Genomic DNA, 72,089 nt, shown 5'->3' on the forward strand with positions numbered 1-72,089 from the left:
AAACTATATCCAATGCAAGATGCAAAGCTTTATTTACATATTTATTTATTTACTTATTTATTTTGGAATACACATACTGAATTTACACACATTTTATTGCGGACATGCATCAAAAATCTTTGAAGGCAATAGAGTTAAATTGCACAATAAAAACAAGGCTACTTGAAAGGATGATAAAGTACAAGTTGCAAGATTATAAAACACAAATATGATTTATAGCTTGTCTTCAAGAAGACAATTACATCAGACACACAAGTCTAGGATGCACAAGAGTACCTAAGATGTGACTAGATATCCTAAAATTACTTCTACTCCTATGGAATTCCTTCTATATATATATATATATATATATATGTATATATCACTCAATAACTTCCAATCTAACTGTCTAGTTGGATATAAAATTCTCCACAACTTATATCCTTGACTACCTCCATACAAAAATTCGACTATAAATTCATTATAAGTCTTTAGATATTGTCCAATCTCTAGGAGGTACTAAACATGTCAATTTCTAAATACCTATGCACTAATTTCATCATATCTCAAAAATCCAATGTTTAAATATTATGAATTTTTTATATACAACTTCTTAACATATTTATCTATACTTATGGAGATTTTGAGCTAAAAATTCGTCTAAAAACTCAAGATATAGTAAAATCCAAAACCTCCATTAAAAACAACTTACTTACAAATCCCAATTTTTAATACTAACTTGCAATAGCTCTCCTTCCTTTGTGCTAAATTGGAATGTATCCATTTCTTCACATAATATATAATTCTTTAAGTTAGCTTTTTAATCTCACTTTGGGATTCTTCAAAGCTTTCTTATAACTCTCTATATACTTCAATGAGTAATAGTAGGTACCAAAATCACATCCTAACTTCAAACAACCATATTTTCTTCTATTACAACTCCAAATCACACATTTATTTTATTCAAATTCTAGTCCAAAACATAAGCTTTTTGAATCCAATCTCCAAACTTCAAATGAGTCGCCTTTCCTTGAAAGGTCTACCTTACCCCAAAAGAATTGCCTTAAAGTGGTTTCAAATTTCAGTGTTGTCTTAGATAACATCTTGAAGTCTATTGGACATGACTTTCAACCAATGGAAATGAAGTCCTCTATCACTCACCTTATCCTTTCACATAAGATGTCTTAGAAGTCAAAATATTATATCTTTGATTCCAAAGCCCTTCTTAACTTCTTACTAAAAAATCCATAACTTCTATCTTTGATTACAAAATTTAAATTATAAACTTAAACAAATAAGATAATTATTTTATTATATTTATTTTTATTTTTTATTTTTATTATATTTTATTTTTAATTATAATTCAAACTTTTATAATATTTCATATTATTTTTACATATTATACTATTTTTCAACACAACAGCATGTTACTTGATCAAGGTGCCTCCTTTTAAATAAAACTATTGCTTGGAGCCAAACCGAAAAATTGACCAATTTATTGACTAACACCAAATGAACTGGAAGAGCTACAAAAGATATTAGACACACTCTTAGAGAAGGGCCTCATTTGAGAAAATATGTTGCTATGGAAAATACTTGTACTCTTTGTATCCAAAAATGATGGTGGACTTTGGCTTTGCATTGACTATCAAGGCTTTAATAAGTAGATTGTCAAGAATACATATCCACTTCTATACATGGATGACCTTCTTGACCAACTTCAAAGTGCAACCATCTTTAGCAAATTGGACCTTTGGAGTGGCTATTGGAAGACACCTATTGCAAAAGAGTATATAAAAAAGAGAGCATTTTGTATGCGCTATGGACATTTTGAATGGCTTATTTTACCTTTTGGCCTCACTAATGCTCCAACCTCCTTTATGGATCACATAGATAGACTGTTTTAAGTTCTTTAGGATAAATATGTAGTTATCTTCATTGATGATATCTTCATCTATACTAAAATCATTGTAGAACATGAATAATATTAATAGAAAGTACTATGTCAGCTATGAGATAGTTGCTTCTATTACAAGCAATCAAAGTATTAACTTTGGAAGTTGGAAGTTACCTTTTTAAGGCACGTAGTGTCCTCTAAAGACATGTGTATGGAGCAAAATAAGATAAAAGTGATAGAAGATTAGCCAACCACTAAAGATGCTTTTAAAGTCTGCTCATTTTTAGACCTTGTTAGATATTATTATCATTTTATTTGGTGATTTGTACATATTTTTGCCTCATTGATAAGCTTTTAAGAAAAATATTCTTTATTTGAATAGAAATTAGAGCATCAAAGTACCTTTAATAATTTAAAAGAGGCATTCATTACTTCTCCAATATTACAACTGTAAGAATCCAATCTTCTTTGTATACTTGACATTGATGCTTTCAACTTTACTATTGGTGCAGTCCTTCAATAAGACTTTGGTAGGGACCTTCAACTTGTAGCGTATGAATCACACAATCTCAATAAGATAGAGTGCAATTACTCTACATGTTATTGAGAACAAGTAGCAACTATATATGCTATAAAGATGTAGCAACACTATCTGTTAGAGAAGCAAGTGACTATTCGGACTGACCATCGACCTTTGCTATATAATTTTTATTTAAAAAATATAAAATCATAACATCATCATTGGAAAGAATAATTACAACTCTTCAACATTCAACTTGAGTATAAGAAAGAGTAATAACATATCGTACCAAATATCTTATTATAAAAACCAAACTTGAAGAAAAAATTAGATGACAATGTAACAATTGCTACCATTAGTAGTATCATTTCAAATCTAATTCAAGGAAAAAAATGGAAGGAAGCAACACATTAGGATGCTTATTTTAAGATGATTATCAATTGGCTGAAGGTAGGCAATGTGCAATATCAAGATTATCATTTTAATGATGGCTTATTATATTTGAAGAAATAAATTTATGTACATGACAATACTATATTCCAAAAGCACATACTTCAAGAGATATATAACATTCCAATATCTAATTATTTAGGGCGTGAAAAGACTCTAGAACAAATCTCAAGAATATGATTTTGGATAGATTTGGATTGTGATATTGAAGCTTTTGTATACTCTTGCGAGTCATGCCAATGTAACAAAGTATGTAATATGACATCTTTTGACCTATTGCAACCAATTCTACTATCTACGGCATGATGGAAGTATGTGACTATAGATGTCATTACATGTTTGCCGCAAATGCCTCACAATTATACTTCAATTGTTGTCTTTGTGGACCAATTCTCAAAACAACTTTACTTGGCTGCAATGCACTCCAATATTGATGCCCCAATACTTACATGGATAATTTTTGACACTATCTTTTATCACCATAGATTATCTCATGTCATTGTTTCAGATCAAGATTTGTGATTTATGGGAAGTATTTGAGAAGCCTTATTCAAGCTATTAGAGACATGACTTGACATGTCCACAATCTTCAATCCTCAAACAAATGGACAAACAAAGCATGCAAATTGGACCTTGAAAGGATGTGCTATGGACATTTGTGGTGGTTCACAATAATGACTAGGATAAATATTTGACGCCTTTAGAATTTGCTTACAATGATAGTATTTAAGTAAATACTGGTCATTTATCATTCTTTCTTAATATTGGTCAATATTCAATTACACCAACAACTCTCCATCCTTTCATCAATATCAACAATCTAACAATGGAAGAATTTATACATCGGCTTACAACGGACTTGCAAGAGGTATGGCATTACCTCGTTACTGCATAGAATTGACAAAAGTAGTATGCAGTTAACCTTCGATAATACAAGACCTTTTAGGAGGGTGACTAAGTATTTCTCTCTATCACCAGCCGTCTACTTACTACATCAACTCAAGTCCGTAAGTTGGCACCTCAATAGCTTAGACATTTCTATATTTTTGCAATGATTTTTGATATTGGATATCGCCACAAGTTTTTGTCACATATTTGAATTCATCCAATCTTTAATGTTTTGTAGATCAAGGAATTTCATACTACACCAAGGTGCTTCTCAAACTGACACCAACTATTACTACCACCACCGGTTATGATTGATGACCAATAAAAGTATGAAAGTGGATAATAATTTAGAGCATCGCTACATTTGCTCTAGCAATGGATGTCTATAATTTCAATGCAAAGTCTTCTAAAAATATTATCTTATCTATGATGGAATGTGGGAACCTACACAAAACCTCACCTATTATTAAGAAATAATTTTGATATACTATGAGAAGCAAAACAAAGATGTTCTATATAAATGGAAGAAGATTAATTATAACAAGGCATAGATAAGATATTCGTATTATTGAAGCATAGAAATAGATAGTTGGAGCCATTTTTAGGAAGTTTCTAGAATTGGAGCTAGATTGATAGTGCATGTAGGATCCACTATGGAACATCCTAGAAAAGCTTAGGGTAGTTATATAAGTAGGATCCACCTTTAGACCTTTTAAAAGGAGAAGTTATCTTGGTAGGACCTATTATTAAGAATATTCTAAAAAGTTCCAAGATGGTTGAAAAAAATATAAATAGGATTGGCCAAGACCATTTAGATATTTAATTAGATATGGCTTTGGTCTTTTTTTCTTACTAAAGTTTGGTTTGTATTTTTTTTTTCTATTTCGTTCTATTCTATTTAGATAATAAAAAAAATAAGTAATGTAACTAATTTGTAATAACATTTGGACTTTATGTAAATCAAAAAATTAAAAAAGATATATAATAATGGCAATCAACATCATTCTTATTTGTGGCAAATCAAAGCCATATGTGAGGGTCTTGTGGAAGAAGTTTTAAGAGATTAAAGTTCACAAGTTTCTTCTCTTTTATAAATATTAAGGAGTTTTTAAACATCCAATTAAAAACTCAAGAGGTTCTTCAAATTAATGAGTTCATTGTTTTAAAGCATTATTTGATAGGTGAATCATTATGCTCGTATTCCTTGCTAAATCTTATCAAATTATCATGCTCTCTTATGTTGATTTTGTTCCTTTACAAATATATTCTATATATTATAAAAATATTGAATGCATTTATTAACTAATAAAACATTACTCAAAATATTGTCTTACATGAAAAATATCCAAATGCCACAAGAAAAAAAAAAAAAAAAAAAAAAAAAAAAAAAAAAAAAGACAAACAAAAAAATCCACATAAATTTGCCATTCCATTTAAATACAAAACTTTCATATAACATCATATCTTTTATAAAACCAAAGATTCGAAGCAAAAATCAATCCACCAAATATACTAGATTTATAGAGAAGCTCTATTCTATACATCACTTCTAGACATCATTCGACTTAGAAGCCAACATGTGGATCAATCAAAGTATGCAAGAAGAGATTGGACATAAGAATCGGAAACTAGTACATAGATATGATATTGATAATATCATAGTACAATCATATAAGTAGGTAGAATAAGTAATAGAGCTGAACTTCTAAAAATAAATGATAAAACTTTCAACATTCAAAACAAAGTAGTAAGAAAAAGAAGAAGAAAAAATGGAGAATAAACAAATTCCATGTGGTCCCTCTTAAAGAGACATCAGCCAAACTCTATGCGACATTGTTGTGCAAAGCATTGAATAGTGCGATTGTGAAGCCAAAGCAACCTTGAAACAATTCACCGACAAAACCAATTTTTTTATTTATTTTTATATTTTGTTTCTCTCTTTCTTGTCTTAATCTTTTTTTTGCGTTAATTTGCCATATCTAACAAGTTTGTTACATATATTCAAAAATAATAAATAATAAAATATTAGTAGATGTATGAATTTCAATACAAGGTAAAACAAAAATATCATAATTTATATTCTAATGCATCAATTCAATCTTTTATTAGAGATATTTTTATTCTAGTAAAACTTTGTTTTGTATAAACTCCATATTTTTGGATTATTTCAGCAATTTGTTTTTTAGAAGATATTTCTTGCCTTACAACTCATCTATCACAATATAATGTACCACTACTTCTCTACACTAATACTCCACTATGTCTTCAAATTATTGCAATCTACAGTTCTATTCAATGATATTATCTTTCTAAAAATATTTATCTTAGAAATCTTTCATTTGCAAATTAATTTCAGAATAGAACTGTAGATATTTATCTTAGAAATCTATTGAGGTAGGAGGGGAAGGACTGGTATACCTAGACCTTGTCATAACTACTAAAATTGGCATATTTAAAAGTCCTTTATCCTTATTAGATGCTTCTTCATGAAAGATGTAATATGTCTGAGAAGATGACGGTTGATTTCTAAGCATTTGATAACCTTATTTTTTAGTTGGTATTTCCAAATACCTTACATCTTATAAATTTGTTTTCTTATTTTATTGGCCATATTGAGGTTGATCTACATTTAATGAAATAAATCTTCTTTGTGTATATAGACCTAAAGACGGTGTTGGATTTGATGGTATTCTATTATAATTGCTTATATTATGTAAAAATTAGTTAAGACATATAATATGTTCATAAGTCTTGGCGTATGTTAGAATGGTTAATAGATTAATTTCAAAGAAAGTGGATATATAAAAAAAAAAAAAAAAAAAAAAAAAAAAAAAAAAAATAACTATTTTGATTAAAGCATTTAAAAACATTATAGGACCTAAATATTTAATATGAAGCCTTGAGAGGAGATTAGCGCTTAAAGAAGAAATTCTTAACTAAAAAGAGGCTTATTGAGAGGGATGAAAGCAAGGCATGGTTGAATGAAGGCAAGGAATGGAAATCTTCATTCCTATTGATTGAAGGCCATGCCCAATTGGTTTCAAGGAGGCTGCCTGAGGCCTTATTAGAAATTAGGATTTCTCTTTCAAAGTCATTTGAGCTTTGGAGGCTAGTATCAGCAAGTTTAGGTTTTTGGATATGGATTGGATACAAATTATGTATTATTTGGAGTATTTATGAAGGAGTTATTGGTGCTCAAAGTTAAGAAGTTAATTTCATACCTATTATCATGCTTTGGAGCATAACATATGTTTACAGAGAACAAAAAAATATCAGCAACTAGGATTGAAGAGACTACTTTTTTAACTACACTTTTTATATATTATTTGATGAATTTGAAATCTGAATAAAGAAGTTATAGAAGATTGAAGTCATTCCATCCAAATCAAAGGTAGTAAGTAAGTGATTTTATTAATAGTAATGGTTGGAGCCATAACTTGAATTTCTAGACAAATTTTTGGCTCAAACCTTCTGAAGAAGGTAAATTATTGTGTTAAGAAGCTATAGATATAAATTTTATTGCATTCAAATGCTAAGTTTGTGAGATATGAAGAAATTTGCATGCAAGAGTATAAAAATTAGGATATGAAGCTATAGTTAGGGTTTTGGTGATATCTTAAGATCCGTGATGACTTTGCAATTGAAATTTGTTGTATTATATATAAAACTGGTGAATCAAGTCTTGAGATAAGGAAGACCAACTTTATATATATATAATACTTTTAGATGCTATTATATCAAATATATAAGTCTTAAGTTCCCAAAAATACTAAAAATATATAAGTCTTAAGTTCCCAAAAATACAAAAATACATTTTTATATATAATGCAACAAATTTCAATTGCAAAGTCATCACGGATCTTAAGATATCACCAAAACCCTAACTATAGCTTCATATCCTAATTTTTATACTCTTGCATGCAAATTTCTTCATATCTCACAAACTTAGCATTTGAATGCAATAAAATTTATATCTATAGCTTCTTAACACAATAATCTACCTACTTCAGAAGGTTTGAGCCAAAAATTTGTCTAGAAATTCAAGTTATGGCTCCAACCATTACTATTAATAAAATCACTTACTTACTACCTTTGATTTGGATGGAATGACTTCAATCTTCTATAACTTCTTCATTCAGATTTCAAATTCATCAAATAATATATAAAAAGTATAGTTAAAAAAGTAGTCTCTTCAATCCTAGTTGCTGATATTTTTTTGTTCTCCGTAAACATATGTTATGCTCCAAAGCATGATAATAGGTATGAAATTAACTTCTTAACTTTGAGCACCAATAACTCCTTCATAAATACTCCAAATAATACATAATTTGTATCCAATCCATATCCAAAAACCTAAACTTGCTGATACTAGCCTCCAAAGCTCAAATGACTTTGAAAGAGAAATCCTAATTTCTAATAAGGCCTCAGGCAGCCTCCTTGAAACCAATTGGGCATGGCCTTCAATCAATAGGAATGAAGATTTCCATTCCTTGCCTTCATTCAACCATGCCTTGCTTTCATCCCTCTCAATAAGCCTCTTTTTAGTTAAGAATTTCTTCTTTAAGCGCTAATCTCCTCTCAAGGCTTCATATTAAATATTTAGGTCCTATAATGTTTTTAAATGCTTTAATCAAAATAGTTAAAATTTTTATATATAATGCAACAAATTTTTAGTATATGTTCCCCTTTTTAATTAGTCTTAGGCTTGTTGTTGATAATTTTTTCATAAGAACTATAAAGAAATTATCTAGTCACATTACCTACATTCATTTATAAGATGGTTTCTTCCACAATTTCCACATACTATCATATTTTCTATCCAACAAGTACTTGGTAGATGTCTTTTTCCACAAAGGTGGTGCACCTCATATTGTTATTATTGTAGATTCGTAAATCTTTGGATAGAATTTTTTCGTGGTTGGAATTAAAAATTTGGACTTTTCATACTATGATTTTTATAACGTGGAGCATATAATTTTAGCCCTCCCAAATTTTGCTAGTAATTTTGTTAGTTTAAACAAAATTGACTTATATGCCTTGAGTGGCTATATTGAGTATACCAAAGTCCTGAGGTATGTCTATTGGATTCTAAAGGAGGTGGAGCTTGGTTTGGATTTTGACTCTTAATTAAAATAGACATCTGCTCTTGCATAGCCTTCATTTATTGTGCAAGTTCATTTCGAAACCCTTGTTGGCTTTAAAGTCTTCATTCTTAAAGTCTTTCTTCCATCTATTCTTATCTTTTGGATATGTCAACTCAAGAAGGATGGAAGGCAGTCTAACCTCTAGAGATGCTAGATAGTAGTTTATGGAATGAAATTGAGGTTCCAGACTCACATATGAATGTCCTCAAAAATTTCCTATATTTTAGGCATATATAGGAATAAAACTAGGGATTCTATGGTCTTCTTTCTTCCACATTTGTTCTCGTTGCTTATTAATGTCTTCTACTATCCGAGCTATTTTCTTGGCCTCTTCTAAATTATTTGGTCTTCTTTTGAAGATCTCTCAAATTAATCCTTCACTATTAAATCCTTGACTAAAGAAATGAATGAGGGTACCATCTGTGAGAAGAATTCCCACAAATCTAATTACTAGAAGTTCAAATTATCAAATATATTCAATAATTTCTTCTCCCTTTCCTTGTCTCAAAGAAGAAAGGGTTTTGAGGGCATTACTTTGCCCTATTTTTGACTTGAACTTTTCTAAGAATGCTCTCATGAGAATGTCCCAGTTCTTAAAGGTTTGAAGAAGGTGGCTTCTATACCATTCATAAGCTCCATCCTTTAGGATACTTTAAAACCATACAAGATAATAACTCGGATTATTTATTAAACACATTGTGAAAAGTTCCATGAATCTCTCCATATATGTCAATGGATCATGTTTTCTAGTCTCTTTAAATATAGGGAAGATGTGGAGCATAAGAGCTGCTTATAAATCCTTATGGATTACTATTGGTAAGTCCTTTAGTTGAACCAAGGGATTGATAGGTATAAAGGTTGATATAGATTCTTCTTCACATATTATTAAAAGAAAAGGAAGTGTTGACCCTTCTCTCTCTTGATTTATCTCTACAATTAAGTTAAGAAAGATAGGATCTAATCTTTTTTCTTCTACTTCCTTGCCCAAAATTAATTCAATCAGATTTGAAACAAAAATATCTTTTAATATTGGAGGTGAAGATTGCCTATCCAACTATTGAATTTCTACTTGTTTGAGCTTTAGTTTGTTTTTTTGGCCAACAGATCCAAGGTTTTTGATAGATAAAGATAAGTTGAGTTGCTTAGATCTAATAGAACAATGCATCAACATGATTCTAGACATACCGTTCAACTAAGAGTAATTTTTAATCTAACTAATTTTTCAATAATTTAAATGTTTGACTCTTCTATCTGCAATTGACTTAAGTACCTTCTAACAGTGAAGAAAAACAAAACAAAAACAACTACAGGAGGAATGCTTATTTAAATATCACTCCAAGTAAGTCTATTCCTGACTTTAATTTTTATACCAAACTAATGTTGTGTAGGAGTGACCCTAAGCAATCTTAATTGTAAAAAAGAATTTTATACTAAAACAACAAGGAGCCAAAGTTCTCCTTTTTTCTTGTTTTTTTATAATAAAACAGTTAAAGAATTACCTACTATAATAGTTAATAAAAAAGGCTATATTATAAAAATAATTCTTTGCAAACAAATCACATCACATTGAAGAAGAACTCACCTAATTGCATCTCTAGCCAATTTGTCACTTGTTAACGAATTACCAAAATATATAACTCTTTTTTTAGCTGATCTTGAACTAAATATTCTAAATAAGGATTTAAAGCTTAAAAATAATAGATTAAAGATTTTATCTACCTTCTTCCATCTATACCTATAAGAGAGATTACAGACTTATCTTTCTTGTGTCTTTCTTTTAGACTCTCCGAATCCTAGCTTCCACTCCTTGTATTCAAGCAATTTTCTAAAATTTCAAAGAAATAATAATTAACAAGGTTCAAAGACTTATTTGATTGTAGGCTATTAATGATTTCTTTCTTTCTTCTTGTACTCCTTTGCCTCAACTACAATCTATGTTAGTAAAATAAATTTAAATTCAATGAAGTTTGTTGAAAAGATATTCACCTTAGATTATTATTTGAACTTATTGGTCTTTTTTTTTTCTTTTTTTTTTCCAGATTCCTTCTAACTGACTTTTCTACCTATCTCTTCTTCTTTTGTTGGTGAAGAATTTTCTTGAGGTTCTTATTGAGTTCCTTCTATATTAATTTTTGTAAATAGAAGGGATATGAGAGGTGGAGGGAGTAATTAAATTCCCTTACCGCTAGAGAAAGGTCCTATCACAGACATACTCATGTAAGCCAGTTATTATATATGTAAATAAGTAGAAGTAAGTAAAAGTAGATAAAAATAAATTAATTCTATAGTATTTCATATGGAAGCTTTTTAGAAGCTTCATAGATGTTGCTTTGATTTTATAGGTGTCTTTAATTGACTTTTTGGATTAGAAACGTGGTCAACAAATTGGCCATGTGCCACACATGTTGTTAGCTTGAAGACCAAGCTAACTATGTGGCCGACATGTAAAAAAACTTGCCTTGTAAGTCAAGGCATTTGTCCTACAAAGTCAACACATATTGGAGGTCTTATAGAATGTTGCCACATAGCCTCTAGTTAGATAGTATTTATAGAGACAAGAATGAAGCCTTCTTCACTCTAGTCAACTCCTTTCTTGCTTTCAATCTAGTTTCAAGGGTCTCTAGTTTTCTAGGCTTTTTGGCAATAGCCATTCCAGTTTCTTTCTTAATATATATATATATATCAAGTTATTTCTATTTTGTCATCTTTCTTTGAAAGAAGTCTCACTCATTTATTTGTCTTTATCATGTTCTTGTCCTTGACAGATTGAAAAGAGTACACTTACAAAATGAGAGCTTCGTCTAATGTTGATTAAGAGTGGATTACCCTTTTTTTTGATAAGATATAAGCATATTAGAAGTTGTGGATTACCCTCTTTTAAACTGATATTGTCTTTAGTATTTTTTTTGTTCTCAAGTCCTCCCTTCTATTTATCTTAAGCGATATTAGACATCTTTTCTTTTGTAAGTGTTATCATAGCAAAACTTGTTGAAATGAAGAATGCAATGGCTCAAATATAAGAGCAAATTAGGGAGTTAATGCTTGCGATGCATCAATTCAATTTACCACGACAAGGAGCAACAAGATTGGCAAGAAGTAAAGATATAGAAATGATCGGAGCTACTTCAACATCTACACCAAATCATGTCCTTTTTCCAATGGTGGAACGCCCTTCCAGTATTAGAGAACCAAGAATTACCCTACCCGAGAAGTTTGATGGCATCAAATCAAAGTTTAGAAGATTTATCAATCAAGTACAAGTTGTGATTGAACTTCAACCCCAAAGCTATTCAACTCCAAGATTGCAAGTTAGATTCATTGTTACGTTTCTTTCAGGTTCAGCATTATCATGATTTTTATCTTTTTTTGAACGATGAGATCCAATACTAGATAATCTAGAGGCTTTTTTGGCGGAGTTTCAATCCATGTATGGAGAACATTATGTAATTCGTATTACAACCAATAAGATCTTTATTTTACGACAAGGCAATCAATCAATAACGTTGTATGCTTCACAATTTTAACAACTTACAATTGATATCAAGTGGAATGATGTTGCACTCATTAGCCAATTTCTCTACAGATTACAATATGAGATAAAAAAATTAATGCTCAACTTACTTGATCCTCAAACATTGAGTCAAGCAATTGACTTTGCTGTGAAGTGCGACAATCACCTTTTTGAATTCTGATTTGAGAACTATACAAATGGACCTCAACGTAACTACAATTCAATAGCAACACCAATATCTCTTCAACACATACATTCGGAAGTAGAGGATATGCAAATTGATGCAGTTTCAAATCTCTTACTAAGCAAGAAAAGCCTCGTTGTCATCAAAAAGGTTTGTACTTATATTGTGGAGAACCTAAGCACACTACTCAATATTGCCCAAAGAAATGATACAACTATAAAATGAAGAGTACGTCAATCAAAGGAGATAATTTGTCAGAAAACGAATTTGTCCATCTACAATAGTGACCGTGCGGCTGGAACATTGTACAATGCCTAGTGAAGGTCCTATCCTCTCCTCAAAACCCTCTCTATATTTTATGATAAATATTATTCTAAGACCTAAATATCTCAAAGCCTTTGCCTTGCTAGATTCAGGAGCCTCAACATGTTTCTTAGATGAAAAATTTGCTAAAAGACATAGCATATTTTTATTAAAGAAAACTAAACTTGTTCATGTAGAAGACATAGATGGTCGTCCATTGTCTTCAGGAGATGTTACTCATGAAACCCTTCCTATAGAAATAGCAACAAATGATCATAGTAGTTTTATAATATTTAATATCATTAGATCTTCTTCTAATCTAGTTATTTTAGATTTATCATAGCTAAAAAAATATAATCCTAAAATAGATTGGACTTCTTGTAGTCTTGACTTTTCTGAAAGTATAACTAAGAGTGTAATTAATCAAGTAGAAAGTCATAAGTCTAGTATAATTAAACCTATATTTGTAGGTGCAAGTGCTTTCTTGCATGCTACAAAAAAAGGATCACCTTGTGTCATTTATGCCACACCTGTTTCTATTGGAAGAAAGACTTCAAGTAGCATTCCAAGCCAATATCAAGATTTTTAAGATGTATTTGAGAAAAAGAATGCAGATTCTCTTCCAGAACATCGTTCCTATGACTGCTCAATTGACCTTCAAGAAGGAGCACAACCGCCATTTGGACCAATCTACAATTTATCTCAAAAAGAGTTGATTGAACTCAAGGAGTATATTGAAGAAAATTTAGCGAAGAACTTCATACGCCATTCCAAATCTCTAGCAAGAGCTTCAATTTTATTTGTGAAGAAAAAAGATAGATCATTGTGGATGTATGTTGATTATCGAGAACTCAACAAAATCACTATCAAAAATAGATATCCGCTACCTTTCATATCTAGACTTCTTGATCACTTGAATCAAGCTAAGATCTATACAAAAATAGATCTACGGGGAGCATACAATTTGGTACGCATCAAAGAAGGAGATGAATGAAAGACTAAGTTTCGAACAAGATATGGACATTTCGAATACAACATCATGCCTTTTGGACTTACAAATGCACCAGCAGCATTCTAACATCTAATGAATGATGTCTTTCGGGAGTTTTTAGATGATTTTGTTGTCTGTTACCTAGACGACAACTTAACTTATTCTAAGAACCCAGAAGAACATAAACTTCATGTTTGCCAAGTATTACAAAAATTAAAAGATGCGGGACTCTATGCCAAGATAGAAAAGTGTATATTTCACACTACTCAAGTGGACTTCTTAGAATACATCATTTCAAATGATGGACTTATGATGGATCCTAAGAAAGTTCAAATTATTATGGATTAGAAGATCCAAAAAATGGTAAGAGATGTCCAATGCTTTTTGGGATTTGCCAATTATTATCAAATCTTTATCAAAGACTTCTTTCAAGTTGTAGCTCCACTTATACGTTTGACTTGCAAAGACAAACTTCAAAAGAATCAAGAAGCAGAAGTAGTATTTGAAGCTTTGAACACAACCTTTGTTTCTACACCAATCTTATATCGCATCAATTTTTCTAAGCCATTTTTTATGGAAACAAATGCATCAGACTTTGCTTTGGGTGCCGTATTGTCACAAATGGGAACAAATGATAAACTTCACTCAATAGATTTTCATTCTAGAAAATTTTCAACAAGATCAACTATGAGATCAACTATGAGATCCATGATAAAGAACTTCTTGCAAACATGGATTCATTTCAAGAATGGCATTATTATCTAGAATGTGCTTTTAGCCCAGTCACAATGTATACGGATCACAAGAACCTTAAATATTTTATACTAGCATGTATTTTGAATCGTCGCTAAGCCCATTGGAGTATGTCTTTGTCAAGATTCGAATTCAAGATCACTTATTGAACAAGAAAACAACAAGGTTTGTCACATGCACTCTTTAGACGATCTTATCTTGCACCAAAGGAAAGAGATGTTGCTTTTGATCAACAACGAACAATTTTCTTAAAGCCATAGCATCTTCATCTTTGAATAATCAAATCAACACTAACTGTTGATTCAACTTTCATTAAGCAAGTTCAGTTAAGTATGTCTTCTGATTCTCTTATTCATGATATTAAAGAAAATCCTTCAAAGTCTCATGATACTTCCAAGTTTGAATTCAAGAACAATCTACTATATTTTGAAGAATGCCTATATGTTCTATAAGGTGAAGCTCGATTATGTGTTCTTCAAGTTCGTCATGACTTTCCAACAGCATGACATTTTGGGTACAATAAAACTTTGGAACTAATATTCAGATACTTTTGGTAGCCACAAATGTGAAAGCAATCAAAGATTTTGTACAATCTTGTGATGTTTGCTCAAGATCAAAAACTCCTCGTTGTCAACCTTACAGACTTCTTCAACCATTATCCATTCCAGAACAACCATGGTCTTCTATTTCTATGAACTTCATCACAGATCTTCTAATCCTAAGTCCTTATGACTCTATATTCGTGATAATAGATCGTTTTACCAAGATGGCACATTTTGTACCATGTACAAAATCTATCACATGTGAAGAAATAGCTAAGCTCTTTCTTGACAATATCTATCGGTATCATGGATTACTCAAGGATATTATATCAGATATGAGAACTCAATTTGTATCATGATTTTGGCAAACTCTTTTCAAGATTTTAGAAGTGGATATAAAACTATCTTTGGCATTCCATCCTCAAACTGATAGACAAACAAAGCATGTTAATCAAGTTTAGGAGCAGTATTTAAGATGTATCATTAACTACCAATAAGATGATTGGACAAATTTTTTGCCATTGCCAAAATTTGCTTATAATAACACGGTACATTCTTCTACAAAATAAACACCTTTCTTTGCTAATTATGGTTATCATCCACAACTTGGTACTTTTGACTTTTTAAAAGTTGATAATCCTACTGCGAAAGATTTAGCAATTCATTTGTCAGAGCTACATGCAACGATGAAAGAGCAGTTGAAAGAAGCTCAAGAACAATAAAAGGACAATGAGGATGTCTATCGAAAGAAACAACCACCATTGCACATAGGTGATAAGGTATAGTTACTTTGTCGCAATATCAAGACCACTCGTTCTTGTAACAAGTTGGACTATCGAAGGCTAGGACCATTTTCTATTTGTGCACAAATTAATATAGTTGCATATTATTTACATCTATAGGAGTCAATGAAAATCCATCCAGTATTCCACGTATCTCTTCTTGAACCATACAAGACACTGGACATACTAAGAAGAAGACAAGCTCCACCTCCTCCTATAGAAGTGAAAAATAATGAAGAATTTGAAATGGAAGAAGTCTTAAATTCAAGGCGACGCCGAAATAAATCGGGATATCTTGTCCATTGGTGTAGATATAATATTAGTGAATGCACATGGGAGCCAGTCTAGAATCTTACAAATGCAGCAAAGGTGGTGGAGGCTTTTTATCAACAACATCCATCCAAATGAAGATGAAAATCTTCCTTATAAAAGAAACAAGATCTAGGTAAGATAACATTCTACTTTCAATCTTTCTTTCTAGTTTCTTTATAGTTGTGATACTCAGGAGATGGAGAACCAAAAACCAGCAGATTCGACTCAAGAGCCTTTGTTTGCTAACCTATTGGACGAGACATTACAATTGTCACAACCTTCAAGATGATGCAATCGAGATGAAGATCTTCAAGAATGACATGCTCTTCCTCAAATAAATGGTAAGATACAACGTATTTGGTATCATGACCTTAGATGGGACTCTTGATGTTTGGTGATTTTACTAGAGGTAGGAACAATTCCTGATGGTGTTCCAAATATTTTATTCGAAGGAAGTTATGAAGGCCTCAACAATGATCAAATAACTAGGTGGTCTTTTCGCCCTGGTATAGGACATTATCGATGGTTGAGAGGCCCTATCAATCATCTTCGATGAGAACAAAGATCAGAGTATGTAGCGAATATAATTCATCACATCATAGATTTTTTTAATATATGATAACCGCTCCTCGTGGAACTCGTCCCTAGAAGAGGGGGTAATGTCACAGACATATTCATTTAAGCCAATAATTAAATAAATAAATAGGTAGAAGTAAGTAAAAGTAGATAAAAATAAATTAATTCTATAGTATTTGGCATGGAAGCTTTCTAGAAGCTTAATAGAGGCTGCTTTGACTTCATAGGTGTCTTTAATTGACTTTTTGGATTAGAAACGTGGTCAACAAGTTGGCCATGTACCACACATGTTGTTAACTTGAAGACCAAGCTAACTATGTGGCCCACACGTAGAAAAACTTGCCTTGTAAGTCAAGGCATGTGTCCTACAAAAATACATATTGAAGGTCCTATAGAACGTCGCCATGTAGCTCCTAGTTAGATAGTATATATAGAGACAAGAGTGAAGCCTTCTTCACTCTTGTCAATTCTTTTTTTGCTTCTAGTCTAGTTTCAAGGGTCTCTAGTTTTCTTGGCTTTTTGGCAATAGCCATTCTAATTTCTTTCTTAATATATATATATCAAGTTATTTCTATTTTGTCATCTTTCTTTGAGAGAAGTCTCACTTATTTATTTATCTTTATTTTGTTCTTGTCCTTGACATGTCCTCAACTAGAAAAATTACAAAGAGGGGGAGTGATGAAACCTTGAAGGCGAGTTCTACCCTTTATACTTGCATGTGACAACCACCTAAAGAGAACAACCAAACAATGTTAATATTAACATTTAACTACTCAAATTCTACCTAAGGTTAGAAATAATACTATTGCAAAGAAATAAACTCATGAATAAATAAAAAAAAAATATATTAACTTACTTCAATACATAAATCTATCATGTATAGAAATAAATAAATTAAATAAATAAAAATAATTAAATAATTTTAAAAATTAAAATATTAGTAAGTAAAAATAAAAATAAGAATTAAAAAAAATTAAACATAAAAAAAATCAAAATAAAAATCAAAGTAAAATAGAATAGAAGTAAAAATAAAAGTAAAAATAAAATTAAAAGTAAAAAATAAAAATAAAATTAAGATTTAAAAATAAAATAATATTAACTAAAAATAAATATAAAATTAAAAGTTAAAATTAAAATTAAATATTAATAGAGTTTTATTTCTATTATTAAAATAATTAATTTATTTTAATATTATTCTTTTTATTTTTATTTTTAATTTATTTCAATATTTTATTTTTATTTTTATTTTTATATATATATTTTTAACTTGAGTTTAAGTTTTTTGTTATAATTTAATATAATTAAGAAAAAAAATTTAGAATACAAAGTTTATAAGATTTGATCATTCATAAGATGTTGAAAAGCGGCTAGTGCATTCGTGAGTCCAAAAGACATAACATTATATTCAAAATATCTATACCTAGTTTAAAAAGTAGTCTTCCATTTATTTCCTTCTTTGATATGAATTAAGTTGTATGCTCTTCATAGATCTATTCTGGTATAGATCTTTGTTTGATTGAATTGGTCAAAAAGTCCTAAAATCAAAAGCAAAGGATACCTATTTTTTATAGTGATCTTATTGAGTCCTTGATAATTCACAGACATTCGTAGAGATCCGTCTTTCTTCTTCACAAATAAGATAGGAGCCTCGGTTGGAGATTTAGAATGGCATATGAAGTTCTTTGCTAAGTTCTCATTAACATATTTTTTTAACGCAGCCAACTCATTTTGTGACAAGTTATAGATTGGTTTGAATGTTGGTTGAGCTCCTTCTTACAGATCAATTGAACAATTGTAAGATCGATGCTCTAAAAGAATATCTGCATTTATTTTTCTGAAAACATCTTGGAATTCTTGATATTGGCTAAGGATACCACTTGACATTTTTCTATTAGTAGAAATGGGCATAGCATATATAACAAAAGATTACCCTTCTTTTATAATATACATAAAAGCTCTCACACCTACCAATAAAGGTTTGGATATACTAGACTAATGTACTTCTATTTCACTCATCCAATTTTGGATTATACTATCAAAAAAGTTAAAGTTATAAATAATCCAATCTATTTGAGGAATGTATTTTTTTAGCCACAATAATCCTAGAATAACTAGATGAGAAGGAGATCTTATTATATTAAATACTATTATATTGTTATGATCTTTAATTATTACATCTAAAGAAACAGTCTCATAGGTAATATTTTTAAAAGACAAGAAACAACCATCTATAACTTCTATATGTACGGACTTAGTTTTCTTAATTAAAAATAATTTTTGATTTTTAACAAAATCTTTGTTTATAAAACAGATTGAAGCTTCTAAATCTAATAAGGCAAAGACTTTGTAATTTTTAGCTCCTAAACATATATCTATTATAAAATAAGGTGAAGGGTCTAAGGAGAGAATATAACCTTTATTAGGTATTGCACATGATTCGAGCCGTACAGTCCTTATTGTAGGTAGAGAAACTTGTTTTTCAACATATTATCTTCTTTGGTAATTAAGTTCCTTATTTTGTAACTACGTTGCTTCTTTGGACAATGTTGAGCAGTGTGCTTAGCTTCTCTACAATATAAACACAAGCCTTCTTAGCAATGTTGAGTTTTTTCCTACTTCATGAAAAGTTTAAAAGGTTTCATATGAATTTGCATTTGTTTTGGCTTTGATGAATATGTTTCATAAAACTTTGGAGTTGCTGCGATTACTTGATTTGTTCTTCTCCAACCAAGTCTTTGTTTTTGATGTCTTTCAAATAATCAATTGTTGCATGCAATGGCTTTAGTGATAAATTGTTCTAAAGATTCTTCTATTGGCATTATTAAAAACAAATCTTTCATGCTATCCTTCAATCCATAACAAAATTGATTGATAAATGCTTTGTTATTCCAGTCCACATCGCAAGCGAGGTTTTGGAATTTAGTAGTATATATCGTGGCTAACTATGATTCTTGTTGTAAAGATAAGAGCTTGATCTCTGCTATTCATTCTCGATCATTTTTTCCAAATGTAGCCGTAAACACTTCTAGGAATGAATTCAAATCATAAAGAAGTTGTAAATCTTTCTCAATTAAAAGTACAAACCAAGAGAGCACTTCTTGATAAAAGTGTGCTTATGAATCCAACTTGAGTAAATCCATTGGAGTATTAAAAAAGATGCAACCTTAAATAGTGCTTGACTTGTTGTAAAAATCCTCAAAATTTTGATCTTGTGCCATCAAACTTCTTAGGCATACTAATCCTTGCTCTTCTCATACTTGTAGAAGCAAAACTCTTTGGATTTGGTTATGAGGTCAATCTACTTGCTTCTTTTAACTGCATAATTTCTTATGACACACTTTGAACTTCTTCCATAGGCATAGGTATAGTATTTCTATGATTCACATTGGAAATATGTGAGATTTCTACTCCTAGGATGTTGACAAGTTCATGAAGATATGTAATAGTTGCAAAGCTATTTTCACTTCTATTAAGAGTAGTATCCATAATCTTTTTTTTTATAGACAATTCAAACAAGTTTAAAAAATTAAATTAGAAGAGAGTAATCCACAACCTCTAATAAAAAATTCTACAAAGATGGATAATCCACTCTCTTTAAAGAAAAGATCAGTATTAAAAAAACAAGGTTTTTTATTTAAAGGTAAGTAGTCCACAACCTTCAAAATACAACAATAGAAGTGGAGTAATCCACTCACTTCTAAAATAAGATAGAAACAAAATGTTAGCACTCTTGTCAAATTGTCAAGAATATGAATCTCGAAGAAAGGAAATTCTCAATACACTCTTGTGTCACTAAAGAAAATTAGAAAGTCATTCAAGAGGTGATATAATATTTAACTAGAATGGCTATTACTAAAAACAAGAAGACTAGAAAGTCTTTGAACAAGACTAAGAACTAGAAAGGCATTGATAAGAGTGAAGAAGGCTTCACTCTTGCCTTCTTATATACTTATAACTAGAAGCTATGTGGCAATGTCCTATAGGACCTCTAAAACATATTGACTTTACTAACCACATGACTTAACTTGCAAGGCAAGTTATCTATGTATGCACCACATAGTTAGCTTGTTCTATAAGTTGTTACACGGAGTTAACTTGTTCTACAAGCTACCAATATGTGGTTAGCTTCTTGGTGAAGTTTCTAACCTACAAACACATCTAAAGTCAAAACCACGTTTGTGAAGCTTCTAGGAAGCTTTTCTAAAAGACTTTATGAAATTAATCTATATTTACCTACTTCTATCTAATCATATAAGTAACTATTGAGGTAAATGTATATATCCATGACACCTATCTTAGTTATTTCTACTTTTGGCTTAAACTTCTTTATGTATTGGGCTTTTTTTTTCTTAGCACAATTAAGATCATTTTTGGTGTGATTAAATTCACTATATCTTCAATAATGCACAATCCTTTCAAGTTGAATTTTTACCAAGCTACTTTTGGTAGTTGAAATCTTCTTGAATCTAGACATATTCATCATCCAAGCAACCATGTCAATAGCATTATGCTGACAAAAGGCCCTACCACATTTTTTAACTTTAACAAATGCTTCTACCAACATTGTCTTATTGTCATAGTTGAAAATAATTCTTGGTACATCTAATTTCAAGAGTCTTTTGTTAATTTTAGATTTAAAAAAATCTTGACATTTTGGCTCTCAACAAACACACCTCCTAACTCTTTTGTAAATCAAGTCAAACAAGTATACATGATACGTAAGGTATTTTCATTTTTATATGGAAAGTCTGGAATGTGTTATAGTTTATTATGTTTAAAAACTTTGTATTCATGCTTCAAGTATTTAATAAGATTTGAAGAGACTCAAATGATGGTGGCTCTCCTAATGCAAACAAAGCTGCCTTCATTGCTTAAGATATTTGACATAAAGGAAGTAGAGTATTGTCTAAAGAAATGACTACTTCTTTTTCTTTAATTTCTTCTAAATATGTATCAACTTTTCCTTAGAGTGGATCTTCTTCTTTCACCGTAGGCATTAGACTTGTGATAGCACCCTCTTAAGAACTGAAATAAGGTCTATACTCACTTTCTAATAATATTTCAATTCTTGCAACTCGTGTAAATATTTTTTACTCCATCTTTAGATTTGGAGTGCATTATGCTTCAAATGTTGTAGTAATAATTCAAAGGCATATCACTCATTAAAAATATAAGACCTTTAAATCTTTTTCTTCATTTACATTTGAAACTTAAACTTCTAACTCATATTAAGAACCAATCTCTCACTATGTTGCAAAGATTGTCCTCCATCTTATAAAATGTGTCTATTCTAGACTCTAAGCCTTCTAGTAGTATTTTTAACATGTATTTAATATTGAAACATGTTAAAAAAAACCTCATTAGTATCCATCATTGGCCCAAAGTTTTGGATGTTATTACTATCCAAGTAGTTTGGTAAAAAAGAGTAATAATATCAAATCCTAATATGCACCATAAAAAAAACTATTTGAATACGTACAACTATCTAAAGGCTCAAAGGACAATCTACCCTTACAACTATTATCAAACTTTGCAATTCATTGGTACTCAGCTCTAGATCATTATAGGTCCAACATATCCATAAACAAAAGGATCTTGCCAGCCATCAATCTAACCTCATCTCTATGGTATGCCTATCAACATTCACTAGTACAAATACAAAATGAGATAACCATGGAAAACCTCTAGAAACATTATGTATAACTAAGAGATGGTATCAAAAATAAAATCCTAAAATTGACATTGAATCTTCATCTCCAACAACATAGAAGCGGAAATTAAAAGTGAAATAGAGCAACTAGCACTTATATGTAGTCAATGGTCACAAATTGCAAAACTTGTAAAAAAATAAGACAATTAGAACAAAATGAAATGTAGAGAAGTGAGAGAAAATCAAAAACTCGCTTAAAAAACAATTGGCATATAGCAAATCCCACTTCATAGCTCCAAATGATCTTCACTTCTAAAACAAAGAATGCCAATAGGTTCCTTGGGTCTCTTCTACATAAAATTGATTTATAAATGATCAAGTTTGGACTCCATATGCTATTAGAATGAACTTCCAAACTTAACACTTAAGAATTCTAAACAATGCGTGTGTTTTATTTGATTTATGTTAAATCCCTATGACCGTGAAAATGGACCTTTTGCCGCATTTCCCTTGATCGTGGGACCTATGACAACGGATGTCTATGACCGTGAGAAGTCTTGTAATAGTACATCTCCCATGACCGTGAGAAGTCTTGTAATAGTACAGCTTCTATGACCGTGAGAAGTCTTGTAATAGTACATCTCCCATGACCGTGAGAAGTCTTGTAATAGTACAGCTTCTATGACCGTGAGAAGTCTTGTAATAGTACATCTCCCATGACCGTGAGAAGTCTTGTAATAGTACAGCTTCCATGACCGTGAGAAGTCTTGTAATAGTACAGCTTCCATGACCGTGAGAAGTCTTGTAATAGTACAGCTTCCATGACCGTGAGAAGTCTTGTAATAGTACAGCTTCCATGACCGTGAGAAGTCTTGTAATAGTACAGCTTCCATGACCGTGAGAAGTCTTGTAATAGTACAGCTTCCATGACCGTGAGAAGTCTTGTAATAGTACAGCTTCCATGACCGTGAGAAGTCTTGTAATAGTACATCTCCCATGACCGTGAGAAGTCTTGTAATAGTACATCTCCCATGACCGTGAGAAGTCTTGTAATAGTACATCTCCCATGACCGTGAGAAGTCTTGTAATAGTACATCTCCCATGACCGTGAGAAGTCTTGTAATAGTACATCTCCCATGACCGTGAGAAGTCTTGTAATAGTACATCTCCCATGACCGTGAGAAGTCTTGTAATAGTACATCTCCCATGACCGTGAGAAGTCTTGTAATAGTACATCTCCCATGACCGTGAGAAGTCTTGTAATAGTACATCTCCCATGACCGTGAGAAGTCTTGTAATAGTACATCTCCCATGACCGTGAGAAGTCTTGTAATAGTACATCTCCCATGACCGTGAGAAGTCTTGTAATAGTACATCTCCCATGACCGTGAGAAGTCTTGTAATAGTACATCTCCCATGACCGTGGAACCTGTTACCGTCACTTGATGCCTTAAGTCGCAGAGGGGCGCCGCTCACCGCCGCAAGCTAATTTGATTTTTTTATTTTAATTATTATAGTACACAATATTGTACATAATAGTTGCTGGTCGTGTTGAACCCTGCGCCGTAACCCTGGTTTGCAACACAAGTTTGTACACCTGTTCGTAAATAGGAACCGAATATAAATCAAAATCAATTCCGCACTTGCCTTCCTGCACAACACAGGTGCGAGCCGCTGCTCCGTACAATTCACCACCACACCAGACCCTGATCCCGCTCCCATCGCCTAAAAACAAAACAACAATTAAAAACACCGTGCCGCACTGACCAGTGCAAACTGCACCAAATCTTTCGTGTTACACCACACGAAAAACCAAATGGAAGTAGGAAATTGAGATCACGAACGTCGCCTCGCAAGCCGCGCCTCGCACAGCACATGGATTCCAACCCGCTCGATGACCCTACTCCACAGCACCTAGCTCCGCCTCCGCCCAGCGCCACACATGTACTTGCCGCACCGCGCTTTGATCCAGCGCACAACACTCAAATATTGCGACCCACCTGCACCGCAGTTCCGTTTCGCAAACCAGCACCTTGGTTTGCCTGCTGCCTACGTTGCGACCCCGATCTCCTGATCTGCATAGTAAATCCGCGACCACGATTCTCTAGTGCCGCAACCCGCCTGGCAATGCGACCTAGTACCGTTCCAATATCATACTATAATCCGTCACAGTCTTGCTCCAGCACAACAGTACGTCGCCTAACTGGGTTCTAGCACCCAGCACTGCCAAAATCCAGCATCAAAAACAATCCAAAAATCGCATTTTATTTTCATTTTTATTTTTTAAATATCTATTTCGTTCCAATCTGCTACACCATTTTAGAATAGAAGAATTTTTGTCCAGAGGAATCCAAGAGTGCAAGTGTGAAGAATAGAGAAAACCCTAAATTATTCTAAAATGGCTAAATCACCATAGCCAAGCAAACATTGCAACAAGTCTTTTCTATCTCAAAATCACTCACAAGACTTGACAAGAATGTCAAGTGAAGGGTTTTTCTCTACCTAAGTATTCAAATCTTAGTTGACATTAACAAAGTCAACTAACGGAAAATTTAAAATGGATGAAAAATCACTAACGAAATTAAACTACATGTATTCAATGGGATTTGGCACTTGATGCCATGTCACGTGACAATACATTATATTGATTTGTTTGACCTATTTTAATCAATATATATATATATATATATATATATGTATACATATATGTTATATTCTAAATTTTAAATAAATATTTATATATTATTTCAATGTTAAAAAAAAATTCATTCAATATATCATAAATGTGAATCATAAAATATTATTATATTTGTTATTTACTATGAAATGGAAAAGTTTTAAATGTTTTTAATTATTTTATTTTAACTTTATAATACTTATTAATATTTAAAAATTAAATAAATTATAATTTTGTTTCAAGCCTAAAAGATGTATCCATACATATAGCTTGTATATAGACATATTTGTTTTTTGTAAACCAATTCAATCTAAATCAAATTATGTCAATTCTTGTCAAATATCAAGTACATTTTCAGTTAATACAATAAAATTTAATATAATATCTAATTTGAATTCTAAATATATTTCAATTAGATCTACTAAGATTTAAATTAATATATAATCTATTTTTAGTGAATATCCTAACATTAAATAGTATTTTAGTTTGTGTTGATGATTAGGATTGTAGAAATAACTCATATCACTAATGTTACTTTAATTACAAATGTGTAATTTTTAATTTTTTTGCAGGTAATATAATATATATATATATATATATATATACATATATACACATATTTTTATTATTTTTAAAATAATAAAATATTTGAATTTTTGATATATATATATATATATATATATATTTATTGCTTATTACACTACATCAACTTGGAAATAATATATTACATAATTTTATAAAAATATATAATTAAAAAGATTAAATAAATAATTTGGAATTTAAATTTTATATGTAGCATAAACTAATTTATTACTAAACTTATCATGCATTTTGTCTACTCATTGTTAATGCCATGGATTTTTATTTTTATTTTAGTTCTTTCACAAAATTCATTCTAACAAGAGTATAATAGTGCAATAATCTATAGTTTCGTACAATAATTTTTATATGTACACATTTATAAGTACACATCATTACAATATTTTTTTTTACATCAAGAAGCTTGACGCATTATAAATTTTTATTAACCCAAATTTTATTACTTAATATGATCTATTAATCATGTTCTCATTTAAGTGGTCATATAAAAGGTCATATAAATGGTATTTTTAATTTAAGCTTATTGTAAGTTTATAACATTATATTTTACCAAAATTGAGATAATACATTAAAACCAAAAGAATCTGCTTAACATCAAACACAATAAACTATGCACTTATCTATATTTTCATTACAAATATTTTACACACACATACATACACACACACATATATATATATATATATATATATTTATTTGCTTGTCCAAAAAATCTCATTGTCCAATCAGTAATACACTCGTTTCCAAAATCTAAACGAGGCGAAATTGTTTGACAAGGTGTCGAACTATTCTTGCGAGAATGATGATTTTGCTAAGCATGAAATCGGTTCGGTTCTCAAGCCCTAAATATTCTGACTCCGTTCATCCATCCATCAATAAAATCCATTCATCCATGCATCAAAGCAGAGCAGTTGACGTCCATCCAAAATGGTTTGTTCATCCTAGCCCTCCCCCTTGAAGGTCTGTGTCTCTCTCTTCCGTCATTGCTAGAACACTCACTCGCTGCAGCAAATTCAATTGCATCTTCCAGCTCCCTCTTGTTCTCTTCCTCGCACTCTCCCTCCCTCCCTTGCACTTCTGCTCTTCGCTCTCCGATTCCCTTCTCGGAGACTTTTCAAGCTGCGATCCGTCTGCGTGCGCTCTACTTGTCTTTCTTCTGTTCGGATCCGGCTCATTCGCGAGTTCTACTGCGATCAATCGACTCGCTCTCTCTCTCTTTGTAAGGTCGTCTGCACCTTCCATTCCAGTCTTTGTCGTTTTCAATCTGCTCTGGATTTGTGACACTGCTTTAGGATTCTGCAAATGCTTCATGCAGGCTTTCCGTGTTTTGGTAGCATTGTAGTGCGAAGTGCCAGTCGTGCGTGAATGGAGCAAGTGTGATCTTCAAAAGTTGAGCCAATGTTAGGGATTTCTCTGTAATTTAGAGCCATGTTTTTAAGTGCGAGCTTCTGTCATCTTTCTGGGGAGCAGGTTCGCGGTTGGCGGTTTTGGTGTAACGTCTAGGAATTAAGTACTCCAATGTGCGCCTACCGCGAATCAGGTGAGAACTGTGAGTGGTTTGACAATGAGAGTAATAAGGGACGGTGTAACCGATTTAAGAGATGGTGTCTTTTGATTGAATCTACCGAGTTCGATACTCCAGAAAGCTAGACATGTTCTTTTTAGGGTTTTGTTATCGAGTTTGGTCGTTCGCTCAAGACTTTGGGGTTCTGTTCTTGTGAAAGCGAGAATGGTGTATAAGTGCTTTTTTTGGACGTCTGTTGGTTCATCTAAGCGTGTTAATGCGTTGGAACGTGATTATGCTTTTCTTGATTCCACCTGTAACATCTTTCTGCTGCTTACCAGAGTAACCTGAGGAGTTTCTCATCTCGTAGGGTTTTTCTTGGAGTTGTCAGATGATTCTTCTGAGGGATGGGTAGGGATTTCGCATCGTTCAATCGAGGTGGTTGCTTCGTGACGGATTATTTCGTAGAAAGTAATGCAACCGATGAGATGAGAGCATCAGGGTTTTGACTGAACGCAGGCGGATCATGAAGATATGTTTCGTATTTCTGTAGTTCTTTTGTGCTAACAGCTATGGCGAAGAAAGGTAGAGTGTAGTCGCGCTTGTAGGAGACCAATTGGTTGCTATGCGGCACCCATGGCCATGTATGTAAATTGCACTTCTGCACATGGCGCAAAAGAAGAAAGCATCCGCTTTTCGCACTGCTTCTGTAAATATTCCTGTGCCCTCTTCCCAGCCAAACAACGCTCCAGTGTGGTTGATTTCATCTGCACCGTATGATAGCGATTCGCGGGAAGCGGTGGCAGTGCCGGAGATCCAAGCCGGAACGGTTGCAGAAGCGTTTTTATCGGAGACTGGAGGAGGGCAAAGAAAAAGAGATGTTACAGGTCCATGCAAAGGTGATGTCACAGAGAAAACTCTTGGGAAAGGAGTTGCTCCCGCCCGGCTTCCGAATGGGGCAGGGAAGGGGCTGCCCATTGCTCGTTCTGGAGGATGTAAAGTTACTAGCGGTGCGAAAGATGAAACTTCGAATTCTGCGCAAATTAAAGGAGAGTGTGACAAGGCATTGGTGGCTTTGCGGAGAGGAAACAGTACAAAAGCTTTGAAGCTCATGAAAGATGTATGTAGCCGAAATGACGCTTCTAGTCTAGCATATCGTGTGCAGGGGCATATTCTCATGCGTATAGCGGCTGTTATCGAGGACACTAGCACGAAGAGAAAGCACTTTCAATCCGCCCTTGAGAGCGCGAGAAAAGCTGTTTCTCTTTCCCCTCGGTCCGTGGAGTATGCGCACTTTTATGCTCAGCTTCTTTATGAAGCTGCAAAAGACAGCAAAGGCTATGAAGTAGTGGTCCAAGAATGTGAAAGAGCTCTACATATTGATGAACCCATTGATCCAGCGAGTGAGAGCCTGCACCATGAGCAGGAGCAGGAGCTTCTTACTGCCGAAGCTCGCATTGAACATGTCAAACAGGAATTAAAAAATTTGGTTCAGAAGGCAAGTTTAACCTCTATTTCTACCTGGATGAAGACGTTTGGAAATGGCTCTGGGGAGGAGAAGCTTCGATTTGTACAGATGCGGAAGTTTGCAGAGCAGGACCCAATGGAGCAAAGGGTATCTCAGCCAAAGCGTCCACATGAGGCTAAGAAAGTGGTGAAGACTCCTGAAGAGAGGCGGAAAGAGATTGAGGTTCGGGTTGCTGCTGCAAGGCTATTGCAACAGAGGGATTCATCAGCCGATGGTGGCATAGACTCCACTGAGGATCATGAAAAGTCGCTTCAGAAAAAGCTTGAAAGACGGAAATCTAGTGGGCAAAATTCACGAAAGGTTTCCAAGCCCCTTTCTGTAGATGAGAGAATAGATCGGGTACGACAGTTTTGGTATGATCTTACACCTGAAAAGAGGGAGAGTATGCTTGAAGTATCTATCGCTGAATTGCGGGATCATATAACATCTTGGAAGGAGAGCGGAGGACTTATCAAAAGTCACGCTGCATCTGATGCTCTTTCCGAGGCTTTAGAGTTCGTGCAGGAGAAAAAAACTTGGCGCTTCTGGGTGTGCTGCAAATGTGGGGAAAGGTTTACCAGCTACCACGATCTGAGTCATCATACTTTGGAGAGGCATGTGCCGACTCTTCCTCAGAAATTTCAACAGATGATACCTCATGAGATCGACCAAGAGTGGGTGGATCAGCTGCTGGATGAAGATTGCAGCCCAATTGATGGAGCTGCAGCTGTCGAGCTGCTCATCCAATCTGCTTGTTCTTACCAGCCCGATGAATCAGAATCTATAGAAACCACCGCTATGCAGTTCGAAGATTCGAAGTTGTCTCAGAAATCTGAGAATGAAGTCACCATGGCCGAGAGCGTGGAGAATGTTAAAAAGGTGGAACTTGAATTTTTTGAAGATATTGAAGCAGGACTTGGCCAGGGAGCAAGTGGATTATTCCAGGAGCATCTGCATACCTGCATAAGAGATTATCAAAAAGGAATAAAAATAGACCGGTCTGCTAAAATAGAAATTCCTTCTCAAAACCTACCACTTGCGGAAGACAAGTCAAGGAAAGAGCTGCTCGAGAAAATTTACAACCTGTTCAGGATTCTCATCAGGAACAAGTGCTTAGCGCATGACCATGTTGCAAAGATTATCCAATTCGCCACAGAGGAAACTCAGTCTTTAGTGTCAGATCCTGCAGTGCCTTATGAGTTCAATCAATCCCCCGTGTATATTCGCTTCTTGGAGCTATCACCTCTTCAGCGTCTACACAATTATCTTGTGGAGTTTGGTCAGGCATGTGGAGTAAACTGCCATTTAGAATCCACGGTTTTGTCTCGAAGTGGAGATGCTGGTGAAGAAGAGATTATTCTAGATCAGCTGTCTTTGAACGAGGGTTTTACACGTCTCTTGTTAGACGAGCGTGTGCTCAAGGAATTTCCTGAGGGGAAACTTTTACCTAGTGAAATCCTAAAGCATGGAGGAGTCAAAGAGTTCGCGGCCGAAAAAGACCCCGTAGCTCATCGACACCCTTTGTGTCTTATGATAGGTAAGACTGGAGAACCAGGTACCAAGCATATGGATCTTCAACTATCATGGATGTTTGGTACCCTAGAACATGAATATCTGCCTTCTGGTTGGAAGCAGTTTCGGGAGCAACAGGGACAGCGGGGGCGCGCTGTGTGCCGTGAACTTGAGAAAGAACTTGAAAATATACTCGACTTATGTAGACAGAAATATGAACTTCTGAGTAATGAGGAGGCATTAAGCTTTGTTGAACGATTATGCGTAGAAGAAAACAAAAGAAGAGAACTTCAACCTGATGGTACTGGCAACAGCTTTGAGGTAATTTTGAAAGACCGGCAGCAGGAGCTACTCGATGCCCGCGTACGTGGGTTTTCTTCTAGTCGAAAATCCGAGCTAGATGCGATTAGTGACATCTTAAGGGATGCTCAGACTGGGATGGTTCGCAGGCGTCCTAGTGATGGAAGCTTGGGAGTCCGTGTAAGTGACTGGGATGAGTACGAAGAATCGTGGAAAGTGCCAGAGTCCATCCATCGTGTTGATTCCCGCGTAGATGAAGATTCTCGTGTGGAGGATGCAATGTTTCGACAAAGAGAACAGCTTTCAAATAAGGTGATTTATTTCAGTGCTCATTGTTTGCAGATATGTACTGTTAAAATTATGTCTTCAACTGGAACTGCACTTCCTGAAGATGAGTCAGGTACTTTGTACTGTCATAGAAGAAAGAACATTCTTGTCTGGGTAAATTGTACGCTCACCAATTTAGAATATAAGCCAAATGGTGAATAATTGAGCAACACTGCAGGAAAATTATTTAACTAAGATGAAAGGAAAAAAATGGTTATGTTGCAGATTAACCTCCTGGATGCAAAAATAATGAGAGCAACGGATGATCTGGAAAAGTTGGAGATTAAACTTGGACAATTGGCGGTCCTTGATTATACAGCAGTTACTCTCCCTCTCGTGAAGAGTTTTCTCCAGGTAAGTGCAATCGGAACTGGATTGGGATACCTCTACCCTCAGTAATTTGTTGTATTTGTCTTTCTTTATGTGATGCGATATATATATATATATATATATATATATATATATATATAATGCAAGCTATATGTGGGTTTTGTTTTACATACTAGCTGTTTTACATACTAGCTGTGTCCGTAAAACTTTGCAGAATCGGTTAGCGGCAGAAGTTGAAAGGGATGCCATGCGGAAATCAGAGGCAGCTCAAGAAGCTTTTCTTGCGGAGCTTGCCAAGGATCAGAAAAACTTAGTACCCAAAGAAGCAGAATATCAGAAGCAAGCCCGTGACAAGTCAAAAGAGAAGAGGAAAGCTAAAGATCAGAAAAAGTCCAAGGATGCAAAGGTCAGTTGGAATTTTTCTTGGCCTATGCGTGAGATGGGTCTGGAGATGGTATTTTTCAGTTGTCGAGTCCTTCTACTCAGGTGCAACGTTTTGAGGTTTGTCTCAACATAGTGTTTTGTGTAAATTCTTGTGACCCTCAACAAAGACTTTGTCAATTATGATGATTAAGACATTTCAGTTAAGTTTGTATGATCTTCAAGCTGCCAACTTGAAGGCGTGTTGCCTCAAGGATTGATGCTTGAAGGGTTTTTTGAGTTTGCAATTACTGATGCTGATTGTATTCCATCTGTCCGTTGCAGCGCGGTTTCTCCCACGCAGGACAGCAAGTTGAAGCTGCCAGGTGGGAATACATTCATTACTGTATGTAAGAATTTTACAGCAATGTAGCTGGGTTCATCTCAGTTAGATGTGCAAGGGTTTGGGTTTATTGCTACTTGTTGGAACTGGCTTTATACGATGGTATTGACGTGGTCTTAGCTTGTTTTACTTAGTGCGTGCTAGTGCAATTTTTAAGTACCATATCAACCTTCTTATTTATTGAATTGTCTCGTGATTTTGGAGTATTTGGTTATTCAACTGAACGAAACAAAGCTGTTTTCCTTAAATAACACCGATGTTGGGTTGAGAGAGAGATGGTTACATTTATTCTTCTGTGTGTCTGAAATTGGGATCTTTTCATATGCTCACTACTTGATGTGCTTGACAGTGTGGAGTTGGACGAAGAGGACAGGGGTGACCATTGGGATTGGGTGGTTGGAGATGATGCAAAGCAACAGCGCGAGTCTGAAGTTCAGCATCAAGCTTTGTTGTTAGAAGAGGAACGCAAGCTTATGGAAGCTCTGGAGTTACAGCGGCGCGTGGAAGAAGAAGCCAAGCGGAAACATCTGGCGGAGCAAGAACGGAGGAGGCAATTAGCACAGCAGACCATGCAGGCCTTGGACAATGGGAAAGAAGCCGTTTGCACTCTACCAACTGCGAGTGACTTGGTTGATGTTGTCAACTCCGAGATGTTGCCATCAAGTTCCATGCAACTCTCGGTGGCTCAGAAAAGCTGTCAATATCCCACCGAAGTGGCAGATCCTATGAATGGTCAAGTAGTTCTTCCGACAGAAGGAATACACAACTCTAGAGAGGTTTTGCGTCCTTCTCTTCCACCGCAGAAAATGCACCCTGTCATAGACCATAAGGTCTCTGAAATCTCTGTAAATGTGCCCGGTGGGACGGAATTTGATTTGGAAGTTACTGAGCAGCATATGCTGAAAGATACGTGTAATAATATCTTGGGGAAAGCAAGTCGTGAGGAAGTTATAGCGTCAGAAGGTGGTATCCACTTACCACCAGCGGATGGTGATCACCCTAATGCTGTACAGAAGAAAACGAAAGGAGGTAGTAGCCGCAACCGGCGCAGAAAGGGTCCTCGTATATACGCTGAAGAAGGTATAGTAGTTGATCAGGATCCACAGTCTTGTAATACTTTTGAATCTGCTAATGGGTTAAAGACATTTCCAAGGCAGAACCTCTCAAAGGAGCTTGGGGCGTCATCTTCTATAGACAAGTCGAAGCCTCTTTTGCGCCAGAATACTACGCGAAATTATGGTGCTGCACCAACTAACGGGGTACATGCAGCACAGCCACTCCTCCTATTACCTGCACCTCCTGCATATGAAGGTTAGCTTCTTTGAGCTTCATATTTTCGGTTCATTCGCTTTTCGCGGTGACTCTCATCTTTTCCCTACAACTTTCATGAACAATTCTACATTTAATCCAGATTTAGGCTGTGAATGTGCATCAAAGATCTCTCCCTTTGTCCAGGATAGATTGCTTGTAGAAATAGATCGGTGGAGCAGTCCATTACCACCTAATCTATATCATGTATAAGGTTTGTCTTTTACTTGAATTAATCTATATTGTTACTCTTTGGGTTTCATTGGTAGCTTATTTGGGCTTGAATTTAACTCATCTGTGAATACAATTCTCTTTGTCATGAAGGTTGTGCCGAGCATGAGGTAAAGAAGACCTTGCGGCAGCTTCAAACAGAGCAAGACGATGAGGAGCGGTTTCAGGCTGATTTGGAGCAGGCCATGCGTCAGAGTTTAGGTGAGGGCCTAGTGAATTTTGGTGTCAGCTTCTGTTATTGAGGCTAAGATCCAGTTGAATGTTGTTACAGTACATCTCTCTCGAACATCAATCATCTGGATGCTTTCTGGAATTAGTTTTATATTTATGTTACATTTAACTTATTGAAAAGGTTTCACTTGTTGTTTAAAACAGACATGTTAGCTTCGCAGTCAGCAGCGCCAGTAACCTCAAGCTATATAGCTTCATCTCCTCTTCACACCGTAAGCTCAAACGGCACAGCTGGTGATTGTGGAGCGCAGCAACTGGTAGAGGCAGGGACTACTGGATCTCAACCTGGAGCAGTTGAAGCACTTTCGAAGGAAGTTGAGGAGTTTGGGAAAGGCCTGAGAAACGAAATTGGGCAGTACAACTGTTTTCTCAATGTAGTCATACAGGTTGTTTTTTCTGCTCCTTATAAGTTGGACTCACTTCATATAAAATTCAGTCCTTTTCATTTCTTTAAAACTCTATCAATCATTTGTATGTTGTAGAAAACTAAACAAGCAGGTTGTGTTGCCTCTTCAGTCACTATGGCATTTGAGGCGGTTTCGGGAGGAGTTGTTGGCTGACACGAGTATGCAGCATGTGCATGTGGGAACACCTTGTGTGGTTTGTGCACTGCGTGATATTTTTTTGGGTTTGGATACGCCTGTCCACAACAGCAGCAGTAGAGATGCAGTTGCTCCGATTGCTTTGCGGGTTGCTCTCAGTGCATTGTATCCAGATAGTGACTTATTCAAACAGGTTATTGCAGTGTCAATTTCAATCGCCATTACTTTTTCTTTTCTGAATGTGTTGTGGTTCGTAGTGCATTTCAATTGGTAGGCGATAGCTCTCTGATTGCGAAGAAGTCACCAATTAAAAATCTCGTTTCGTAAAATAGCAGTTTGGGGAGTCTGAGGTAATTGCTGTCGATTAGTTATTATTATTCCTTAAAGCATTGTTGTTGAAGTATCAATCGTTATTGATTCTTATATATTATGTTGTATTGCAGGGGCAAATGAATGATGCATCTGAAGTCTTGGCAGTTATTTTTGAGTGTCTACACAAGGCTTTCGTGCCAAATGCTACTTTTGTTGGCAACTCAGAGAGTAGCTTAGCACGAGGATCATGGGATTGCTATGGGGAGCATGCATGCATGGCTCACGCTTTGTTTGGACTGCACGTTGCCGAGCAAATGAATTGCCAAAGCTGTCATTTGGAGTCTCGGCACTTAAAGTACACGGCTTTTTTTCACCACATTAATGCAAGTGCACTGCGTACTGCTAAGGTTCGTTGTTCAAAATTCTGGAGATGTTATTATTTTTAAATTCTTTGCAGTTATGTGCTATTTTATCGAACCACCACACTTCTTATGGTTTTTTTTTGTGTGTCAAATACCTAAACAAACCGTTCTTTGACATATCAACGACCCTGTTGATGTGCTCATGTGTTATCCTTTATGTCGCATTCAAACAATTATACTTTTAATAGTGCAGAGACATTCCTCAAATTTAAAGTTGTGCCTGCTGTTTCTACGTAGGTACTGTATCAGGAAAGCTCCATGGACGAGCTTTTAAAACTTGTTGACATGAACGACCAATTAGCATGTGATATCACTGATGATGGTGGTTGTGGGCGGCAAAACCACATGCATCACCTCCTCCAATCTGCTCCTCATGTATTTACGACAGGTAAGCAAACAGTTGACATGGATTGTAGATGTGCATCCTTTGTTTACTGTTAGGATCTGCTCAAGGTTCATAGTTTCATTTAGATTTTTATATGAGTGCAACTCTGCTCTCTTCCGTCTTCCTCGTTGCACTGTGGTTGCATGGTGTTTGATATATTGTACACTATTGCTTAAAGAAAAAACTCTTTTGATGTTCTGTATGTTGTGATCTTTTCTGAAACTTGTGAGTTTACTTGTGGTCTTTGTGGCAGTGCTGGGGTGGCAGAACGGGCGGGAGAGCTTTGAAGATATAACAGCCACAGTGGATGCTATTGATGTTGCATTAGATGTTGGCGTTATTTATTGTGGCCTTGATAAAGGGTTCCATCACAGACTAGTATCTGTTGTAAGCTTTTACCCCTTGAGTTTGGAAACTGATGATAGGAACTGTGGTTTTACTACTTCTGTAACGTTTATTCTGGTTATAACTGTCTCCGCTTTGTTGGGTTTAGGTTAAAAGTTGCTGGTTTTTAAAGCAGAGTTGTGTGTGGTCTAGTTGTCTGCAATATGTCAATAGGCAGCTGAACTTTGTTGACCTGACATTGCTAGCTTCTGATACTCTTCATATTAATCTTTACTTTTTCAGGTATGCTATTATGGTCTTCATTATCATTGTTTTGCCTATAATCAGGAGCTTGGTAGGTGGGTAATGTTTGATGACAGCACAGTAAAGGTACATATGGAATCCTGCCTTTGCTATCAATCCCATACCCTCGTATCTCATGTCGCTGTACACGGTGGTTTTGTTGGTCTTGGATTCTTCAAGAGTAGATATGGAGTTGGATCATCTAGTGATCAGAGTATGGTTTTTTTTTTTTTTTTTTTTTTTTTTTTTTTTGTTTTGTTTTGTTTTGTTTTTTTTTTCTCTTTGTCTGCATCAGACTAGTGCTTTTTGAGGTGTTGCCTTAATATTTTTCCTGAACTTAAGGACGTGATACGATGTTTGCAGGTTATTGGGGAATGGAAAGAGGTGGCAAGCACATGTCGGAGAGGACATTTGCAGCCTCAAGTGCTTTTTTATGAGGCGGTAGCAGCAAGATCTGAGGCTTTGGCACTGACAGTGTGTTAATGGGTTACTGGAAAAGTTAATTGAAGTTGAGGAATTTATTGATTCGCGTAGGCATATGACTGTAACTCTCATTTCAAAGGAACAAATCATCACTTTGCTGAGCACTTCCCGTCTGTGTTGTGTCATCAAAAAGGCCACAACGGATTGTCTTCAGTAGTATGTAGGCTGAAATATGTAGTGTAGAAGTGGTGGAGGTCTTGATGTAGCTCGACTGTTTTTCCTCTTGCATCCCATTCTTGAAATGTAGCTAGCCTAGAATAATGTGCAGAGTGGAGAAGTGGAAACGGTCAACCCGTTGCATCTTGCTACTGCTCCTTTCAAAGTTCTACTCAGGAGTTTTCTGGAGTTCTGAAGGTTGATGAACTTCTGACATAACTCGGCATGGAGCGCATTGTAGTCGATGTAAAAGATAAGTTTTCGTACTTGGCAATTGAACCATTTGAACAGTTACATCATGACTCTTATTAATATGCTATGATGACTATGCTTTTACTTTAGACGTTTTTAAGACAGAGATAATAGAAAAAAGATGGTTCTAAAATTCAAATTCAAGTATTCACTATATCATTATAAATTCTGATTAGTTATTATATCAAACTGTGAACGTTTTTTGATATGTTAAATTTCAATTGCATTTTCTGTATTCAATCAATTTATCATAGATCAAATATTTGTCACATTGCCTCATTAATTTTCAAATATACCAATATATGTTGATTGAAACTTTTAAAATCACTCTACTGCGTGTATTGAGACTAGCCAGCTGCAATGTAGTCCAAATTTAAGTCAGATTTCATCTAGTACTATGTGCATGAATGGTACTCATTTTATTATTATATTATATTTGTACATTATCAAATTGTAACATTGTTATAAAATATACATAAATAAAAGGAGTATTGTAAATTGGTGCTGTTGTAAATTTCACCATAGTTTCTGTCATTGCCACCATAATTTTTGCTATTGCCATCATAATTTTTGTTATTGCCACCACAATTTGCTACTCATTTGGTATATGTATATATTATTTTAATATATTTTTTTGTTTGTATTTCTAATGTGTTATTCTTTTTCTAAATTATATAGAAAGTAAAATTATTTTCTATAAAAAATAAGTAAAAATTAATATATATATATATATATATATATATATACATTTACACATATTTCATTAAAATTTGGGAAAATATCAGATATGCCCCTAAAATTTGCTAAAATATCAAGAATACTCCTGTATTGTTGATAATATCAAATATACCTGCCTTTTGTAATAATTGCAAAAACGTCCTTTGAAATGATAACCTATCAATTTCCTGGTTTTTTAGTTTGAACTGGGGCCTAACCGCGACACTTTTCCTCACTTTCTGGGTCTTCCACTAAATGAATACCCCCTCCCCCGCTGCCGTCGTATATTTTTCGGCAGTGTACTTGAGGAAGGGAGCACAAAGGAGAATCGTGGATCCCTGAAACTTCAGCAGACACTAGAAACTGAATATCTCACACACAAGATTGCTATCGTCGTAAACGCGACGCAGTTCACAATGAATTTCGAACTGATCGGCCATCTATGTTGGGAAGTGCCTTCACGAGCTCAATTGCGTTTGTTTGTACTATGCGATGCAGTCATCATCCAACAACTCCGTAGTAGGCAGGATACTACATTGTTTGCGCCAACTCGATGCGAGATAAGTATCTCGCGGGCCTCACCGTTTCACAACTAGCACGACGACAGCAACGTGAGCTCTAGCAGCGTCGGAGATTCAGATCCAGTTGGTGGTCGATTAGAATCAGCTAGTGCTTTGTCGTGGAAACGGGCATCGGATTTGGACTACATTGCAGCTGGCTAGTCTCAATACACGCAGTAGAGTGATTTTACAACACGACGACGCAATCGAACCTCCAACACGGTTCAATTTTTGATGCATGGGAGATATTGATCACCTTCTGGATTCGTTGCCAACTTGTTGGTCTGATTAGAAATTGTAGTCGACATCAGACTTGTGAATCCATGAAAACTATACTCCATGAAATTTTGAGCTGGAATCAAGTGTCATCTTGTACTTGACATCTTATTCTATGGTCGCCAAGTCCGTGAGCAGCAGCTATTTGCTGTCTTTGAGCTTAAGTGGGCTTAGGGTATGTGCCCATGGTGGCAAACGAAATCATCATCTGCACAAAACCCTTGCATCTCACTCTCAGAGTCTGATTTCTTCAAGAGCTTTACTAGAAAAGTGCATGTGCAACTTAAATGGCGCTTCAAACTTGCTTAGGGCCTCAACATGAATTCTCAGCATCTTAGAGAGTTCCTGCAGCTTACAACTAGACCCTCTTCCAAAATCGTGGAAGTTATTTCTTTGGATTTGTTCACATGGAGGTTCCCAAAGCCTCTATTGTTGAATCCTTCCATTAAGATTCCTTGTTTGAATCCATGTCTACAATGCAATACTTGTAACCATATTACCAGCTCTGCTGAAAGAATTGGAGGATGGTTGAAGATATCCGTGGCTTTGAATTAGTGGTTTTGCAAGACTAATGCTTTTTCAAGGACATGGAGAACTGGGGATGTACTCTTAGGATCAACTTGTGAGCAAGGAGGGTTGTTCTGCCCATAATTTAGTCTCACGCTACACAAGTTTTTGCTATTTCAACTCCTTTACTTTTCTTTTTTGAAAATTTAAAAATTCTTTAAAATCAGGTCTTGGTGTCAAGTATGTCTGCACATTTGCCTGGGCAACATCATCCCATATTGAGTTTTAGGCCCAACTTATTTTACTTTTACTTTTTATTACTTTTTCATTTGGTAGAGAAGGAAAAACAAGGTTAACAAACATGGGAGCAAGCCTAATAATATGTAGAGCCTTAAATTGCAAATGGCATTGAACTTATATACTGTTAGATCCCATTTGATATAGCATTTATGGAATAGTAGTTTGTTGAATTTTTTTTCGTAATTGTAAAAATCAAATCATCTTAAATTAAAATTTATTTTTTAATATGTGCTTAATTAATTAAATCATATTCAATAATTATGACTTATTAGGAATTATTCATTAGGATTTATGCAAAACGTAATGACCAAATATACTTCATTTAGTTTACTCACAAAAAAATCAAAAGAATCAAAACTAAAATTAAGTTTAAGGCTAAAGAATTCATAAAATTATTAACATCAAAAAGTTCCAAGCAGTTCAAAGAAGTAGGCTAAGTAAACAAAAAATAATCTTATAGTCTTTATTGATGTTGGCTTATTTGATGTATATTTAATTAAGTTTTTTTAGAAAACTCTAATTATTTATCTAAGTATAATTCTATTTTTATTTAATATTATATTTCTCCCTACCCAAGAATAGTTCCATCAATACATTAAATTGATTTCAAGATATATATTTTTTTTCTAGATCTTTTTGTTTATTTATATTTCATAAAAACCACATTTACTCATAAAAGCTTTTCTATATGAATTTTTAAGTGTGCTTGTTCCACTTAGAGTTACTTTAAAAAATCCATTGTATTTCTTTAAATCTATATTATTTATTAGTATATTATTTTTAGAAATAACTATGTAGATTTGAATCTTTTTAAATTTGAGATTTTTTTTTAGTAATTTTTCTTTTGTTTCTAAGATAATGCTTTCCAAGACTTCCATACCATAGAATAATTATTAATTTTTTAAAATAAAGAATACAATGAAGTTAAACTATAAAAATATAAAATATCATATCTTCAGATAGAAACACTAACTAGCATTGTTAGACTTACAACTAAGAAAGTTTTATATTCTTATTCTTAACTTTGTATTAATTTATCTTAAATAATTTTATGAACAATTTTTTAAGAACTTTATTCTTAACATCTAATAAAATTAAGATTGTATTCTCAAACATATGTTAAGACCATCAAAATTAATGTAAAAAATAAAAATAATAAAAAATTCAATGATTCAAAAAATAAAATAGGAATATTATGAATTAATTATAACTTTATTAACTAATTTAAACTATATATATATATATATATATATATATATATATATGTATATTTTGAATTGAAGTATTATAAAAAGAAAAATTATACCTTCAAATCTATCCAAGTATACAAGTAGAATATTACTCGTATCAAAATTATATTTTGCTTTACATTGTCTAAGCTATTTATTTTAAAATATAATGTATTATAATAGAATATAAGTTATTTTTCATAAATCTAATAAATTATATATTTGGATTAAAATATATCTAATACTAATATTAAAAAAAATTATTATATGCAAAACTATAATTTAGCCACCTTTACTTTATTCCAACACTAATTAAATAATTATCACATCAATATTTTGGCAATTTGACAACCAAGTATGTTTAATATAGTATTTTTCTTTAATACAATTATATATAAAAAACTTGTGCCAATAAAGTTAAATCATACTATTTTATATCTTATTTTAAATATATAAAAATTAAATAAAATTTATTTTCCATTAGACATATATATATATATATATATATATATATATATATATATATATATCTATATATGTATGCATATATATATGCATAAATATAGAAATTTAAACATCTAATTTAAAGTTTAATGTAAAAAAATAAAAAAATACTTTGTATAGGTAATTTGTCATATGATTACATTACTTCAAGTTTTTTTGCTATACCTAAAAAAAATTAATCAATGTAGCTGCACTTAATTAATTTTTTTTTATTATACTTAATAAAAAAATTATATATTTTTTTATTGTAATTCCAAAATTTAATAGAAATTATTTAATAAAAAAATATATAATTTTTTATTTGACTTTCAATATTATTATAATTTGATTCAAAATATATCTATTGAAAAAAAAAATCAAACATCACATGAAGTTATATGTCAATGTTGGAACAAAATTTGTTCCTTATAAGTTAAGAAATTATACCTAATACTCTTGTATCAACTACATCTAAACATTCTTTTGGCTATTCCAATATCTTCTATATAAATGTAATGCTTCTTTAGGTGGTTTGATGGATATTATATTAAGGGCAATAGGATTGAAGCAAGATCAATTTCATTATTGCTTGGTTTTATCCAATACTCAATAGATGGTATTGAGATGATGGTTATTGCATAGATTATTTGTTGGACTTCAATAATATGAAAGTAAGCAATGTAGTTGGCAATAGGTTTCTAAATGAATAGCATAATGCTAATTGCATGCACATATGGGATCTAGATAGCTTATATTATTTACAAGTATATGTGTGGTTTTAAAATCCAAAACATTACATGATTGCTTTGACAAGTATTCAAAGATTGTATTAAATAAAAGAATGATATGATACCTATGTGCAAATGTCTGTGATCATTTGATCTACAGTTGTGTACTTGTTGACAATGGTCCAATAATTGTGTTAGCCATGATATGTCATTTATTGTATAATGCTATGAATTGGTGGCAAATTATTCCTAGTATTAGAATTAACGGCATCTTACATACTTTTAAGATCTAAGAGTTTAGAGATTCAAAGTCCTATGGCCAAATCATTTTTTGTTAAATTTTGACAATGCTTAATATTCTAGTTTAATACTAATGAAGTACTTTGTAGCTTTTTTTAAATACAATCTAGACTTTTGAGAGTTTGATATTAAAATCAAAAATAATTAATATTTATGATATTGTCTAAAGATATTATATAAGTATTAGATTCTTAAATTGCTATTGGAAGTTTTTAGTAAAATGATACATATAGAATACATGTTTGTATGTTAGTGTCAAGGACATGAATTGGAAGAAGATGCATAAACTTAAAAAATCTATATTAAAAAAAAATAAAAAAATAGCAATAAAATAGTATGTATATTAAAAAGAAACTGAAATGGCTATTGCCAAAAAACAAGGAAATTAGAGACTCTTAAATCTAGATTAGAAGCAAGAAAAGAGTTGATAAGAGTGAAGAAGGCTTCACTCTTGCTTCTATATATACTATCTAACTAGGAACTATGTGGTGATACTTTATAGGACCTCTAATATGTATTGACTTTACAAGATACATGTCTTAGCTTACAAAGCAAGTTTTTTATATATGAGCCTGATAGTTAGCTTATTCTTCAAGCTACCAACATATATGGCATATAGCCAACTTGTTGATCATGTTTCTAATCTAAAAAGTCAATTATAGATATCTATTAAAGACATGAACTCCAAAGAAAGATAATCTCAATACACTCTTGTGTCACTCGAAAATACTTAGAAATCACTCAAAGGTGATAATATATTGAACTAGAATGGCTATTGCCAAAGACTAGAAAATATGATGACTCTTGAAACTAGACTAGAAATAAGAAAGAAGTTGATAAGAGTGAAGAAGGCTTCACTCTTGTCTCTATATATACTATCTAACTAAGGGCTATGTGGCAATGTTCTATAGGACCTCCAATATGTGTTGACTTTTTAGGACACTTGCCTTGACTTACAAGGCAAGTTTTTTTATGTGTGGGCCACATAGTTAGCTTGGTCTTCAAACTAACAACATGTGTGGCACATGGCCAACTTGTTGACCACGTTTCTAATCCAAAAAGTCAATTAAAGATTCCTATGAAGTCAAAGTAGTATCTATGAAGCTTCTAAGAAGCTTTTATACCAAATACTATAGAATTAATTTATTTTTATCTACTTTTACTTACTTCTACTTATTTATATATGTAATAATTGACTTACATGAGTATGTCTATGACATTACCCTTCCTTCTAAGGACAAGTTCCATGAGGAGCGGTCATCATATGTTGAAGAAATCTATGATGTGACAAATTATATTTGCCACATACTCTGATCTTTGTTCTTTTCAAAGATGATTGATAGGGCCTCTCAACCATCGATAGTGTCCCATACTAGAGTGAGAAGACCACCCAGTTATTTGGTCATTGTTGAAGCCTTCTTAATTTCCTTCGAATAAAATATTTGGAATACCATTAAGAGTTGTTCCTACCTCTAATAAAATCATCAAACATCGGGAGTTCCTTCCAAGGTCGTGATACCAAACGCATTGTATCTCGCCATCTATTTGAGGAAGAACATATCGTTCTTGAAGATCTTCATCTCGATTGCGTTGTCTTGAAGGTTGAGACAATTGTAATGTTTCGTTCGACAGATCAGCAAATAAAGGCTCTTGAGTAAAATCCGCTAGTTTTTGGTTCTTCATCTCTTTAGCATCACAATTGCAAGGAAGCTACAAACAAGGATTGAAAGTAGAATGTTATCTTGTCTAGATCTTGTTTCTTTTATAAAGAAGATTTTTATCTTGGTTTTGATAGATATCGTTGATGAAAAGACTCCATCACCTTTTTTGTATTTACAAGATTCTTTATTGGCTCTCATGTGTGTTCACTAATATCATATCCGTGCCAATGGATAAGATATTCTAATTTATTTTGGTGCTGCCTTAAATTTAAGACTTCTTCTACTTCAAATTCTTCATTATTGTCCACTTCTATAGGAAGAGGTGGAGCTTGTCTTCTTCTTGGTATGTCCATTGTCTTGTATGGTTCAAGAAGAGACATGTGGAATACTGGATAGAATTTTATTGACTCCGATAGATGTAAACGATATACAATTGGATTAATTTGTACAAAAATAGAAAATGATCTAAACCTTCGATAGTCCAACTTGTCACAAGGACGAGTAGTCTTGATATTGCGATGAAATAACCATACCTTATCGCCCATGTAGAATGGTGGTTGTTCCTTTCGATAGACATCCACATTTATCTTTTGTCATTCTTGAGCTTCTTTTAATTACGCCTTTATTGTTGCATGTAACTCTGACAACCGATTTTCCATATCTTCTGCCGCAGGATTATCAACTTTTGAGAAAATAAACATGTGAAGTCATGGATGATAACCATAATTGGTAAAGAAAGGTATTTGTTGCATAGAAGAATGCACCGTATTATTATAAGCAAACTCTACCAATGGCAGAAGAGTTGTCCAATTATCTTGTTGATAGTTGATGATACATCTTAAGTAATTTCCAAGACTTGATTTACGTGCTCTGTCTGTTCATTAGTTTGAGGATGAAAAACCAAAGATAGTTTTATATCCGCTTGTAAAATCTTAAAAAGGGTTCTCCAAAATCTTGATACAAACTGAGTTCCACTATATGATATAATATCTTTTGGTAATCCATGATAGTGATAGATATTGTCAATAAAAAGCTTAGCTATTTCTTCACCCATGATGGATTTTGTATATGATACAAAATATGCCATCTTGGTGAAGCGATCTACTATCACAAATATAGAGACATAAGAACGTGAGCTTAAAAGATCTGTGATGAAGTCCATAGAAACAGAAGACCATGGTTGTTCTGGAATGGATAATGGTTGAAGAAGTCCAAAAGGTCGATGATGAGGAGTTTTTGATCTTGAGCAAACATTACATGATTGTACAAAATCTTTGACTGCCTTCCACATTTGAGGCCACCAAAAATCCTAAATATCAGCTCTATAGTCTTATTGTATCCAAAATGTCTTGCTGCTGAAAAGTCATGATGAACTTGAAGAACATGTAAACGTGCTTCTCCTTCTGGAACATATAGGCATCCTTCGAAATAGAGTAGGTTGTTTTTGAACTCGAATTTAGAGGGATCATGAGATTTAGAAGAATTATTCTTGATATCGTGAACAAGAGGGTCTGAAGACATACTTAACTAGACTTGCTTAAGAAAAGTTAAATCAACAGTCAATGTTGATTTTATTGCTTGAAGATGAAATTGCTTTGGCTTCAAGAGAATTGTTCTTTGTTGCTCAAAAGCTGCATCTCCTTCTTATGGTACAAGATAAGAATATCTAAACAAGGCATCGAACAAACCTTATTGTTTTCTTAGTCGATAAGTGATGATGAACTCGAATCTTGATAAAGACATGCTCCAACGAGCTTGACGATGATTTAATATGCATGCTGATAAGAAATACTTGAGATTCTTATGATTTGTATACACGGTGATTGGACTTGAGGTGCCTTCTAGATAATGACGCCATTCTTGAAATGAATCCACAATTACAAGAAGCTCTTTATTGTAGATTTCAGAGTTAATCTCGACTGCTAAAAATTTCTTAGAATGAAAAGTTATTGGATGGAGCTTGTCATTTGCTCCCATTTATGACAAAACGGCACCCAAGGTAAAGTCTGATGCATCTATTTCCATAAAAAATTCCTCGGAGAAGTCGACGCAATACAAGATTGGTGCAGAAGTAAATTCTTTCTTTAAAGCATCAAATGCTACTTCAACTTTTTTATTCTACTCAAATTTGTCTTTACAAATCAAATGCGTAAGTGGAGCTGCAACTTGAAAAAAGTTCTTAATGAAGATTCGATAGTAATTTGTAAAGCCCAAAAAACATTGCACATCTCGTATTATTCTTAGAATCTTCCAATCTATGATAGTTTGGACCTTCTTGGGATCCATCATCAAGCCTTCGTTGGAAATGATGTATCCTAAAAAGTCAACTTGAGTAATGTAGAATATACACTTTTCCAATTTGGCATATAATTCCGCATCTCTTAGTTTTTGTAACACACGACGAACATGGAGTTCATGTTCTTCTGTGTTCTTAGAGTAGATTAGAATGTCGTTTAAATAACAAATGACAAAATCATCTAAAAACTAACGAAAAACATCATTCATAAGATGTTGAAAAGTACTTGGTGCATTTGTGAGTCCAAAAGACATGACATTATATTCAAAATGTCCATACCTAGTTCAAAAAACAGTCTTCCATTCATCTCCTTCTTTGATGCGGACAACGTTGTATGCTCCTCGTAGATCTATTTTTGTGTAGATCTTTGCTTGATTGAGTTGATTAAAAAGTCCTGAAATCAAAGGTAAATGATACCTGTTTTTGATAGTGATCTTGTTAAGGCCCCGTTAGTCTATGCATATCCATAGAGATCCATCTTTTTTCTTCACAAATAAGATCAACGCTCCTGTTGGAGATTTTGAATGGCGTATGAAGTTTTTAGCCAAGTTCTTGTCAATGTACTCCTTTAGTACAGCCAATTCGTTTTGTGATAAGCTATAGATTGGTCCAAATGGCGGTTGAGCTCTTTCTTGAAGATCAATTGAACAATCATAAGGTCTATGTTCTAGAAGAATATCTGCATTCTTCTTCTCAAAAATATCTTGGAATTCTTGATATTGACTAGGAATACCACTTGATATCTTCTTACTAACTGAAATGGACATGGCATATATAGCAAAAGATGACCCTTCTTTGGCTGCATGCATGAAAGCTCTTGTCCCTACTAGTAAGCGCTTAGATGCACTAGACTTATGTATTTCTTCTTGATTAATAGAATTTCGAAATAAATTACTAAGAAAGTTAAGGTTACGAGAAATCCAATCTATCTGAGGGTTGTACTTTTTAACCAAGATAGTCCTAAAATGATTGGATTCAAAGGAGATCGTATCACATTAAATATTACTATACTATTATGATCTTTAATTACTACATCTAAAAGAATAGTCTCATGGATAACATCACTAAAAGACAACGAATGACCATCTATGACTTCCACATGTACGGGTTTGATTTTCTTGACTAATGATATTTCTTATTTTTTGACAAAGTCTTTGTCTATGAAACAAGCTGAGGCTCTTGAATCTAATAATGCAAAGACTTTATGATTTTTGGATCCTAAACATACATTTATTATAAAACAAGGTGAGGGATCTGAGGAGAGAATAGGACCTTGACTAGGTGTTGCACATGGTTCCAATCGCACGGTCCCTATTATAGCTGGAAGAACTCATTTTCCAATACATTGTCTTCTTTTGCAATTGTACTCTTCATTTTGTGATTGCGTTGCTTCCTTGGATAATGTTGAGCAGTGTGTTTAGCTTCTCCGTAATATAGACATAAGCCCTCTTGTTATCGTCGAGTCTTTTTCTGCTCCGTGAGGTGTTTAAAATGTATTGTATCAATTTGCATTGGCTCTGGCCTTGATGGAAAGATTTCCAAAAACTTAGAAGGTGTTGCCATAACTTGATTTATTCCTCTCCAGCCATATCTTTATTCTTGATGTCTTTCAAATAAATGATTATCACATGCAATAGCTTGAGTAATGAATTGTTATAAAGAATCTGTTTTTGGCATTGTCAATAAAAAATCTTTGATATTATCCTTTAATCCATAGCAAAATTGATTGATGAGGGCTTTATCATTCCAACCCACATCACAAGCAAGACTTTGGAATTGAGCGACATATGTGGTGGCTGAACATGATCCTTGTCGTAGTGATACAAGCTTGGTCTCTGCTATCATTTCTCGATCACTTTCTCCAAATGTAGCCATAAATACTTCCAAGAATGAGTTCAAATCATAGAATAGTCATGAATCTTTTTCCATCAAAGGTGCAAACCAAGAGAGAGCACTTCCACATAGAAGTGCACCTATGAATCTAACTTGAGTAAATCCATGAGGGTATTAGAAAGGATGCAATCTTAAGTAGAGTTTAACTTGTTGCAAAAACCCTCGGAATTTTGATCTTGGTCCGTCAAACTTTTCAGGCATACTAATCCTTGCCTCTTTCAAGCTTGTAGAAGCAAAATTCCTTGAATTTGGTTGCGAGGCTAATCGACTTGTTTCCTTCAACTGCACAACTTCTTGGCGTAGACTCTAAACTTCTTCCATAGTAGTAGGAATAGTGCTTCCATGGTTGGTGTTGGTGATGCTTGAAATTTCGATCCTAAGAGTATTAACAAGCTCATGAAGATCTGCAATAGTTGCAAATCTATTTTTCACTTCCACCAAGTATAGCATCCATGATTTTTCCTTCCATAGACAACTCAAATAAATTCAAAAGTTAAATAAGAGGAAGATAATCCGCAACCTATAAAAACAAATTCCACAAAGAGTGATAATCTACTCTCTTTAAGGAAAAGATCAATGTTAGAAAACAAGATTTTTTGTTTAAAGGTAGGTAGTCCACAACCTTCAAAATACAATAATAGAAGTGAGGTAATCCACTCACTTCAGAAATAATATGTTAGCACTCTTGTCAAACTATCAAGGACATAAACTTCAAAGAAAGATAATCTCAATACACTCTTATGTCACTTGAAAATACTCAGAAATCACTCAAAGGTGATAATATATTAAACTAGAATGGCTATTGCCAAAGTCTAGAAAATATGACGACTCTTGAAACTAGATTGGAAATAAGAAAGGAGTTGATAAGAGTAAAGAAGGCTTCACTCTTATCTCTATATATACTATCTAACTAGAAGCTATGTGGCGATGTTCTATAGGACCTCCAATATGTGTTGACTTTTTAGGACACTTGCCTTGACTTACAAGGCAAGTTTTTCTATGTGTCGGCCACATAGTTAGCTTAGTCTTCAAACTAACAACATGTATGGCACATGGTCAACTTGTTGATCACGTTTCTAATCCAAAAAGTCAATTAAAGACACCTATGAAGTCAAAGTAGCATCTATAAAGCTTCTAAGAAGCTTTCATACCAAATACTATAGAATTAATTTACTTTTATCTACTTTTACTTACTTCTACTTATTTATATATGTAATAACAAGCTTATATGAATATGTCTGTGATAATATCTATAAAATCAAAGCAGCATCTATAAAGCTTCTAGGAAGCTTTTATAGAAGATATTATAGAATTAACCTACTTTTATCTTTTTTTATTTAATCATATAGATAATTATTGGTTTACATGTGTATGTCCGTGACATTATCCTCCCTTCTAAGGATGAGTTCAACAAAGAGCAATCTTCATATGTTGAAGAACTCTAAGATGTGACAAATTATATTTGCCACATACTCTGATTTTTATTTTCTTCAAAGATAGTTGATAGGCCCTCTTAGCCATTGATAGTGTCCCATATCAAGGCAAGAAGACCATCCTATTATTTGGTCATTGTTGAGGCCTTTGTACCTTCTTTCAAATAAAATATTTGAAACATCGTTAGGAGTTGTTCTTACTTCTAATGAAATCACTAAACATCGGGAGTCTCTTTTAATGTCGTGATACCAAATACATTGTATCTCATTGTCTATTCAAGGAAGGACATGTTATTCTTAAAAATCTTCATCTTGATTTCATTGTCTTGAAAGTTGTAACAATCACAATGTCTCATTTGGTAAGTCTGCAAATGAAATCTCTTGAGTTGAATTTGCTAGTTGTTGGTTTTCCATCTCTTTTAAGTCAAAAATATAAAAAAGCTACAAAGAAAAATAGAAAATAGAATGCAATCTTTCTTGGACCTTGTTTCTTTTATAGCAAAGACTTATTATTTTTCATCTTGGTTTGAATAGATATCATCTTTCATTCAAACTTTAGGCGAAAAACTAATTAAATCTTAAATCTTAAACAAATCCTAATAAAATCCAAAATCCTAAACCAAATCCTAAATCAAATCCTAATCAAATCCTAAATCCTAAATCAAATCCTAATCAAATCTTAAATCCTAAATCCTAAATCAAATCCTAACCAAACCTTAAATCCTAAATCAAACCCTAAATCCTAAACCAAATCTTAACCAAATCCTAATCTTAAATCAAATCCTAATCAAACCTTAAATCCTAAATTAAATCTTAACCAATCCTAAATCAAATCCTAAATCCTAACCAAATCCTAATCAAATCCTAAATCCTAATTAAATTCTAAATCCTAAACCAAATCTTAATCCTAAATAAAATCTCAATCAAATATTAACTCTAAATCAAATCCTAATCAAATCCTAATCTTAAATCAAACCCTAACCAAATCCTAATCCTAAATCAAATCCTAATCAAATTCTAACCATAAATCAAACCCTAACCAAATCCTAATCCTAAATCAAACCCTAATCAAATCTTAAACCAAATCCTAGTAATCCTACAATAGATTTACACCTCAATTACTAATGAATGAACCGTTGATCTTAATTCAAAATTTTCATGCTTTTTAACAATTAAGTTAAAAACAAGTACAAAAAAAATTGAAAAGAATCGGAGTTACCAGATAGACGATAGCCTCAAAAATATGCTTGGATATTGACTGGCCTCCTTCTCTAACCTTAATGCCAATCTCCTAGAGCCAATATCTCCTTTTTTCACTATTTGATTGATCTCAAAATTCTCATATATATAGAAAAATAAGTCTAATATCCTCTCACATAAATTTCACTCCAATCCAACTAGTAGATTGTAAGAAATCTTAAAAATCTTCACTAGACTTAAAATTCTACTTTGAGACCTTAACCCGCTTAAACCTCAATAATCTTTAATTCAATCGTTAGATCAAGCTAAGATTCACAATACATATTAAGCACAACTATTACCATTAATCTAAAAAATTTCATCCATAGATCTATTATGAAACTCTTGAAATCACTAGAAACGTCAATCCTATTTTGTTTCACAAAATCCAAGTCATCTAAAAACAATCTTGATTTTGTAAAGCTCTTACAAACTCATAACAACTCCAAATCATCCAAAACCAATGCTCATAGAAACCTCATCTAGTTTGCTATCAAAGTCCACTCTTTAATCTGCACAAGAATCTCCAAGTTGCTGTAGGTGCTTGATTTTGTGCCTCAAGATCTGATTTCAACCCAAGTTGCTAACCGGCCCTCCTTAGGTATCAATATCTAATTTTTTCAGGTAATTTTTACTAGAATTTTCTTTTAACTTCCTCCTAAAGATATGTGTATTATTTATTTTTTCAATCTACCTTATTATGCCTTATTTATGGCCCTATAAAGTAAATAGAAGTCACTTTTGTAAAAAGTCAGTACTACTACTAAAAGTTTTATTACCTTCCTATCTTTTATCTATATTTTTCTACTTTATCTTTTAACTTGGCTCTTTTATAATAAGATCCATATTATCATCTTTCACCATACAGTCATATTACAATACAACAACTTGGAAGACATGATGGATCTTCATTGCCTTTGGTAGATGTAATTGATAAGTAATAAGATTGATTTGTCCACAAATAGGAAAAGGTTTAAGCTTATTATAGTTTAACTTATAACAAGAATAAGTAGTCTTGATATTATGATAAAACAACCATACCTTTTTACCTACATTGAACTATGGTTGTTTCTTTTGATAGGCATCTGCATTGATCTTTTATTGTTCTTGAGCTTCCTTTAATTGCACCTTCATTGTTGCATGTAGCTCTAACAAATAATTTATCAAACATTTTGCTGCAAGATTATCAACTTTTGAAAAGCCAAAAATATCAAGTCGTGGATGGTAACCATAATTGACAAAAAAAGATGTTTTTTGTATACAAGAATGCATTGTATTATTATAAGCAAACTGTGCCAATGGCAAGAGGGTTCTCTAATTATCTTGTTGATAATTGATGGTACACCTTAAGTATTGCTTGAAAACTTGGTTTATGCGTTCTATTTGTCCATCAATTTGAGGATGATAAGCCAAAGAAAGCTTTATGTTCACCTTTAAAATCTTAAAAAGAATTCTCTAAAATCTTGATACAAATTGAGTCCCCCTATTCAATATAATATCTTTCAGCAATCTATGATATCAATACATATTGTCAAGAAAAAGCTTAGTAATTTCTTTACGTGTCATAGATTTTGTGTATCGTACAAAATGTGCCATTTTGATAAAATGATCTACTATCACAAATATAGAATCATATGATCTTGAGACTAGAAGATCTATAATAAATTCCATAGAAATAGAAGACCATAGTTGTTTTGGAATAGATAATGGTTGAAGAAGTCTATAAGGTCGATACTAAGGAGTTTTTGACCTTCAACAAATGTCATACAATTGAACAAAGTTTTTTATAGCCTTCCATATTTATAGCCACCAAAAATCTTTAGATATTAATTTCAGAGTCTTCTTGTATCCAAAATGTCATACTGCTGGAAAGTCGTGATGTGCTTGAAGAATACATAAATATGCTTCTTCTTGTGGTACATATAGGCATCCTTCAAAATAAAGTAGGTTGTTTTTAAATTCAAATTTAGAAGTATCACAAGATTTAGAAGAAGTATGCTTGATATCATGAATAAGAGGATCAAAGAACATACTTGACTAAATTTGATTGAAAAAAGTTGAATCAACAATAAATGTTGATTTCACTACTCAAAGATGAAATTATTTTGGCTTCAATAAAATTATCCTTTATTGATCAAAAGTTGCATCTTCTTTTGTAGCTGTAAGATAAGAATGTCTAGAAAGGGCATCAGGTAGACCTTGTTGTTTTCTTAGCCAATAAGTGATATTAAACTCAAATCTTGACAAGGCATGCTCCAATAAGTATGGCAATAATTCAAAATATGAATTGACATGATATACTTGAGATTCTTGTGATCCATATACACAATAACTGCATTAGATGCATCTTCTAGATAATGATGTGATTCTTGAAAAGAATCAATAATTGCAAGAAGCTCTTTGTCATGGATCTCATAGTTAATCTTGGTTGCTGAAAATTTCCTAGAATGAAAAACTATTAGGTGAAGTTTATCCTCTATTCATATTTGTGATAATACAGCATCCAAAGCAAAGTTCAATGTGTAACCTAAGAAGTCAACTTGAATAATGTAGAATATACACTTTTCTGTTTTGGCATAGAATTTTACATCTTTTAATTTTTGTAACACATAACAAATATGAAGTTCATATTCTTCTATATTCTTTGAATACATCAAGATATCATCTAAATAATAGACAACAAAATCATCCAAAAATTCTCAAAAAACATCATTTATAAGATGTTGAAAAGTTGGCGGTGTATTCGTAAGTCCAAAAGGCATGTTATTATATTCAAAATATCTGTACCTGATTCAAAATACAGTCTTCTATTCATCTTTTTTTTTATGCATACCAAATTATATGTTCTTTGTAGATCTATTTTTGTATAGATCTTAGCTTGATTCAACTTATTAACAAGTCTAGATATTAAAGATAGTAGGTACCTGTTCTTGATGGTGATCTTGTTGAGTCTTCAATAATCAATACACATCTGCAATGATCCAATTTTTTTCTTCACAAATAGAATTGAGACTCATGCTAGAGATTTGAAATGGCATATGAAGTTCTTGACTAGATTTTCTTCAATATACTCCTTGAGTTTGACTAATTCAATTTGTGATAAATTATAGATTGGTCCAAATGGCAGTTGTGCTTTTTTTTGAAGGTTAATTGAAAAGTCATAGGAATTATATTTTGGAAGACTATCCACATTCTTTTTCTTGAATACATCTTGAAAATCGTGATATTGGCTTAGAATATTACTTGAACTCTTTACACGATTAGAAATGAATGTGGCATAAATGACACAAAATGATCTTTCTTTTGTAGCATGCAAGAAAGATCTTGCACCTACAAACATAAGTTTAATTGTATTAGACTTGTGATTTTTTACTTGATAAATTACATTCTTAATTATACTTTTAGAAAAGTCAAGAGTACAAAAAATCCAATCTACTTGAGGGTTGTATTTTTCTAACCATGATAAACTTAAAATAATTAGATTAAAAAAAGATCTAATGATATTAAATACCACAAAGCTATTATGACCATTAGCTATTACTTCTATATGAAGGGTTTTGTGAGTAACATCTCCAAAAGACAACGGACGACCATCTATGACTTTTATGTGAATAAGTTTAGTTTTCTTTACTAAAGATATGATAAGTCTTTTAGCAAATTCTTTATCTAAAAAATACGCTAAGGCTTCTGAATCTAATAAGGAAGAGGCTTTGTAATGTATAGGTCCTAGAATAATATTTAATATAAAATAAGAAGAGGGTTCTGAGAAGAAAATAGGACCTTCATTAGGTAATGTATAAGGTTTCAGCTACACTATTGAACAAACTCGTTTATTGATATATTATCTTCTTTGACATTCATACTCCTCATTTTATAATTTTATTGCTTCTTTGAATAATGTTGAGAAATGTATTTAGATTCTTCACAATATTAGTAGAATCTTTTTAGATGGTAATGAGTCTTTTCTTACTTAGTAAGAGATTTGAAATGTATCACATCAATTTACATATCCTCTACTTCTAAATATATGTATTGAAGAGGCATTGATATTGCCATTGAATTATAGTAATATTGAAGTCTACTTGTCTGACTTTCAGATCAAAATTTAAAAAGTCAATTGTCACACTTCATAACAAAATCAATTGCTTAACTCAATGTTTGAAGATGAGATAGGTTGAATATCAATTTTTTTACCTCATATTATAATCTATAGAAAAATTGGCTAATAAATGCAACATCATCCGACTTGATATTAGTTGCAAGTTGTCAAAATTGTGAAGCATATAATATTATGAATTAATTATCTTATCGTAAAATATGGATCTTGTTGGTTGCAACATGAGTTGCCTCATGTTTTCTATACATGGATCAAAACTCTACTAAAAAAGCTTCCAAATTATCTAATATTAGATCTTGACATTCAAGAAAAGTTGAAAACTATGATAATATTGAACTTGAAAGAAGTATATCAATGAATCTAACTTGTGATCTTGGAGCTAGATAGCTTTCGGGTTGAAGTTCAATCACAGGTTATACTTGATTGATAAATCTTTGAAACTTGAATCTTCTGCCATCAAACTTCTCAAGCAAGGTAATTCTTGATTCTCTAGTACCAAAAAGATGTTCTAGGGTAGAAAAAAGAACATAATTAGATACAAATGTTGAAGCAACTTCAATCATATCTATATCTTTACTTCCTGCTATTCTTGTTGTTCTTTGTCATAATAAACTGAGTTGATACATTGCACGCATTAACTCTCTAAATTGCCCTTATATTTGTACCATTGTAATGTTTATTTCAATAATCTTTGCTATGATAATACTTAGAAAATAAAATATCTAATATTATTCAAGATAAGTAAAGGATGGGACTTGAAAGCAAAGAAAATACTAAGAACAATATTAGTTTAAAAGAAGGTAATCTGCAACTTCTAATACGCTTATGTCTTATCAAGAAAAAGATATAATCCATTCTTAATTCAGAGAAGACAAAGCTCTAATATTATAAGTGTATTCTTGTCAATCTGTTAAGGACATGAACTTGACGAAGATGCATAAACTTGAAAAATCTCCATTAAAAAAAAAGTGACAAAATAACAATAAAGTAATATTTGTATTAAAAGAAAATTGGAATGGCTATTGCCAAAAGACAAGGAAACTAGAGACTCTTAAATCTAGACTAGAAGCAAGAAAACAATTGACAAGAGTGAAGAAGACTTGAGTCTTGCCTCTATATATATTATCTAACAAGGAGCTATGTGGCAATGCTCTATATGACCTCTAATATGTGTTGACTTTGCAAGATACATGCCTTAGCTTACAAGATAAGTTTTCTATGTGTGGGCCTCATAGTTAGCTTGTTCTTCAAGCTACCAACATATGTGGTACATGGCCAACTTATTGACTACGTTTCTAATCTAAAAAATCAATTATAGACACCTATAAAGTCAAAGCAATGTCAATAAAGCTTTTAAGAAGCTTCTATAGAAGATATTATGGAATTAACTTATTTTTACTTACTTTTATCTAATCATATAGGTAATTATTGGTTTATAAAGGGACATACAAAGACGAGCTAACTAGATTATTATACATATATGTGTATATCCGTGATAGTTATAAATACAAGGTTGACAACATCAATGATACTTTTTTATTGATCAAATATAAATGTAAATTTTAAAAGTTTTTAATTTAGTAGATGATATGTAAGAATTTCTATCTTCAACTTTTACAAGAATTACAATCAATTGTCATCATTTTTAGAATTTAGAATACTAAATGCAATAGAAAATAGTATCTCTTCTTTATCAATTATTATAGTACTTATAAGTATCCAATGGTATTTTTCATTTAGATGGATATTATCTATACCAATGACAAGTGAATAATATTATAATCCTTATAAATTTCTATTGTACTAAAAAGAAAAAAATAAAAAAAAGAAAAAAAAATCAAAGAATTCAATTTTTTTCATTGATTTTCAATTATGAATAATTCTTTAAAAAATTTATTTTGATTTGGTAACAATATGCTTTCAAGTTGGTATGATAATCTTTATAAGAACCAATTAGTTTGGAACCAATTTTTTTCACTTCCATGCTTTGTTGTCAAGTATGATATTGTAATACCTTCATTATGTCAATTATCTTTTTGGATATCCATAGCCTTGTATTGTGGTGTGTCTTCCACATTGTTTTTCATGTTGCCTACTATCCAACTCACATTAGCATGTTAGTTGTATAAGTAGTCAGCATTAATGTATGTATGTTCAAAGACAAATGTCCAAATGACAAATTCACTTGTACATGATTGAGATTGTGATGCATATAGTCTCCATTTGCAAGTAATGTTGGAAATACTCCACAATGTATTTTTTTGAATTGGACTTAATAATAGATGTTTTATAATGCCTGTTAATTGCATCATAAAAAATAGCTTCCTTCAGCTTATTACTACTACTAAAAACAATATCTACAACAAGAACACTTGTCATTTTGAAGTATGATTCTTGTTGGAAAAGTGCCTAAGAAGACAAACTTGTCAAAAATCCAAAACTTGACAATTGTCTACAATGTGCAAGAGTAGGCCAGTTTTCCAAAAAATACACAAAAGTCAAAGTTTCAAAGGTTTAGTGGCTTCTTTTCATCACAAGTCAATGAAAGTCCTTAGCTCATGGACTCAAAAGCAATTCTTTGCATCAAAGACCTGTAGTATCTCACATCCTGTTCAAAAATTTGATGAAGTTCTGCTTTTAAAACCACTATTTAAAATGATAAATTCTATTACTAGGTAAATTTATCATTTTGAAGTAAATTTTAGTTTACTTTCAGTCAACCTGAAAATGCATCAGAGTGATTGAGTGAGGTGGTTGATTGAATAGTGAATGGTTTTGGTGGTGAGGTTAGTAATGAATTTAACTATTATGAACCTGCAGCTTTTTTGGCGACTGTTGAATTGATCAGAATGGTGGAAGAAGCACCTAATTTTGTGGTGTTAGAGTAGAATCTAGCGAATTGGAAAAAGTTGATGAGAGGAGCTAGAGAATGAGTGAGAAGTCAAAACAATGATGAAGCGAAATGGGGCCTCGTTTTCTAACAATGAGAACAATTCTTCTCCACAATAATGAGCTCAATTTGCACAAACTTCTGCGGCACATTTTTTTCTTGGGCAACTTTCTATGGATGTGTAAGCAACCGGAACTGACAGTGAGCGGAATCATTAGATCCAATTGTTCACCACTTGGGCCTCTAAAGACAAAGTAAACACAAACCTCTGCATTCTCCGTCAGAATGAGACACAAAATGCGGACTTGAACATGACATAGAGACTCAGAAAGTTATTTAAGCATGTGCAAAACGGTGTCGAGTAAGAAACGGTGAACCACACTAATGAATACATGTCAGCACAGCTACAACACATCGGCTGCTATTACTCTGGCCGTGAGGATTGGTGTAACGGGGAGTTTAGCGCTACCTGCAAGGATGTGGTGCTACGACACGGAGGTCAAGTGTTGGGTGTGAGAGCTTCTACTAATGAGGTCGTGATGCAGACGGTGAACGAGGTGGTATTCAAGTCTTTTAGTGAGGTGCAAGATCAGCTTCTAAAGGTCACTACGTTGCCGCAATTCGAGTCGCTGGCTTGTCAGCGGTTTGCGTCTTCTTGTGAGGCTGCCATCAATGACCACATCAATGAACCACACTAATGAATACATGTCGGCGCAGCTAGATGGGTATTCAAAAATGGTACTTGCCGCAGTCATCCTGGTCTCAGCCCTTGAGTGTGGTCACGATCGCAACTCTCTGCAATTGGTTTTGAATTTCATACTACAGGCGCATAACTGTAAAAATTCATATCGCATCCTTGTAACTATGAATCTTCTGCAACCTAACAGAGAGTTCAGCTTGTAGAGTTCAACAATAAGTAGTTTTGAGAGAGTCACTTGAGATGGGAAATTATTAGAAACCAATAAAAGAATTACACTGTGGCTGCACACCAAGTTTCCTGCACAATACTTGTCAACTGCGAGTGGACCTGTGGAAGTAATCTACGCAGTTAGTAAATTCATTCTGGTCAAGAGGGATTTGCAGCACCAATAGTAGCAACCATGGGTCACGTTCATTTCAGTCATTTTTGGAATCTTAGGTAATGCTCAAACCTTGAACCCTTGGAGACGCGAAGCATGAGTGGGTCATGAAGCTGGACATGGAATGAGTGAGCTGGTCAGAGGAGCCATAATCGTGCACTGGAAGTGATGGAAAGTGGAGACTGAGCAGTGAAACATGTAGAACAAACATGGTTTTGAGAATTTGCACTCACTCAAAAACATAAAACGCAAGAAGAAACCGAAGTGCCTGCCGAGATTTCTGCGACTACAGCGACGGTGGGGGCGTCCGGTTCGTGCGGGGACTAGAAAGCAAGGAAAAGTGACACTCGGGGCCCAGCTACAACTAAAAAGAATTGGAAATTGATAAGTTATCACTTCAGAGGGTATTTTTGCATTATCAAAATAATAAGTGTAATATTAAAAATAAATAGGGGTAGATTTGATATTATCAAGAATACAGGGTTATTCTTGACATCCTGCAAAATTCAGGGTCATATGTGATATTTTTCTTTTTTTTAATATCACACTTATTATTTTTTAGTTCTATTTATTTTTATAAAATATTATATAATTTTTTTAGATTCTTTACGATACAAATTAATTTTTCGTTGCCTATTTTTATTCATTTATTCATTAATATTTTATATACTAAAATTTAAAATATTATAGTATTAGTTCTTATATTGATTTTTTAAAAATTATACATGATAATCAACAACAATATTTGTTTGTAGAATTGCATATGTTTTGAGATACGATTGCATTTATGACAATATATATATATACGTATGTGACTAAAAAATTCATTCTTTTGTTTGATATTAAAGCCAATTTTTTCAATTAATATTTATAAAATTTATATATATATATATATATATATATATATATATATATATGTTCCAATTTTATTGAATTATTAATTATTAGTTAATTTGATATTTACATACATAGAATTAAATAGAATTATTAGAATATAAATAAAAATATATAGAAATACATTTGGTGTCAAAAATAAATTTTTGATTTATGTATAATAAATGCATCAAGGTTGTTTAAAAGGATTTTGGTGTTTGAAAATTTATAAGAACATAGAAAAAAAAATCAAATTAATATCTTTTCATTCTTCAACTTAATTTCATAAAAAAAATATAATTGTATCTGAATGTTTATCTATAAAAATTATTTTCTAAAATTTTTTTAATGATATAAAATAAAAAATAAAAAGTATATAATTTAATAAAAAGTAATAATTGTAATAATAATAATTAATATTTTTTAGATTTAAATAATTTTTTGACCAATCACTTTTTTGTTCCTTTACTTAAAAAGCAAAATTGATGCATAAAAAATAATGTCTTTATTTATTCTTCTATTTGTGCTATGACATTCTTTATTTTATATATATATATATATATATATACACATAGATATAGATATACATGAGATATTTAATTGCCTAAAAAATATTTATGCAAGCAATAGAAATCTAAAGCAAATAAAAATATAAAACTATTGAAAAAATAATATCAATAGAAGAGAAGATAATTTGTAGCCTTTAAATCATTTTAGTATTTTCAATAGAAATGAATACTATATTTATTTATCAAATAAGAATAAACTCCAATATCATACATGTTAATCTTATGAAGTTGTTTGAGATATGAATTTAAAAATAATAATTATATATATATATATATATATAGACATGTTATCATACAACTAAAATAGAAAAAATAATTTAAGTTGTATATAATTTTAAAATGACAAAGTACTAGAATGATTATTCTAAGTATATAGAAACTAAAGCATCTTGAATAAACACTAGAATACAAAAAAGAATATTGACAAGATTGAGAATAGAATTAATTTTTCATCTATATATACTAGCTAAGAATAATGTTATATATTATTTTACATAAAAAAGCTACAAGGCTTTAATGCTAAGTATTAAGTTATTTCGCACTTTTATAATAATTTTACAAATTAAAAAAAAAAAAAAAAAAAAAAACTCTAAATAATGTTTATATTATTATATGGCATATCTAAAAAAGAATCTATAGATTCCACTTACATCTAGGAAACTTCTTGAATATTATCATTCTAATGTATATTTACTTATTTATATGAAACTTATAATTTATGTTTATTTAAATAATGTAGAGATTTAAAAAAATTATATAAGGTTGTCTTATACGTAAAATTTGTAGTTATTTTAAATCTTGATTTAATTATTGGACATTAGTTGATACATAAAATTTAGTTGTAATATTGTATCTTAAATAAAGAATTCTTTTTTTTGGCACATATTAAAAATATCTTTTAAATAATTATTTTTTATTCAACAGATTTTTCCATAATTTGATTTTTGATCCCAAGTAATTTAGTAGAATAATAATCTATATTTTATAGAGTATAATAAATAAATAAAAAAGACAAAGTTTTTTGGAAAAAAAAAATCCTTTGTTAATTTAGATTTGAGAGAAAAAAAATAAAAAGTTAATATGCATTAACATGTTTAATCTTAATATTAATGTGAGAGAAGATACAAGTTAGTAATAAATCTATTCTCATAAAGTTGAGATATAAGGCAATTGTGGCTTGTATTGATTATTTTGAAGAAATAGATCTTTCATAATTTTTATTGTGCCTTTAGTTTAAGCAAATTTAAAATCAAGTAATTCTAATCTTATAACAATTATCCTTTTGTAGACCACGTCTTAATCTTTGAGTAGAAATTAAATTATTTGAAGAGTTTTTTTAACCAATTCAAAATATATTAAGAAAATTAATGGTCACATCAATGCAATGGTTACAAAAAAATAACATAATTTTTAATAGTATAGTTTGATTCAATTAAACAGTGATGATTGTAATATACCAATGTATGATAAAATGTATCCAAATGATTTTGATTATAGTTGTGGCTAAATCAAGTAAAATATCTATAAATAGAAAGAATTTTTAAATAGTTAAAAAAACACATGGATAATTAGCTACTGGGATAGCACAAAAAAATTAAAATAACGATCTCAAACAAAAGTTCCATCATTTTCAACTCCCACCAAAAGTTGTGAATAAAATCACCAACACAAAGCACTAAAAGTGGTCAAAGACTATAACATTTCCCGGACATACTTTCCACCAAAAATGTTGTGGAGGAAAATATTACGAACACTATATTCCGCAAGAGACTGGAATCCACATAAGACTGAAAAGTTTAAAAAAAAAATAAAAAAAAAAGGAAACAGGAAAAAATCGTCTAAAATAGCTTGGAATGCAAATTTCAATTTTACCACTTTTAGTACTCAACATGGGTAGATGAACTCATGTCATCTACCCATCTTCGCAATAAAAAAAATCAGATTTTAACTTTAAGCTATTCTTAATATTGCGAGGTTCCTTGTACCGGATCGATACTCCTACAACGAAACTCCGTGTCGGGGAAGCATGAATGGCCGCACAATCAATGCCTTGTGTTGTATGATTTGTGGTTTCTCAAGCAACGGCCTCGAAACCATCTAACGTTAGATCTACCTTTCGAGCTGCTCCGAAGGTGAACCCCACTCTCAAAATCCTGCCAAATATATACCAAAAAATGGTTTCGCTCAGATCATGCCGAGTGCAAATGGGTTCCGTGCTTGTGCAATAGTTCGTTGTACGCAAGCCGTACGAGATAGTCTCGGAGCTTGTCCGCAGTGCAATTGCTTGGCCTGCCTGATACCATTCGATTCCATCGCTGTGTTTTCTCAGCCAGCCTCGCCGCATCTGTCGCCGAGTCCCTAGGGATAGTGCTAGTTCAGTCCTCGTCGTAGGGTTATCCACATACACGTGTTCAACGACGCTGGATACTGGTTCAGCTTTGTCAGGCATCGGATGTTGGTTAAAGAGTGTGATGGTTCCAGCGGGGTGGTGAGTGAAGATCTGGACATTTGGAATGCGACTTGTATGCCATGCAGTAATATAAAAACAGACATGGTGTCTCGGTGGGCTTTGAATAGTCTGCACGTCGTGTGGTCGCTTCGTAAACGGGCACACACGTATCCATGTGAATGTTGCAGTTCACGCTTCCACGCACCAGGTGAGATGGGAGTTTGTTTATAATGTCGTAGGCCCAGTATGCGGATGCTCAGTATCGCTTCGATCGAAAGTGCAAGTGACGGTTTTGCAGGTTCAGAGACAAATGTGCAGTGTTTTTCAATAAGACTGTTCCGTCACTTGTCTCCTTTGTTTTTCTGGGTGCTGACAGTGCCGTGTTTTTATAAAATCAGTGCCTTCTAGGTGAGATAGAAGTTCGAAGGTAAGTTCTGATGAAGAATGGTTCTCCTGCTTCGGAGGTGTGAAGAGTTGGAGGCATAGAGTTGAATGTCAAAGAGCACTGGAGTTCCGTCACTTGTCTCCGTTGTGGTTCAAGTACCTCTGGTGTTGCAAGTAGAAAGAGTATGTGTTGGAGTGGTTAGAAAAATGCTTGTTTTTGCAGAGGCGGGGTTATGTTCAAATTAGGAGGGGTTTTTTCAGTATCTGCAAGGAATCTAGTAGCATGGAAACACGAGCGTCGTTGTCGGTGAGGAAGAGTTGTTGCAAATGATATTGGAGGGAAGTTCTTGTCGGAGTGTGATTGTGCGATCATCACTGGCCACAAGAGAAAATCTACTGTTTTTATTGATACTACCGTCGAAAATATGAATGTGATTTATAATCTCGCAGATAGAATCGGCGAACCACTTTGCTTTCTCGGAGTTCTTGGGTTTCTCTTCGTCAAGTACATTACCAGTCAATGAAATCCGTCTATAACTTGTGAATGTCAAAAACCTCGTGCCAGTATCCACAGGATGAGTTCTTCATTTCGTCGATTAGTGCTGCTTCTGGACGGCACATGGCAAGAACAGGTCAATCGCACCAACGTTGCAATTCTGTTCGAGAATGTTGATCAAGATGCGAATGGAGATGGAGTTGAGCAGATAGTCAAGTACTTTGAAGGCGTTGGAACGTCGTGGGGAGATAGGCTTCTTGCCGGAGCATTCGGATACGGGTTATCCGAGGTCATCAAAGATGCTTACTTATGGCTGTCACAAACCTACAAACCAGGAGATGAGGTTTTTGTGTTCGGATTCAGCCGGGGGGCTTACACAGCGCGAAGTCTCGTAGGGCTCATGAACAAAATTGGTGGTGTGTTGAAGCAGCCGACGAAGGCCCTCGTGGAGCAGGCTTATGATCTCTATCGAGATTCTAAGAGTGATGCTACCGAGTTTAAAGCCCAGCACAGTCAGGAAGCACGAGTCAAGCTCATTGGAGTCTGGGAAACGGTGGGGGCTCTCGGTATTCCATCATTGGGGCTCCCCTTGACGTTGCCCGGCACCCCAGATTACTACCGCTTCCATGATACCAACCTCTCGTGCATCGTGGACTACGCGTACCATGCAATTGCGATCGATGAGTACAGAGCAGATTTTGACGCTACTCTGTGGGATGCAACGACAGAGAAGAACAAGGATGTTGAGCAATGTTGGTTTATCGGAGATCATGGCAACATAGGAGGCGGTGGTACGAGCAACATACTCTCGATTCTCCCGTATGTCTGGATGCAAGACAAAGCCGTAGCCGTCGGTCTCCGCATGAAGACTATGTTGAAGGCAGGGGAGCAATGGCGCCAGGCTCCCAATGATTCCTTCGGTTCATTCTTGTTCGGAATGTATAGGATATATCGTTTGGGTCAACCAAACAACCGAGAAATTGGCAAGAAGGTGGAGGAATCGCTGCACCCTAGTGTCTTGCTACGCCTCCAAAACTACCCTGAGTATCAACCCAAGCCTCTGACGAATGTAGGAGTTCCGGATAGAACCAACGAGATTCCTCGCAACAAAAATGTGAAGAGGTGCGACGGCAGCAAAGAAGGTGTCGCTGCCTCCTAGCTGCTACGAATGAGCCAGATTCTGTCGAAATTGCTTTTCCCTACTTACAATCGTGGTTTGCCTACTTGGAATGCCATGGTTACGGAGGGAGGTCTGGTGATCCAACACTTTGTTCGATCAGTTTTTATAGTTTGCTTGGTATTGAACGTTCTTTGTTGATGCGCCTTCTAGCACAGTAAAGCCTTGCTAAATCAGAATTTGATGAGAGTCTATGTACCAAGGGAATCGTGATTGGCCTCTGCTTTCCTCTTTGAATTGGTTCTTGATTTCATTCCTGTAGTTCGGAGAGGTATACATTTAGTAGATAAGCGGTACGTTACAATATACATAACAATCTGTACAATGATTTCGCCATAAAAAAAGAGTATTTCTCATTCAAAGAGTAAAACACCTAATGTTGTGGGTGATAATGGCGACGAGAGTCTTCGATCAAAACACTGATATGGCGCGATCCACGATTTTACGACGACCATCAGATTTGCAGATGCTAAATAGTTGACTACTTTAGCCATCAACATATTTGCAATTTTATAAAATAAACAAGCTTCACGTTGCCAGCAGATCGGGTAATAGTGCAACTGTGACAACAATCTAATGACAAACTTGGACTTGATTTTGTCAATTCACCTTAAACATTCACGAGGTCTTTTTCTCGCCATTACAGCCGGAGGACGATCTTTCAGCGGAGTATGAAGTGAAAATAGAGTCCTCATTGAAAGAACATAGTACCACTGGCGGTTTTGTGTATGGAATGTCACTACGAAACTGCTTCATTTCGCCAGAACTGTCATCCACAGTCCCAAGGCCCTTTGGACTGTATTTTGAATTATTCTGCGGTCGGAGCTTGACAGACCAGTGCTGCAATTCCCCGACAGATTGACCGATGACACGAGAGTGCTCCTTCTCTTTAATCCATGCATACGCACCCCCGAGCTTGTTTCTGAAAGAATCCTCCAATTCTGTGCGCCAATGTGGCCGCTGTTCACTGGCCTTGTAGGTCCACTTGTAACGTGAGCCATTCGCTATGGCCTTGTCTTGCATCCATTCGTAGGACAACTGCCGCAGGTCGTCCCCTACTATCCCGCCTCCGCAGTTGCTATGGCTATCGACGAACCAGCATTGCTCCAACTTTTTGTTCTCTGGCGTCATTTTACCCCTGAGTGTCGGATCGAAGTCTTCACGATATTCGTCGATTGCCAAAGCTTGGTAGGCTTCGTCGACGATGCAAGATAGATCCTGATCGTGGAATATGTAGTTTTTCCTGGACAGCGGAGTGTTGCTTATAAGATTTAACACTGGTGCATACCAGGTATTGCTTTTAAATGCTGAATCGGGGACTCCGAGCACTCCCACCGTATCCCACATGCCCACCAACTTTACGCGCACGGGATAACAATTTTTAGCAAATGCTTTCATCACTGGATGACAGGGCTTCATATCATTGCGGTACAATTTGAAAGCTTCTTCCACGGAGGCCTTGGTTACGTAGCCATCTGCCGGTTTCTTCAACACCCCGCCGACTTCATGCAACATCGAGACTAAACTGCGAGCTGAATAGGTCCCACGACTAAACCCGAACACGAAGATTTCGACTCCCTCCTTGTAATTCTCTGAACATCAGTGGTAAGCCTGTTTGATGATTTCCGACAATCCGTAACCAAATGATCCGCCTAAAATCTTTCCGACACAAGCCATTCCAACACCTGAGTAATATTTTACCAGCTGCTCGACTCCATTTTCATCTGGGCCCGAATCGATCGCCTCGTGCATACGTGCGACACTAGTTCAGTCGCTCAACTCGTTCCATGTGCCATCGAATATCACAACAAGACGACAATGCCATCTTGTTGCCATCCTGTCAATGTTGCAAACAAGTTCAAGAGGCTTTTTGAACTTGGCAGTCAAACGCTCTTTGTTAGTCTTTTGCAGAACCGATGCTAAAATCACTGATGGCATTATTACGGTATTCTTTCTAGTACATTGTAAACGAAATACTGTTTCCATGCGATTAAAATAAACAAAATTCTCAAATAAGCTCTTATCAGAAAAACGTCATGCGCAAGAGTTTTTCCTTCAAACTCGTACTTATCTATTGATTAACTTGTCATAAATTCCTGCACTGGAAAGCGTGAATGAATCTCACATTTATATTTTTCTGTAACTGGCACCCTCAAGGTTCATATCAGGAAGCATACGAACATATCTGCTACATTTCGAACCTGGATGCTTCAATTGTTGGTCTTCATCACTCTGTCGTCTTTATGGTAAATTACCGGCTATACTCTAGAAATGTCAGCGATCTTTTCATGCTTTCTGTCGTTCCTCTGACAGTTCAGTGATGGCAGCAGTCTCTTAAGGGTACGGGGCTGAGGAGCAAATCTGCACGTGGGTTGTAGCGTTCTCCACTTTGTTCTCAGAACCTGTAATCTGCCAGAGAGGAATTGGGCGTGAGAAGTATGCCGATATCCAAGAAAAGAAAACTCTAAGAATATTGGCGAGTCACATGCTCGCAGAAGCTTTGCAACTCTGGACTACTGCACATAAAATGAGGAAGAACACAAGCGCTGCATACACAATCATGTCACGCATAGTCTATTTGCTTCAGGTCGATGGCAGCGATGAACCAGATTTTTAGAGCGGATCAATTACAATATGTGAGGCTAAGATTGTAAATTATTCTGAAGCGGATGCAATCGTTCCTCGAGCTATTTTCTCCTATCCTTCGACAAAGCACATTGTAAATGTTGTATGATCTAGGATTTTGCTGAATTGACTAGATGCGAGCCCCACGCTTTTCAGTCTCAAGGGCCATCTCCAAAATATCAGTCCTCCAAATTTGGTCAATCACTATGTACATATGTCCCACTGTAGAGTTCACAGATGCAGATGATCCAATTGCAGCGAACTTGGTGCTCATCGAGCCGCATTCTAAGTGCTTCATGTAACATGCATCTTGTACCATTCATTAAAGTTCTGTTTTTGCATTCAGCAACACCGTTTTGTCTTGGAGTATAAGTTGTTAACTGACGTTGTATCCCATGGGTTGATAGGTAATTGTCAAATTTGGAGGAGAGATACTCTCCTTGATCGGATAGGAGGGTGCGCATTTTGTATCCAGTTTGTGTCTCAGGCCCACATGTGAAAGATTTTGAAAAATTCAATGCACTCGCTTTTTCGTTGAAGGAGACGAAGTACTGTATATCGAGAGTAATCATCAATAAATGTGACATAATATTTGAATCCTGAAAATGTTGGAGTGGCCACTTGGCTACTTAGATCTAAATGTACAAGTTCGAGAGGTTGAAAGGCGCGAAAAGTGGCAATTTTTGGAAATTTTGTAATGGTTTGTTTTCCGTGAAGGCAAGTTGAGCACATTTGAGCTGGAACGTGCTTTAGTGATAGTCCACTAACGGCTTTGTGTTGAGCTAATTGTTTTAGTCGTTGTGTGCTGATGTGACCAAGATGGCAATGCCACAGAGAAGCTTGTTTTCCATTTTTTTGTTGAGAAGAGAACTCACTGTGAAAAGCTGCCATATGTGCACAGATCAGGAGACTGGGGAGTCGTTGTCTCGGTTGTCTTCCATAGTGTATAGCAGCGGAAGGGACTGCTGGGGTGTTAGCCGATATTTTGGATATGGCGATTGTCGATTTCTCATATCCAGAGGAAGAACCGATTCAGAGAGCTTTGGAAAGAGGCGGGTCTTAAGTCTGTTGTGATCAAGTCGCACAGAGCACTGAGGGCATCGAAAAGCTGACAGACCAAATTCTTTTGTCCGTGTCGCTGGCTGAGTGGCTGACTGTGTGAGTAGAAAGGTGAGAGCGGGTAAACTTTGAATATGGTGCGGGAGTGAGCCAGGGTGCGATATTGGTGACAGGCAAACAAGTGCCCCTAGAGCTGGAAGAAATCTTGGTGATGGAGTGAACGGCAACGGGAGATTTGTTGCAATGAAGATACAAGGTTATTGGTTTTGTCTTGATTGTAGAGAATTTTGGGCCTCTTATGTTATGTTTTATTTAAGGACGTGATTGCTAGTTGCCTTATGTTTTGCGGCCTGCAAAGAGAGCTTGAGATTTTGAGGTTCAGCCTGTCATAGCTATTTCTTCTTGTAAAAGAATTGCAATTAATATTGGAAGTGCAATCAATTTGTATGACAATTCCATATTGTAATGGCATAGATCTCATTAAAGTGAGTATTTCCATTTGTAATGGAATTATCACTCTGGCTGAATGATATTGAAGTTATAAAAATGTTGTATGGCGGATTTGTCTACTTTCATTTTTTATGTTATAAATTTTTCTTATAGATGTGCTCAAGTGACTATGTCACTGGTTAAATATGTGTTTTCAAGAGCTAATCATGCTTTGTAGTTTTGTATGCTCTAACATGTGAGAAAATGGCATTGTCTACACAATCCTAAATGGCGACAAGAACAACTTGATTTTTTTTTTTCTACATAAATATTATAATAATATTTGTTGTGGATTTCTTATTTTCACATGATTGAGAATCATCCATATTTCTTTGTACATACCTAATAATAAGATGACTTGTACAAAAATTACCAATGATAGAATGTAAGCCACAAGATCAACAAGTAAATAATGTGTCTAACTTATGAGAGCTGCAGTGTACTAGTCAATCTAGAAGATTTGATAATTTTATTCCAATACTAAAAATTTAAAAAAATTAAAAATTTTGAATAATTTATTCTACTACAAAAAAAAATTAAAATCAAACTTAGATATTTAATTATCAAATATTTTTTAATAATTAATTATAAATATTATATATACTTAATTGAAAGCATAATATTAGATTTTTTGTTGAAATATTTTTTTAATATTTTTTTTTTAAAATTTGATGAATAAGAGAGTAATTTTTTTTTGAATAATATCAAAAATTAGATAAATTACTTGTGATAGTTAAAGAAATAAAGAATCAAAATAAATTACCATCATTGATTTTTTAAAATCTATTTTTTTTAGTTTAAATATTTTTTATATTTTTTTATATTTCAAGAAAATACATTTGTATAGTTTATCAAGGATGCAAGGAAAAAAAACCAAAAAAAATAAGCATTACAAAGAAACTAGATTAGTATATCTCACATGAAGGATCAAAAGATTCTAAAAGATATTAAAGATAAATGATAAAAAATTAAAAAGATCTAGAAGGTGCCTAAAATCAGATTCAATATATATATATATATATATATATACATATTGATACATTCATTATATTAATTTTGTATACTTTAAGTAGTATCAAAAAGTAAATTTTAAATCTTTAAATATTATTATTATAGATATTACATATTTTGATGTCTTTGTTTATTTATTTTGTTGTAAATTAAAAATATGATCTACATATTGTTAAGATTAATCCAAGCAAAGGTCAAGTCCAAACTTATTTTTTAAGATTTTTTTATTTTGATTTATTTTTTTGAATGAATTCTAATTTATAATTGACACTCATAGTTGAATGAACAAGATATATTCATCCATATATATATTTATCCATTCTAATATTTATATATCTATACCTATAGTTATCTAAGCACCATCTAAAAAATTTAATCTTTACTCAAGAGATGTAGGCATTTAATTGGCTCGCCATGGAGACGCTTTGATCTAGTTGTGTCACTACTCTTTGCTTGAGTGACACCAAGAGGTACGCTTTGATTTAGTTGTGTCACTACTCATGCACTCCTTCATGGCTTAGAGTCCATGCTTGATTAGAAAGAATATTTAGCTTACATAGAATCCATATAAATCCATGACCACCAAGCCAAGGATAATATTGGACACTTTTTTCTATTATAAGATTTTGGTCTTTATAAGCAAGGGCCTATTTTGTACCAAAGAATTCAACTTAAACTCAACTCACATTGACTATGCTCAATATTTGGGTCACTATAAGTAACATCATCTAATGACATCCTAGAAATGGCAATGTGCATGGAGATATTATAATACAAGCAATAAATAAGAGTAGGTCTCAAAACTTGATCTTCACCAACATACACTACTATTTTAAGATAAAAATAATTTATCTATATATTGATTTCAATACTCTAAAGGTGGCTTATTACAATTCGACCTATCAATACCTTATTAGAAATATTATTATATTTTAATATGATTAATTTTACACAATATATTATATGTATAAGAGTGACACCAAGAGGTACAACTCTTAGTATAAGGTCAATAAGAGTATATAGTATTCTATACATAAGACTAATATATTATATAAAATAATTCTCTCAACACTCCCACTAGGATACTAATTTTCATCCTCAAATTAAATTTTATCTATTTTGAAACAAATATATAAAACAAATTTATGGTTTCAATCTTTTTGTTGATATTGAAATGTTGGAGAGCTTTCTAATAGTTCTCCCACTACTTTTTCAATTCTAAGAAGGTATATGATTTTTTTTTTTTGTTGATTTTTATTTATTTGTTGCTTCCTGTTTGATATTTGTATGTTTTTTGTTTTGTGGTTTTAATTAGACCAGAAAGGCTTGAATAATTATAGAACGGTTTGCAATTTTTTATTTAGAAGAAATTAATACATGCTTATTTGAGATAGGCATTGAAAATGTTTCTCTTTGCAAAAATATTTTATAAATAAATCTATTGTCATATGCATGGTTGGTATATATTATAATTTGATTTCTTTAGTAAAGATCTTTTTTTAGTAAAATGATATTGTATGTTCACATGTTTGCTTCTAGAATGATATTTGGGATTTTTACTAAAAGCAATGTACTTTGACTATTTGAATATATAGTCGTTGCTTTATGTTGAAGAAATCCAAGTTCATATACTAACTTTCTTAATCATATATCTTTAGTTTTTTTTATTCTTTATTAAAGCCATATATTTTGATTCTATGGATGATAAAGTAATATATTATTATTTCTTACTACCTCAAGAGATAATTCCTCTAGCTAATAAGAAGAAAAATCTAAAAGTGGAAGGACATGTGTCTTTGTTACTTATCTAGTGAGTATCAAAATAACCATATAAAATATCACCTTGAGGTAAGTGTTGATATTTTATTCCAAAATTTAATGTGCCTTTTATATATCTCATAATTCTTTTTAAAGTTTGAATGTGTGTAAATCCTAATTTAGAAAGATATTGTAGTAAATTGCCTAGAATATAAGCACAATCTGGTCTGGAATTAACAATAGCATACATCAAATTACCAAAAACTTGAGAATATGGATAATCTAATGAAGTAATATAGTCTTCATTAGTTGAACAAATTCCTAGTTGATTTGGGATATATAATAGGTTAGATTCAACATATTGAATTCATTAGGTTTATTTGTTAAATATTTTGCTTCATGAAGGATTATCCATCTTTCTTCTCTATTTTTTAGGATAGCATTGCCTAAAATGTAATGGATTTCTTCTTCATCTAACATGTTATATTCTTGTTTTAGAATGCTTTTTACTTGTTGAATTCAGAAAATCTTGTTGGTGAT

The 72,089-nt window shown here is 33.3% G+C and overlaps 3 protein-coding genes and 1 long non-coding RNA gene across 5 annotated transcripts in view; 2 read left to right on the plus strand and 2 right to left on the minus strand.

Annotated features, from left to right (window-relative positions):
* Positions 1-26,758: 26,758 nt before the first annotated feature.
* LOC112293170 (uncharacterized) lies at positions 26,759-36,993 on the plus strand. Of its 2 annotated transcripts, none has more exons than XM_024542325.3 (15): positions 26,759-26,978; positions 27,230-27,299; positions 27,655-30,894; positions 31,135-31,263; positions 31,454-31,645; positions 31,945-31,985; positions 32,352-33,313; positions 33,635-33,742; positions 33,917-34,158; positions 34,289-34,507; positions 34,758-35,033; positions 35,286-35,436; positions 35,687-35,820; positions 36,061-36,147; positions 36,424-36,993. In XM_024542325.3, the coding sequence occupies exons 3-15, from the start codon at positions 27,931-27,933 to the stop codon at positions 36,541-36,543; spliced, it is 5,625 nt and encodes a 1,874-aa protein (XP_024398093.1). In that variant the 5' UTR covers positions 26,759-26,978; positions 27,230-27,299; positions 27,655-27,930; the 3' UTR covers positions 36,544-36,993. The 2 variants fall into 2 exon arrangements, with proteins under 2 accessions (XP_024398093.1, XP_090113111.1); XM_090256985.1 differs by having other exon boundaries at positions 26,796-26,983; positions 27,634-30,894.
* A 25,690-nt stretch (positions 36,994-62,683) lies between these two features.
* On the plus strand, positions 62,684-64,963 carry LOC112293714 (uncharacterized protein YEL023C). The gene is made up of 3 exons (XM_024543469.3): positions 62,684-62,758; positions 62,949-62,977; positions 63,500-64,963. The coding sequence occupies exon 3, from the start codon at positions 63,510-63,512 to the stop codon at positions 64,587-64,589; it is 1,080 nt and encodes a 359-aa protein (XP_024399237.1). The 5' UTR covers positions 62,684-62,758; positions 62,949-62,977; positions 63,500-63,509; the 3' UTR covers positions 64,590-64,963.
* Positions 64,964-65,225: 262 nt separating this feature from the next.
* On the minus strand, positions 65,226-66,359 carry LOC112293602 (uncharacterized). Its single transcript, XM_024543235.1, has 2 exons — positions 66,293-66,359; positions 65,226-66,199 (listed from the first exon to the last, which is right to left on the minus strand). Exons 1-2 carry the CDS (start codon positions 66,357-66,359, stop codon positions 65,226-65,228), a joined length of 1,041 nt encoding a protein of 346 aa, XP_024399003.1.
* Positions 66,360-71,025: 4,666 nt separating this feature from the next.
* The window catches only part of LOC149987652 (uncharacterized), a 4,843-nt gene continuing 3,779 nt past the window's right edge, over positions 71,026-72,089 (minus strand). Inside the window, exon 2 of the long non-coding RNA XR_016507123.1 lies at positions 71,026-72,089. This exon is cut by the window's right edge and continues 3,050 nt beyond it. This is a non-coding gene — a long non-coding RNA (uncharacterized LOC149987652).

Source organism: Physcomitrium patens, chromosome 16 (genome assembly GCF_059467195.1).
Source record: "Physcomitrium patens ecotype Gransden chromosome 16, ASM5946719v1, whole genome shotgun sequence".
Lineage (NCBI taxonomy): Eukaryota > Viridiplantae > Streptophyta > Bryopsida > Funariales > Funariaceae > Physcomitrium > Physcomitrium patens.

Bases quoted from the DNA above. Each gene is read 5' to 3' on its own strand.
- LOC112293170 (XM_024542325.3), top strand. From the start codon at position 27,931: ATGGCGCAAAAGAAGAAAGCATCCGCTTTTCGCACTGCTTCTGTAAAT. The intron at 34,508-34,757 runs GTTATTGCAGTG...GTTGTATTGCAG, and splicing joins ATAGTGACTTATTCAAACAG to GGGCAAATGAATGATGCATC. The intron at 36,148-36,423 runs GTACATATGGAA...CGATGTTTGCAG, and splicing joins TTGATGACAGCACAGTAAAG to GTTATTGGGGAATGGAAAGA.
- LOC112293602 (XM_024543235.1), bottom strand. From the start codon at position 66,359: ATGCACGAGGCGATCGATTCGGGCCCAGATGAAAATGGAGTCGAGCAG. The intron at 66,200-66,292 runs GTGTTGGAATGG...ACTGATGTTCAG, and splicing joins GCTGGTAAAATATTACTCAG to AGAATTACAAGGAGGGAGTC.
- LOC112293714 (XM_024543469.3), top strand. From the start codon at position 63,510: ATGAGTTCTTCATTTCGTCGATTAGTGCTGCTTCTGGACGGCACATGG.